The 72,089-nt window shown below is 41.5% G+C and overlaps 2 protein-coding genes across 5 annotated transcripts in view; both read left to right on the forward strand.

The window, feature by feature from the left end:
* The first annotated feature begins 24,303 nt into the window (after positions 1 to 24,303).
* ikzf2 (IKAROS family zinc finger 2) lies at positions 24,304 to 45,080 on the forward strand. 3 transcript variants are annotated; one of them, XM_070975786.1, is made up of 9 exons: positions 24,304 to 24,422; positions 25,750 to 25,832; positions 27,063 to 27,109; positions 32,983 to 33,084; positions 36,000 to 36,191; positions 38,666 to 38,833; positions 42,172 to 42,309; positions 42,827 to 42,958; positions 43,824 to 45,080. In XM_070975786.1, exons 3-9 carry the CDS (start codon positions 27,082 to 27,084, stop codon positions 44,624 to 44,626), a joined length of 1,563 nt encoding a protein of 520 aa, XP_070831887.1. In that variant the 5' UTR covers positions 24,304 to 24,422; positions 25,750 to 25,832; positions 27,063 to 27,081; the 3' UTR covers positions 44,627 to 45,080. The 3 variants fall into 3 exon arrangements, with proteins under 3 accessions (XP_070831887.1, XP_070831888.1, XP_070831890.1); XM_070975787.1 differs by lacking the exon at positions 24,304 to 24,422 and adding an exon at positions 25,311 to 25,550; XM_070975789.1 differs by lacking the exons at positions 24,304 to 24,422; positions 27,063 to 27,109 and having other exon boundaries at positions 25,311 to 25,832.
* A 17,525-nt stretch (positions 45,081 to 62,605) lies between these two features.
* LOC139340766 (receptor tyrosine-protein kinase erbB-4-like) overlaps positions 62,606 to 72,089 on the forward strand; it is a 297,802-nt gene continuing 288,318 nt past the window's right edge. For both annotated transcript variants that reach the window (XM_070976738.1, XM_070976739.1), the window contains exon 1: positions 62,606 to 62,993. In XM_070976738.1, the coding sequence (XP_070832839.1) occupies positions 62,915 to 62,993 (79 nt within the window). In that variant the 5' untranslated portion in view covers positions 62,606 to 62,914. The remainder of the gene's footprint in view (positions 62,994 to 72,089) is intronic.

The following is a 72,089-nucleotide window of genomic DNA, read 5'->3' on the forward strand; positions in this document are numbered from 1 at the left end:
CAAAGTAGGCTGGGAGGAAAATCCTACTGGGATAGGTACCATATACAGTAAGAGAAGCAATCTTAGCATTGTCTTTATATTGATATTATTCTCTTAACATATGGTGCAAAAATCTCATTCTCAGTGGCACATGCATGCAAACCTTTCATGCTTAAGGCCAAAGTGTTGATAAAAATGACACGACTCTACCACGCTACAGCAAATATTGACGCATTCAGTGACATATGCATGCCAAAGCACAATCCCTCGAGCTACCATCCAACGGTGGTAGTCATGTTTATTTGCATACATCTATGCCACGAAACCTGATATAGAAGAAACCCAGGATGGGAATGAGCGAGGAAGCTGCAAATACTAATCAGTTTTGCCAATGTCACACATTTATTTCTTCAACAAAGGCAAATTATGGAGGCTTATGTGCCTTAACCCTAGTTGCCATCTCAATCATGCATGAAAATTAATTGAAACATAGGGTTACATAAGGTGGTTAAAACCCTTAAAGATGTATACAGTTTTACACCACAGGGGTCCTTAAAATGAGTTTTTCCTTTTGACAAATCATTCATTTGAACCATTCAAATTGCACAGACGACCAGTACCTGTCCTTAAGACCCCTTGAAGAACCTTTTCTTTTTACTTAATGGATTCTAGACGTTCTGAAATGGCACATAGGTCTGAAAGAGAAAAAGTTGTTAAAAACCAGAATTACAATAAGTACTTATGTAGCTTATCATCTTAAGCCCTTCATAGCTCTGTGTTCAGGCTGGAAATATCTGAAGGTGATGGAAAATTTGCCAGCAGTCAGTCCTGAGGTGGTGGTAATAACAGGAATTTTCAAGAAATTCTGTCCAGTGAACGATAATAGTGGTACTGTGGGAGATGATCATGATTTTCTCCTCTACATGCTGATACAATCGTCCTTATTGGATCATTTTTGTCTTCAGGGGTCGGTGCCACCAGTGCTTTTCCAAATTGACCCTTCCACTCTGCCAGGCTCTGACATCTTCCCATCACTCTGTCCATCCTCCTCATCTACTCATTTGCCCCTTTTAACTGTCAGCCAGACATAAGAGTTGCCTCTCATCCCCCTCTCCTCGAGATTGACAGGCTGACACACACTCTCTAAGGTCAGCCAGGCTAATTGGTTTGTGCACATCTTGGAATGGACCATTAGGCCACACAACTGCTAAACTACAAACATTCTTCTCTCTCCCTCTCTCTCTCTCTCTCTCTCTCCCTCCCTCTCGCTGTGAGGGTGGCTGATGGAGGCAGTGATAGTGGTCCAGGGAGAAGTAATAACGTCCAGTACAATCTTTGGCTCACATGAGTCGCAATCAAAAATGACTGGCTGTTTAATCTTTTGGTCCCTTTTTTTCTTCTTTTTACCTGGTCTAACAGAGGTTATGGTGTCATGGATTGAGGGTTGGGTGTGACTGGCTGTGAATTAAAGTAAAGCTGGATTTATACTTGACGCAGGGGCCGAGCCCTGCTGTACAGCTATGGTGTCGCTTTCGATTTATAGCGCTGTGTAAGATTTCACCCGCTGATAGCAGCAACACACCAGGGACGTGTCCGAATCATGCTTCAATTATATTGCCTACAGTTCATGTTTACATTGCTGCGCTTTGTGATCCCGAGTGATGAGAGCAATGCATGTACTTAACTGGAGTCACATCCAGGTAACTTCTATGTTGCCTTACTGAATAACAAATACTATGTTTTCAAAAATACCTGCTGCTGAAAGAGTAATAGTAAACATATTCTTCTTGCACTGTTTCACAGTTTGCAGTTGCACTGTCTCACTGTCTCGATTGTTTTGCACTACAGTCTTGCAGTAATACAGTAATGCACAAATTTGTTCAGTTTATGTCCTTACATTTTTTATGTTGTGTATTTATGTTTTGCACTGTGTTGTGTCGACCTACTTAACTGCTGCACTGCAAACAGCATATCATCCCAAATGTGTACTTTAGCTATATAGATGGGTTGCCAATAAAAAGAGTCTGAAAGTGTGTTCTTTGACTCACTGATTGCAGCTAGCAGAAGGTCTGCTGTGCATCTTCATCTTTAATGTTGTCTTGCAGAAGACGCACAGGCAGCCCATGCTGTCAAATCACAGTTCTTGTGGCCTCCACGTTGTATCCCCATAGCTGTCTCTGCCTTGCATATAATTAGATTTTTGAGATGGTGCACATCATAGCAATGTGCAGATTAGCCTAAGTGGCTACATGTGCAGGCTGTGTACTTGCAGTCACGTCTGAGCACAAATGCATAAAGCCAGTTTAAGACCTATCCTTTTCATAGTTTGAGGCACCTTTCTCACAAGTTAAATGTATTTTGAACAAGAAAAATGAAGGTGAATGGTAAGATTGATACTTGCCAACTTCCTAGTTCAACTTTGAGTTTTCATATTTATATTAATTGTGTGTGCGCGCAGTTTTTCTTTGTACTGAGGGATTATTACCAAGATTTTGGTTATGCTCACTTTTGATTTTTCCTCCAAGATTAACTGTTGGTTTCTGAACAACTTGTCTGATCGTCTGACCTCTCTTGTTCTTCCCCCTGTTGGACGTTGTTGTAACGATCACCGTCACCATGTTCCTAGAACTCATCAATGGCTTTGGTGAGTATAGTGTCCTGAAAATCGACAGAAACAATGGCTTTAACTGCAAAAAGAGCAAATAAGTTGTAAGAAACCCAGAATTTTCCCTCGGGTATGTTTTAGGCTTAAAACGTTGTCAAGTGAGACACTTGCATACAAAACATAAAAACCACTGCTGAGGCATTCCCTCAGGCAAACGCGCCTAACTCAGTGATGGTTATTAACTTTGACAGGCTGCCACTGACCAATGGTGCCCTATCATCGACTGAGCTGTGCCTGGTGGCCAAAAAGAAACACCTCTCTCTTTGTGGTGTTGGCTGAAGACTGAACGGTACTTCAACTCAGTCTGTAGCCTTACACAGCAGATAAATGGAGCAGGACAGATACTTCTGCTGCCTTCGCATTCAACTTGTACAACAGCAACCCCGCTAATTGATTAAACTGACAAGTCAGCCATGTATCCTGAACGTAACAGCTACATAAATGTGTCAAATCCAGAGGCCTTTGTCAATGCTGTGGTATTAGCAACTTAATAAGTTAATATTTTTGCAGGGGTATTCCACTGATGTATGCAGGGGTACCCATGTATATCTATTTCACTCTCGGCTCCATATCAAAAACTAATAATACCACACTCCCACCTTGCTTCCCCCCTGGTCATCCACCTCAGCCTGTTAGGGAGCTGCAGCCTGTAATTGGGTGTGGAGCCTGAGAGGCCATGTAGTGGACGGCTCAGCGGAGACTGCAGGAGTCAATTACCAGAGCTGACAGTGCCTGGGAGAGAAAGGTACACCAGACACACTGTAGTGATCTGTCTGAGCAGGATAAAGGAGACAGAGGGTGTGTGCTAATGTGAGACCAACATGCTACATTTCTCACCTCACTGTAACAGTGACAGCTGCGGCATATGTCTTACTTATGTGCAGGAGGTTAGACGTAAGGCACAAAAAAGAAAAGGTTAGTAATATATGGTCACCAATGTCAGTGCATGATGTTGACTAATATGCTGATGTAAACTTGCTTATTTTTGCTTTACTTTTTTTGGTGTTTCACGGGCGACAACAGGTAAATATTTAATCTAATAAAAAGCCATATCTAAGTGCTGGTGCCTAGTCCCTTGGTTTCAAAATGGATTAGTGTGTCAATGATTTAACAGTCTCTACATTTTAATCAAAGACGATCCCAGGACCCCCTGGTTCATTTCGCTCCCATCACAACTGACAGAATTTGATTTAGGAGGTCTTCATTCTCCGTGTGCTCAGACAGGAATGTGAGAGTGAAGCTTGGCTTACACTGGTCACTCTGACATCTTCTTCTCCCTCTTGAATTTGCTTGCTTTCCAAGATTGTGTTGCAGTCTATCTGCAAGCATTCATGACGGTATCTTTATCTCATTTTCTCTTTTCACTCCTTTTAATTTTGATATTCAATCATGCTGCTGGAAGGCATACATACTGCATGTGCATCATATATCAATATACTGTGAAGACAATGTAGAAAATTCCTTCCTTCCTTATCAAAAGGAATCCTTATCAAACAGTGCAGAGCTTCAAATTTCAGCAGATTTTCAGAGGACATTCAACCATTTATCTGGATTAAAAACATGAAAGTGTTCCATGGGACCATAGCTCTATTGTTTCATCACTGACATCAAAAGCATTTAAATCATGCACTCTAATCATGCATTTATTCTGTGTGGGCTTTGTATTTGTTTGAGACAGGTCACTGTGTCCCATTCTGCTTTGTGTTTTATGCTCAAATGCTATAAAGCAGTGAAAGGCACTGTCTCATAGTGCCTAACTGGCTGACTGGTTGTCATCTGTTATACTAAGAGTGCAGCTTTTTGTCATCACTCCTTAACTCTAATGCAAACATAATGCACTGCAGCAGCACTTGGCATGCAGCACTGTGCACATGCATATAATAAAAACATCTTCTTTCAGGTAGATTAAATGTTAGGTAACTGTCGCTTAGCAACAGTTCTGTCAGGTGAGCCTTCATACTCTTCTCAAGACAATCCATCCAAATTTCTGAAGACAACTAGGTGAAAGAAACAGCTGTCTGTTTCACAGATCACTGACCTGATTGCAGTTACCAGCTGTATAAAGATCTGCTCTGAAACGTATTTATTGTTGAGCACAGTGCAATAAATGTTTCAGTGTTGTCTTTACTAGTCATGTGTGGGATTAACACACATTTTGAACAATAAGATTAAGATGTGTGGCAAGTTAGTCGATGTTGTAACAGGACTTAGCCCACAAAAAAAACAGACTTTATGGATGTTATTGCTCACAAATGAACGTGCAATTAACAATATCTGTGCCATTATTTGACTACCAGTATGTGAAGCCATCCTCACCAGAAAAATTAGCATACAGGTCTAGCAGGTTCTTACAACCCATATTTACGTTAATTGTTGGGTGGCGACCTCTAGTGGCTGTAGTAATTGTGACAGGCGTAAAGGGTCGATAGGTCAAACAAACCCAGGACTAAAAGTCATCACTGACCCATATTAACCAAGTAGTTTTGGTGCTGAAACCTAACCAAACTGCAGTTGTTTAACAGCCTTAACATTGTGAGGATGAAGGTCCAGTACCATGAAAGGCTTCGCACTGTTGTAGCTTCGTACTGTCATAGCTTAGTTTAATAAAAGCTGACAATGTTTGTTCTGATATGATAAACAAAGTGAATGCACTGCTACTGGGGTCCTGTATGAGTATTGCTTCCTAGCTAAGCTGCAGCGCCAGAGGAAATATGTCTTAGCATTCATAAGTTGGTGGATTTTGTTTGTGTGTAATGATGTATAGTGAGAAGAGGTGGGTAAGAAACAAACAACATTCAGGTCTTCACACACAGTGACTAAGTGATCAGACTCTGTTAACACCCTCCTTAGCTATAATGCGGGCTTCATGCCTATCCTACATTTCACTCTATACAGTCCTGATCCTGTGCATGTCATGATTGTAAGCAGAGCTATTTTCGTTCTCTGGCTAATTTTTAACGAAACAGGAGAAAAAACGGTGATAGAGATCAGATTAGCATGCTCCCGTCCAGGAATTATCTCACCAGGATTAAGATTAGTGGAATGTAATGAAAAGATTACCCGAGCACCTGGATTTTTGAAACCATTAATAAGATTATCCATGTACAAATCTGTATTTCTTTGCTAATCCGTCAGAGCCCAGCAGACAGGTGCGGCACAGCACAGAAAATATCCATGTTAAAGCTACACACAGCAAAATGTCTCATCATCATTTTGATATCCTTTGGTATAAAGGCCTCTAAACAGACTATGGAAAATATGAGTGTAGCATCACATGGCATTATTTCTATGTATAGCTCAAACTGATATGAGTGAAAACGAAGAGGCCTTAAAATAATATTTTCTTTAAAAAAATAAAAATAAGGTGACATGTTTGCAATTATTTCCATTTTCCTGCTTTTAATGTTTTTGGGTTTTTTTGCACATTACAACTACAGGTGAGGATAATAGAGATTTTGAAAAACAATACGGATTCACTTTTGTTTCTCTCTCTGAAACCTACCCCCACCTCTCTGCATACACACACTGCCTGCAGACCACAAAATCTCTTTACTGTCATTTGCTGTTTTCATAAGATTTTAAGATAAAGTTCTTGTGCTGCAAAGCTGTTGTGGGTATGCAAGGGGAGTGGAGAATACGTGAGAAGGTTTCACTTGTCATCACTATCTCCCAGTTGTGTAGCAGGGAAAATTGTTACTTACTGTATGGGAAGTGGTGGTCCACAGAGAGTGAACACCCCCACTTGACAAAATTTCCAGTTTGGTTTCTGTGGTTATTGAATGCGTAAGCGTTAGTGTGATTTCTCTAAACTCAGACGTGTACACGTTATCAACTTTTTCTTACCCTGAGCCAAACCCCTCTTACTTTTGACGCCTACACAGAACAGAGAGGTGACAGTGTGGAAGCAAGACCTTAGCATCTGCTAACACCTCAGACCCAAACCACCTTTCAGCTAGTTTTACAAAAGTAGCACTTTTCAACTTATTGTAATCATCAATTTCACTGTTATTAGCTCCAACTTCTTTGAGAAAGTCACACGTTATTTTTTCTTTAAAGTGTTTTATTTTTTTTGCAGTTTTAAATGAAACCTCAGATTATATTAGATGCATTACATTTTGATTCACCTTATCAACTGCCTAAATGACCATCATCTGCTGCCATAGTCAGATGGGAAACACTTCTCAGAATTAAAATGTCTCGTCAATGACTTCTGTTGCCAGTCTTTTAAACTCAGTCAACAGCTGCATTCAAATATGTTGCTGACCTTAAACATGCTGATAGAACTTTTTTTAGCAAGAACTGTGACTTTGGTGAACCCCTGACCTTTCATAGTACCATCATTTGGTCAAAAGTTTGATCAAACCCTGCTAAACTAATGATTTTTACGTTCCTCTTTTATTTATTTATTTATTTATTTATTTATTTATTTATTTATAGCAAATTAGCAATTGTTAGCTTGGTAAAATGTTGCACATGCTAAACATTTTACTTGACTAACATCAGCATGTAAACAGTGTCACTGTGAGCTGACGTTAGCATTTAGCTCAAAGCACCTGTGCAGCTGTGTTGTCAGCGGTTTGCTGGTTGGCATCTCAGTGGCTTTTTTTGATTGATGAAACTCCCTCTTCCTTTTGTCCTCATAGAACTGGTGTTCCAAATACCAACTCCTCACTGCAGCATGCATTTGAGAAAATTCAATTCAATTCAATTCAATTTTATTTGTATAGCGCCAAATCACAACAGAAGTTGTCTCAGGACACTTTCCATATAGAGCTGGTACAGACCAAGCTCTTTTATCTACAAAGAAACCAACAATTCCCCCATGAGCAAGCACTTGGCGACAGTGGCGAGGAAAAACTTCCTTTTAACAGGCAGAAACCTCGAGCAGAACCAGACTCTGGGTGGGCGGCCATCTGCCTCGACCGGTTGGGTGAGAGAGGAAGAGCAAGAGAGAGAGAGTGAGACAGACAGACAGACAGACAGACAGACAGACAGACAGACAGACAGACAGACAGACAGACAGACAGACAGACAGACAGAAAGAAAAGCAGTCAGAGAGAGAGAGACAGAGACAGAGACAGAGAGACAGACATGCAGTCACAGTAACAGTGACAGTGGATGTAATAACAGCAGTAGCAGTTGCAGTGGATGTCAGGCAGGGCCAAGGCAGGAGACGCAGCTGAAATCCACAATCCAGATTCAGCCACTGTCCATGGGAACCTGCAAGACGACAAAGCACAGAGACTCCGGGGAAGGAGCTAAGTTAGTAAGACGCCGTGGTAGGACATGAGAGCGTGCGGATGGAGAGGGACAGAAGGACGGAGGAGCTCGGTGTATCTTTGGATGTCCCCCAACAGTCTAATCCTATAGCAGCATAACTAGGGGCTGGTCCAGGACCAGCCTGAGCCAGCCCTAACTATAAGCTTTATCAAAAAGGAAAGTTTTAAGCTTACTCTTAAATGTAGAGACAGTGTCTGCCTCCCGGACAAAGACTGGAAGATGGTTCCACAGGAGAGGAGCTTGATAGCTAAATGCTCTGACTCCTGTTCTGCTTTTTGAGACTTTAGGAACCATAAGTAGACCTGCATTCTGGGAACGCAGTGTTCGAGTAGGGCAATAAGGTACTATGAGCTCTTTAAGATAAGAAGGTGCCTGGCCACTTATGGCTTTGTAAGTAAGGAGGAGAATTTTAAACTCTATTCTAAACTTTACAGGGAGCCAGTGCAAAGTGGCGAGTATTGGAGAAATATGATCTCGCTTCCTGGTTTTTGTCAGAACATGTGCTGCAGCGTTCTGGAGCAACTGGAGAATATTCAGCAGCAAATTTGGGCAGCCTGATAGTAAAGAATTGCAATAATCCAGCCTGGAAGTTACGAATGCATGGACTAGTTTTTCTGCATCATTTTGAGACAAAATATGCCTGATTTTTGCGATATTACGTAGGTGAAAAAAGGCAGTCCTTGAAATTTGTTTTACATGGGAGTGAAAGGACATGTCTTGGTCAAAGATAACTCCCAGATTCTTTACAGTGGTGCTGGAGGCCAGCACAATGCCATCCATAACTGCTATGTCATCAGAACGTGACCTTCTAAGATGTTTAGGGCCTACTACTATAACTTCAGTTTTGTCCGAGTTTAGCATCAGAAAATTGCAGGTCATCCAGGTCTTTATGTCATGAAGACATGCTTGTAGTCTAGTTAACTGACTGGTTTCTTCCGGTTTCATTGATAAATATAGCTGGGTATCATCTGCATAGCAATGAAAATTTATTGAGTGCTTCCTGATAATCTTACCTAAAGGAAGCATATATAAGGTGAATAGAATTGGTCCAAGCACAGAACCCTGCGGAACTCCATAGCTGACTTTAGTGAGCACAGAGGAGTCGTCATTAACGCGTACAAACTGAGAGCGATCTGACAAGTAGGATTTAAACCAGCTTAGCGCAGTTCCCTTAATGCCAATGAAATGTTCCAGTGTCTGCAATAGGATGCCATGGTCAATGGTGTCAAATGCAGCACTAAGATCCAGTAAGACTAGTACAGAGACAAATCCTTTATCAGATGCAATTAGAAGGTCATTTGTAACTTTAACCAGTGCTGTCTCTGTGCTATGATGCACTCTAAATCCTGACTGGAAATCCTTGAATAAACTATTATTGTTTAGAAAGTCGCACAGCTGATTGGCAACTGCTTTCTCAAGAGTTTTTGAGAGAAAGGGAAGGTTGGATATCGGTCTATAGTTGGCTAAAACCCCTGGATCAAGAGTAGGCTTTTTCAGTAGCGGTTTTATCACAGCTACTTTAAAGGACTGTGGTACGTAGCCTGTTGATAAAGAGAGATTGATCATGTCTAAAACTGAAGAGTCAATTAGAGGTAATACTTCTTTAAACAGCTTAGTCGGGATAGGATCTAAAATACAGGTAGATGATTTTGATGATGAAATTATTGAAATTAGTTGGTGAAGGTCAACAGGAGTAAAACAGTCTAAAACTGTGACAGACTGAGTAACAGTTTCTACGATTTCTGCGTTTGAAGACAAAACAGTACCTGTTAACGGCAGGAGTCGATGAATTCTGTCTCTAATAGTTAGAATTTTATCATTAAAGAAGCTCATGAAGTCATTACTGTTCAGAGCTAAAGGAATACATGGTTCACAAGAATTATGGCTCTCTGTCAGCCTGGCTACAGTGCTGAAGAGAAACCTGGGATTGTTCTTATTTTCCTCTATTAGTGCAGAGTAATAGGCTGCCCTGGCACTGCGGAGGGCTTTCCTGTATATTTTAAGACTGTCTTGCCAGGCGGACCGAAATTCTTCCAATTTGGTAGAACGCCATTTCCTTTCTATTTTCCGTGAAGTTTGCTTTAATTTGCGGGTTTGAGGAGTATACCATGGAGCTAACCTCCTATGTTTAATTTTCTTCTTTTTTAGGGGAGCAACAGAGTCAAGTGTCATACGCAACGATCCTGTAGCACTATCAACCAGGAAGTCAATCTGGGAGGGACTAACGTTAGCATAAGACTCCTCTGTTGTATTGAGACATGGCATTGAATTAAATACTGATGGGATCATATCCTTAAATTTAGCTACAGCACTATCAGACAGGAGTCTGGTATAAGAATTTTTGCCTACTGGCTGGTAGTCTGGTAATATGAATTCGAAAGTTATTAAATGATGGTCTGATAAAAGAGGATTCTGTGAGGAGACTATTAAGTCTTCAATTTCAATGCCATATGTCAGAACAAGGTCGAGGGTGTGGTTAAAACAGTGAGTCGGTTCATGTACATTCTGGCGGAAGCCAACTGAGTCTAATACTGAGATAAACGCAGTGCTAAGGCTGTCATTATCAACGTCGACATGTACATTAAAGTCACCTACAATAATTACTTTATCTGCTTCAAGAACTAAGCTTGATAGAAACTCCGAGAACTCAGCTATAAATTCGGAGTAAGGACCAGGAGAGCGGTATACTACAACAAATAAAAGTGGCTGCACTGTTTTCCATTTCTCATGAGAAAGAGTGAGAACAAGGCTTTCAAATGAGTTGTAGTCGAGTTTAGGTTTAGGGTTGATCAAAAGGCTTGAGTCAAAAATGGCTGCAACTCCACCTCCTCTGCCGCTGCCTCGAGGAATGTGAGTATTAATATGGCTCGGAGGAGTAGCTTCATTTAGGCTCACATACTCTTCAGGACACAGCCAGGTTTCAGTCAGACAAAATAAATCAATATTATGGTCTGATATTAACTCATTTACTAGAACAGCTTTAGAGGACAAGGATCTGATGTTAAGGAGTCCACATTTAATTCTCCTATCTTGTTGTACTATTGCAGAGGTTGTTCTAATTTTAATTAGATTCTTATGTTTAACTCCTCTTCTCTGTACTTTTGGTTTACTTAGTTTACGTGGTCGGGGGGCAGACACAGTCTCTATGGAGTGTTGGGTGGGTAACTGCTCTAATGGAGGCGCAGAGAAGCGTGTAGGACTGCAGCTCTGCCTCCTGGTCTCAACTCTGAGTTGTCAGGGGTTAGGTTCATAAATAAAATCGGTCAGATTTCTAGAGATGAGAGCTGCTCCCTCCAAAGTGGGATGGATGCCATCTCTCCTAATCAGACCAGGTCTTCCCCAGAAAGTCTGCCAATTATCAATGAAGCCCACACCGTTTGCTGGACACCACCTCGACAGCCAGCGATTGAACGATGACATGCGGCTAAACATATCATCACTGGTCAGATTTGGCAGGGGTCCAGAGAAAACTACGGAGTCCGACATCGTTTTAGCATATGTACACACCGATTCCACATTAATTTTAGTGACCTCCGATTGGCGTAACCGGGTGTCATTACCGCCGACGTGAATAACAATCTTACGGTATTTACGCTTATCCTTAGCCAGCAGTTCCAAATTTGATTCGACGTCGCCCGCTCTGGCCCCCGGCAGGCATTTGACTATGGTCGCTGGTGTCGCTAACTTCACATTTCTCAAAATGGAGCTGCCAATAATCAGAGTTGGTTTCTCAGCGGGTGTGTCGCCGAGTGGGGAGAACCTGTTAGAAACATGAAGCGGTTGGTAGTGACCCGTGGGCTTCAGCTTGGGACTATGCTTCCTTCGAATAGTCACCCAGCCTCCCTGGTTTCCCGGCTGCTCGGGAGCTGTCGAGGGACGGCTAGCCAGAGCTGCACTTGGTCGGTCCGCACCGACTACGGGGGCCTGGCTAACTATAGCTAATGGTTTTGTTTCCATGGTGCGGAGCCGAGCTTCCAATTCACTAAGCCTCGCCTCCAACTCACCAAATAAACTACATTTATTACACGTACCAGTATCACTAAAGGAGGCAGAGGAGTAGCTAAACATGTGACACACCAAGCAGGAGAGAGCTGGAGAGGGACAGAGAGAAGCCATCGCTAGCTGCTAGGCTAAGTTGGTATAGCTAGCAGAGCAGACAAGCGCGTAGACAAATAAAATTGACGGTCGCTAAATAAACAGACTTATGGGTGCTTGAGCAGAACTAATGTTACTCTAGAGTGCGGATAAAAGGCCGCTGTAACAAAACACAGAGCAAATTACACTCAGAGGAACAAGAGCGACAAACGCACACTACTCGTAAGGCAGCAACCAGAAACAGGAAGTGAGACGATACGCTTACCTCAGCACGTCAGCACGTCAGGTTAGGGCACTAGTTCCCAGGTTCCCAGCCCAAAATGCAGCCTTCAATACCTGTGCAAGTGTTTGGCTTGATCCAACCTTGCACAAGCTCTTGCAATGTCTGCGTCTCCATCATTGTGCTCTTCAAACACCAGCCTCTCATAATGATTTCGGGCTGGCTCTTTCCTGTCGACAGGGTTGCTGGTCACAGGGCTCAGCATAACCTTCTTGCATCTTCACTGTCGGTGCCTGCAGTAACTGCTCCATGCAGTTACACATTTGGCTCCAGGTGTTAAAATCCTGAGTCACCTCTGTACAGGAAGTACTGGACCAGCTCTCCATCTAAAGGGTCAGATTCTCAGTCCCCAACTTCCTTCAAGGTCCCATCCTTATTGTTGCAGAGTGTGAAGTAGAACTTTAACTCCAATTTATAATCCACAGTTAGTGCATTTTTAGTAATTTTCTACTAAGCTTTTGGCTCATCATGGTTTTGTACAGTTCACTAGTGACTTCCGCTTTTATTTGCGAACGCGACTTCCTCTTTTTTGGGTGCTGCTTAGTGGAAAAGTACTTGCTTGATTAGACACGATCATAAATTGTTTCACTCTCACTCTTATTCCTATGATTTCATCACATTATCTGATTACAATAACAGCAGCTTAAATCCAGTCACTGTTATAACTTTTAATATGACAAAAGCTCATGTGCATTACATTACCATAGTAGGACTGGGTGATAAAAGGGAAATACGAATAGGGATCTAAACCTCTTTTGACAGTCCAGCCTAACAGAGGCATAGCTGCAAGGTCTTAACCTTTGCAAAGACATTTAGAAAATATTACTCAGCTGGTTAATAACTTTGAAAACTGTGCAGGCCCTGTTTTGTTAACCATGGTTCATACAAACAATAACTCATTTGGATGTTTCCTTCAAGGGAACATGTTGAGTACCATCCAGCACTATTGGCAAATTACTTGTTTCAAGCTGCAGATCACAACCTGCTCAAAATGAGCCAAAGATATCCCCATATTCTTTATTGTATTCTAAAGGCCCAATGTATTCTTTTCACTCCTCAAATTAAAGTGATATTCATAAAAAAAAGTATTATCAAATATTATTGATGGAAACAAACCTAGTGTCTACAGTATGGTGTACAAGCGCTGTCAGTGATATTCTGTAATACTTTTACATAACAATAGTATTTTATCCCCTTGGTAAATTCCTCATTTAGAATTCATTGATCTAATTTAGCCCCACAAACCAGTGGAGCACTTTGAGGTCGTTTTACAAGCTGTGACCAATCAGATTCACAATGCTTGTGTAATGACATCGCTCATCACCAGCCCTCGAGCTACTACGGCTGACGTGTCTGTGAGATTTTTCTCAAACGTCTTAAAATGCATTCTTTTCCTTCGCTGTGACCGAAATCTGATAACATTGTATAATTACATTTATGTCAAACCCTTGATGGAACAAAGTGAAAATGTCTTTTCATGAAGCTGTTGGATTCTGGTGTGTTGTTCATGTGTCTACAATCAAATTAAGGTCTGTTGTGCAATGCAAATACAATCTTTGAATGAATATTTTGCTTTACAACACAAAATCTTGACTTTACATATACAAGCAGTTATTTGGTCACACGCTGAAGTCTCCTCCTATCAGTGTGATGGAGACTGCTGCTACTGTGTCTTAAACTACTGCAGAACTCTGATACAGTGGAAGGCAATGGTGGAGTGCCAAGCTGCTGGAGGGCCATTACAGCTCATGTTCTCTGAGGTGGAAAAGCAGTGATCAACAGAAATGAAACGGTCATACTGTCATCTGAGAGCGCAGACCAATCCGGGACAAAGTAATGAACACTGCTAGACTTGCCTGAAAAAAGAGGTGATGGGATACTCTGCCATGGCCGGACTCCAAGGCCCCCGCCAACGAACAAAAACACTACTTTGAAATTGGTCATGACAAGGAGTGGGCGGACACACATCTTCATGCTTTTAAAAATTGGAGAGCTTCTTGACCTTGGCCATGATGAACTGTCTGCCAGCTGCCTATGCATGGTAATTCAGTTTGTTTGCCATCTAAGCCTCTAGCTGGATCTGCTGAGCCCTCGTGGGGCACTGAAGTCATGATTATAAATCCTGGGTAAACAGTGAGCATCAGAACGCCATAACAAATCCAGAGAATTATTGGGGCGGTACTACGAGGCCATGTGTGATTGGAGACTGATGTAGTACAGGGGCAGGTGATATGTCATGGCTTCAGAACCCCTTTCTCTAATCTGTAAAGCATTTTTCCCCCAAGGTCAAGGATGACTGACTGATGTCAGCACGTGTGTGTGTGTGTGTGTGTGTGTGTGTGTGTGTGTGTGTGTGTGTGTGTGTGTGTGTGTGTGTGTGTGTGTGTGTGTGTGTGTGTGTGTGTGTATGAGGCTCCCTTGCATGAAACAGAGGCCCACACATAAAACACAAATTCACACATTTTGGTGCACACATGCACAACAACAAACGGCATAAATGAAAGGGGCAAGAGTTGTGTTGGTACGCTCTGCAGGCAGCTGTGCTCTCTGAATGTTTTCAGAGTCTGTGTGTTGCCTCGCTTACTGTTCAGTTGCAATTTCACAGCTCAGGGTGTACAGACACGGTGAGAATAAATTAAACAGTCTATTGACCTTACTTTGTCTGCATCCAACTTTAAAATGAATTGCACTCAATGAAAAATGAATCAAAGAGCAGCAAATAAATGTCGAAGAGGGACCAGGAGAGTTTTATTGTTGAAGTAGCAGGAGATAGACAGGTCCAGCACAAAATGAATAATAGACACACAAATAATTCAGAGGAACTGCCTGAACCTCGATGTTACTTCCCCTCTTACAAGTCTCAAGCTCTTAAACAAAGGGTTAAAACAGTTTTGCATAGATGTGAGATTGGATCTTTAATGTTACATATTTTGGCATGAAGATATAAAATGCAGAGCAAACCAGTGTCGCAAATAATTTCTCATTCACTCATGCTGAATAAACTAATACTGACATAGAAAATACCCCTTTTGAATTTAACCTGAGATCCCCCACCACAGTCTCAGTGGGGGGCTAGTTTGTGAGCTGAATGTGTTAACATTAGCAGAGGATTTCGTGTGATACAGCAACATCCACAGTATCATAAATAACTACCTTGCTTCTTTGTGAACAGACATGTAAAGATGTGTTAAGATAACTATACAAGCTTTTATATGGATTCTGCATTTATATTGAACGTGGGTTGCTTCCATTGGCATTGTGGACACAGGTGGAAATTAATGTGTTCATAGAGAGACTGAACAAAACCTGACCCCACATCGAATTCCAGTTGAATCAGATATGAACATAAATCACAATCAGCCTTTGCATACAATGCGTTGCTAAAGTAGCGATGTAGCTGAGGTGTTATTGTACTGCAGCGCTCTATTGAGCACTCTACTGTATATCGACCTCCTGTTTTCAGTTAATAGATTCCGTAAAAACCCTTGCTGGGCTTTGAGAGGTGTTAGTGTTATGTGGGGTTGAGTGGCTGTCGGTGACTGGGAACAGTTAGTCAGTCACCCATGTAGGTGTTGCTACTGGGACTAAGCCCTCACAGAGGGCCCAGTGATTGCCTGTGGGTAACGGCAACATCTCCTCAACCTGCACGTCCTGATCCTTCTGTCCAAGCATTTATCACTGTGGACTGTACCTGCATACAGCATACATTCACTGTTATCCTCAGGATTTAATGTCATGTTGTGAGAATTGCATCAGCTGTTGTTTCTGCTGTTGCATATATGTGTGCTGCATAGTTTGCCTTCGTTGCTTCTGCACTTTAAAAGCACACAGTAAACAGCACAGTGAGTGATTTGGAAGTTGGATTGTGACACTCTGAACAGAGATAGGTATCAAAAAAGCCGACGGTGGGGATAAAAACACCCCGTTGCCAGGATCCTGCTGTCTGCTCAAACTAAAGTGTAATTTTAAAGCTATGAAAAAAAAAATCTCACCAATGGAGAAGCTGTGTCTGTTTGTACAAAATGGTGGGAGCATAAAAGGAGAGTTGGTCAGTTGGTCTGTCAGTCCATCACTTTGGTCCTGTCTGCAAAATCTCAGGAGCTATGGGATGCATTGCTTTAGAATGTAGTACAGATATTCAAGTCTCCATTGTTAATGTAGGGGAATTAGGTTATTAAACCTTTGCCCTCGTTAATATAGAAAGGGGCACCAACCGTCATCAGATAAGAACGATTTTATTTCTTCTTCTTTTTTTTTTTAATGCTTAAATAATAATAATTAATGAAGTAATGGTAGATCAGTCTGGGAATATATCCCCCGGCACTCTGGGGCGTGTCTGTGACAAACAGGCCTTCGTGCACTTTAGAATGATTTACAGGTGAATGCTGTAATTTTATCCTGAAAGAACAAAACATTAACTAGCGGTCACACTTCAACATTGTTTACAATATGTATGTTGGCACAAATATACATACATCAGACACATTTCCTTGATTAACTGCAACATTCTTTAATACACTTATGTTTTACTAACCCCCCTTGTTTTATGTTTACCCCCTCAAATTCAATCCCAGCACTTATTTTATTAAACTGTATAAAGCCTGCTCCTTTTAAGTAATGACAGTCCCAGGTGGTACAGTGGGGACCCTGGAGAGATGGGGTATTTTGATAAATACACAAGTCCCCACTACCGGCCTGTGCCATTGTCCAATCCATCTTGGACTTTTAAACATACTTTTAGCCAGTCTTGGTTTAGGATCCCTTGATCTTAAACAAAAGGGTTTTAATATCCATTGGATCCCCACAGCCCCCGAGAGCCAGTGCCCCTCGCAGTGCTCCCCCAAGAGCTAACCTATATGATAACTAATAGTATAACTAACTAATAGAACAAAGAAACAAGGAGAGGCAGTTTATATTTGGTGAATTAAGCACTACTATTTATAACTGTCTCACGTCACGTATCTAAAACCTAACCGCTGCTAGTCTCTAGATGGCAGTATGGTCCCACGGCAGAAACCCGGACAGAAATGCTTATGAGAATGAAGATCATTGTTTTGTCATCTTACAAGCTAGAAACACGGGAAAATCATTGATACCATACAAATTATGAGTTTAGTGCTGTGGGGACATCCAAAGTTGAATCAAACATATCGTTTGCATTATCCTCATGTGGTAGAAAAGAAAGCACACAGACACACAGTTTGCTCCAGGAATGTCTGATTTACAACTTGCCAGTGTTATCCAATTCGAGACCTCTTGAGACCTGTTAATCGTCAATCCTGATGGTTTTAATGCCTTTATCTGGAGTGGTGCTGGAAGAAAGGATTCACATCTCTATGAAAACAATTTAACTGATAGGTAACCCTTTGTAATTGAAATGTCTTTCCTCCCCAGCTCTCCTGAAGGAATGTGGGGTGGGGTGGGGGCTGTGGGGGGGAGTACCCATACCTGCAGATGGTATACTGTAGGGGGCGCTTATAATAAAAGCTGCTATGCATCACATTCAAAGTTTCATTCAAGCATGAACTGACAAAAAGCCAGTCAAGGAGCAGTTGGTGCTGAATATTTTCAAAACAGCCACCTACTGCAATGCTGTGGCAGTAATGTTTGCTATCCATCAAGGAAAATCGTATGTGCATAATGTTAGCTTTAACATGGGCTGCTTACCTGTCAAAATATGCCAACTCTGCATCAGTGTTATACATTTTTAATGCGTTGAAAGCTCTCTCCTCCTTTGAAATGCTGCACCAACGCTCATGCAAAATGATATGCGCTGAGCACTGTGGGTAGTTCAGGAGGCCTGGGTGATTAGAGCAATCACAACAAAAACAGATCCGGACTGGCTTTGCCTGTTTAGAAATTCTCAGCAGTCACTGAGTAAACAGAGGATTGGCCAGCCATGATCAGCAACAATATCACTGGTTACAGCTTCAAATACTGGCGTAAAATATTGAGTGTGGGCAGCTTAAATAACTGCCCACGCTCCACCTACACACAAGCACTGCCCCCTCATCACGATTACCACCACCACACACCTACACACAGTATTCAAATGTGGGGTTTGACTGCATTCCTTTAATATTTTATAAGTGGTATTAATTGATTCTTTTTTAATGATCTGATTTGTCGCACATGCTCACTGCAAACACGCTGAGTGCTTCCCATCCAAAATGATAATTTATCAGTTTGAGACACAAAGCTTTGAGCTAACGTCACTTTTATGTCCCTTTAACTAGCGTTAGATTTTGGGACATTATCTTTTGGAGCATGCACCATTCAAATCATGCTCCACTGAAGGCCTCAGTAAAGACACTCTTAGCTTTCAGTGCTAATTGTACATTGTACAATCAGCTGAGGAGGGTTAATGTGCTTGCACTACTGTCAGAATGCTTTATATTACAGGTTCTTGATTGTCTGCTTGTGAGTTGTTAAAAAAAAGCTGTCAGGACAAGATCTCTATAAGTTCTGCACACTAAATGGGCTTTTGTGTCAAATATTTGGTAGACCACCAGTGCCCTCTGTCAGCCTCAACCAGGATATCACATGTTTAATGGTTTTCTTCTGTCGGCTGTGTTTGAGTTTGAGTTTATTTTAAATGAACTGCTGCATTGCTGAACTTTAATGCAGCATTAAGGTGAAACTTTTACTTTGTTTTTTTGGTTTTGCTTTGATAATTTGTTTATTTCTGACGGTGAAGTTGGTCAAGTTTTGGTTAAGTTTTTAATGTAATAAGTCCTTTAAGAAGCCATTATAATATGTACATATAGGTTACTGTATATTTTTGATTATAATAGTAAAATGACCAACATCTTACAAGTTGCCAACAAGTTAATGGAAGCATTTCACAACCGTATCTCATTGTTTTAATGTATGCTGCATGCAAAACTAAATATTCTCTAAATAAAAAGGCTCCATTTTCTCAGCATACAGTTTTTATGTTAACCGTCGATTGGATCACGCTTAACCGAACTCCTCTGATCTGTTCATATGTGTATTTTAATTAAGGAGTTTTTTAAATGCAGAATTTGAAAAATGGAAAAAGAAAGGGGTTGTGCAAAAATACTTTCGCACTTGCAGTGAGGATGTGAGGATGTGAAAAGCTACCACAGAGTCATGCAATAACAAAACCTGTGGTTGTATAGGCAGTGGGCTCAGTCTGAGGTGAAGGGGTCCTGAGGCAACGATTAGTGTTTGTTCACATGTGCGAAACTGAAATCTAATTGTGGTAAAGGAAGTAGCTTCAGTGTTGATAATATCTTTATCTACTTTATCTAGACCACGACAGATATTTTCCAGTCTGGGTCTGTCTGTCTTTCCAATACATAAAAACAAAGACAAGCAAACAACTTTATGAGCTAATATGAGCTACGGTACACACTGCTCACTCTCACACCCTCGTTTCATACAAAGGCAAGTTTATATTACCAGTAAAATTGTCATCTCTGATCTGTAACTTTTGAATAAAAAAGTAGATGTGGAGCCAACTCCACACTGCAGAACAGATGAGTTTTGGTTTCAGGTTGTGTTGTCGGAATGAAAGGCAAAGGCTGCATCTTTCATCCAAGTGACTATACTAAAGTATTTGTTCTTTCCTTGAGTTGTTGCACTATGTTTCATCAAAAAAATTTGAAAAAAAATCATACATTTTCTTGTCTAAAATAGTAGTCTTTTGTATCAAACGGGAGTGGATGACTTGAATTTATGGTATACTGCAACAACACTAAAGTAACTTGTAAGCAGTGCTGACAAAACAATTAAAAACATGCATCATCTGCAGGTGAAATATTTCCACTGTTTTTTTAATAGAGCTTTATCATGGTGGACATTTTTGGCAGCTTGAACCAGTAACACTAATGGTGGCTGCATGTCACTTCAGTGTTCCTGTCCCAGGCCTCGGGTGTTCATTCTAGCTCACTAAATGGAATAGAGCCATCCTTAATGTCGTTGGCTACTGTACAAACATGGCTTTCCTGCTATTGAAGTCAAATGTGTATTTCAGCACACTGATATACTAGAAACTCCCTTGAATGGAATCTCAGGGTGACGGGTGTTTTCTGCTTGATCACACAGAGGGACTGTGTGGATTAGTTCTGTCACCTGTGAATGCCATCCAATTCCTTTTTCCTGGAACGAAACGAGTAACATCATCGCTCTCGCTGCTATGTAAATGTTCAGATGAGTTCTGAGAGAATTGCAGCATGCTGATAACTATCAGAGCTCTGAGCTCTGATATTAGAGAAGCCAATTAAAGAGCTGGTGGGAAAAGCCTCCTGAAAAGTCACTGCACGGTGACAGATAGGTTTTAGAATTGAGATTTTCAAATTGGGTTCCACGTTAAAGGTTAAAAATTCATTTCCATTTAAAAAAAAATGCATTTTATTTTTCACTCGTGCTACAGTATGAGAAAATGTGCAGAGTGGATCAGCCATTTTCAGCGTCGATGTCGGTAGTGTGTGTGGGTGGGTGTGGGGGATGGAGTTTAATTACAGAAATTTTTGCACTCAATTTGCCTTAAATAACAAGAAAAAAAGCTCTGAACTCTTTCATTTTTTTAACAGTAACTTCATAAGTCTCACATTATGTGTGGTGTGGAGGAGGTACTTGTTGAATGTTCAAGATGGGAAAAAAAACTTCAGTGTCAGTATCTCTCTGCTGATGAGTATCACAGCTAAATATGTTTACTGTATGTGTTCATAATTGTGCAACCATGTGTTTTTTAAGGAGAAATGGTGATCCAACTTCATGCTGTACTCTTATGAAGGAGGTTTTGTCAACCTACAGACACCAGGGGGAGCCCATGTGCCACTCAATGGCAGCTGAACGCTGTCATTTGGTTGAGGTTACACAGGAGATAAAAGAGAAAGCCTCACATGAAAACATGCTAGAGGTGTCAGGGGCTTCTCACGGTAGCAGACCACAATCATTAAGGATTCTACAGACTACATCAGAACATTATTCACTGTAAAGACACCAAAAGATTTTCACATTAAAGCTTGAATCATAGCTGAGCTGCAAAATACAAGTGCATACTTGGCTTTACCAATAGTCAACTGATGTCATCCCTGTTTTTACCACAGGAGGGAGCTGCAGTAAAAGAGAGGTGCTCTGCAGGAGCCCTGTTACTACCTAGCATCACACAACACTGGAGAAATAATTAATTTTCTTAAGAAAACATGAAATTTGCCCTAATGAAAACATTTATTGTGGAGTCTTACTTTTCAGGTGAATACAAACCATGTGAAAATACAAGTTTAACGTAGTTAATAGTCTCTCCTCCCTCAAACAGGAGGTTGTTCCCGCTTCTAATAATGACATTGCACCTTTACACTGCTTCTAGTCATCCTTCTGCTTCTGCTTTTACTAGTATTATTATCCTCTTTCCTCTTTACTGCTTCAAGTGACTGCTGAAAGTACAACTAATATCACACCTGCTACAACAACAGTCTTTCCACTGCTGAAACTACTGCTGTGTAACCATTGGTGGACTCAGGTTATCTTAGATAAAAGAAGAAATGCCATGATCTAAAAATACTTTGTTAAATCCTTAATTCAAAATTTTTTTTATGTAAAAGTATACAAGTACTATCAAAACGTATCAAAAGTAGAAGTACTCATGCAGAATGGCAAATGGCTCCTTTCACAGTGACATATAGAATATTGTGTAGTTTGTCAATGTGGAGCCAATTTTAGACATTTTGGATACAACTGGGTGGATTAGTAGTATAATAGTGCATCATATATAAGCACATTGATGTATTTTTAGTTCAAAAGTAACTCTAAGTGCCAAATAAATGTAGTGGAGTAAAAGGAATGATATTTCTGGCTGAATTACAATGAAGTAGAAATCAAAATTGTACTTAATACTTGAGTAAAAGTACTTTGTTACATTCCTCCATACGTGACCTCCACCACTGCTGGTCAAAGACTGGCTCTGCTCGTGTAGAAGCTCAGGCGACAGCCACACAGTCTGTCTAATGAAGCTTAGCCTGAGTTCAATCAGGAAGACGATCTTATGTTACTCATTCTCATCCTGCCTCCTTTTTTTTTTTTTCTTTTTTTTTCTGATTTCTATCTGACGAGGCTGATTCAAACCTTGACTGGCTCGTTCCAGAAATAATAATCTCATAGTGAAAACTGAGCTCATGACGTATAGTTATTTCAGCTACATAGAAATGATGACATGTTTCAGAAATCCAGCACAGAAAATGACGCATTACTTTTATTTGGGATTTGTGGTTAAACACAGCTAATTTTTGTGTGCTTTGTGCTCTGGGATTGGTGTTGATAGTATTTAGTACATTTAGATTCCTGGTTTTTGAGGCTGTTAGACCCCAAAGAGTTTATTAGTCTACATAGGATAACAGATAACAGTAACATTTCTTAGTCTGTGAATGACTTTTTCCCAAACAAAATGAGTATGCATTTTTTAGTGTACAGTCCATAAAAGACATGAACAATTTCCTTCCTGTAATAACTGATTTATACTCATTTCCATATAAACTCAGTTTGTGAAGAGAGGAATGGTTATCACTACAATCCTTCCATACATACTGGGTTTTAATAAGGTCAGAAGAAACAAACAAAAGGGGAAAACATTGGAAGAGTTTTGCAATTACAGTTCTTATTGCTGTACATTACTGGAGTCTAAAGGACCCCAAACAAGGAGGAAGTGAATCCACAAAACACAAGGTTGAGAGGGCACAATTAAATTACACGTTTAACTACAGTCTGAGCTGTCTCAGATCTCAACTACTTCTTGAAAATATTTCAGGGAAAATTAAAATACACCAACCTGAGACTCAAATAAAAAAATAAACTGCTCTCCAGATGTTTAAATTTGCATCGGTGTCCTCAGTCGACTTTTTCTTCATCTATCAAAGAGTGCGGTTCATCTGAACTTCTCAGACGAGGCTTTTCTCTGCCCGAGTGGACTGAAGTCAGGACAGCAGTATCCGTCTGTTCTATTCATTCATTCCTGCAGGTGTGTGAACTCCTTTGGTGTGTATGCTTCACCTGTACTTTAAGATGTTTGAGGTTTCTGACTGCAGAGAGCCAGCCAAGCAGATCTGGAGCACCTGGGCCCAGTGCAGTAGAGCAACTTTGGATTTATTTTGATGCTTAAAAAAAGCCTTATGCTTCATTATTCACACAAATCTACATTCAGACCACTGATGCCACAACTGGCAACACACATTTGCTGTTTAGATTATTATTAATTGTTGCTTTTCAAGCTTACTTGTGAAATGAGGTACAGTACAAAGTACAGTACTGTTTTACATGGTGGCTGAAGAGGGAAATGCTGATTTTTATTTTATTTTCATTTTATTTGTGTGTGTGCTGCCATTACATAGATTGTCCACTAGGGACGACTGACAAGTTTATATTTCACTGTGCTGCTCACCATGTACACTATGTTGGTTAAAATTGGTGAATAAAAACTGCATGCATGCGTTCATGTTAAAAAGTTTCTTCTCATAAACTCTGAAATATTCACATTGGCCTCAGGAACACCGTATCGCTCGGGCTCTTATTCTAGTTTTCCAGTTTTTGACAATACAGTACTGTGATAATTTATAACGATCAATTAATCAAAAATTAGTTTTTGTCAGAAATTTGACAAATTACTGCTGTATATACGTAGGAAGCAAACATTACAAATCGCTGCAGATATGTTAAAAAAAGACTCAGCATGTCCTTGAGTACACTGTAATCCCTACAGAAACACTTGCAGCGCATGACAGTCATGCTTATGTCTCCACAGGGATATAACCTGGCTGCAGCCTCGGGGAATAAGAGGCCCCCTGTAACCTAATCGATTGCCAAGCAGAGAGGCTGACTGGGTCCACACTCTGTGATCGCGACGGTTTCTTTGTGTCAGACCAACTTCCCAGAATAGCAACTCGGGCGGGTTGTCTGCTGCTCGGGCTGGAGGAGATGGAGGAGGAAGTCAGTGGTGGATTGAACAACTGTTGCTTTTGCTGCTGCTGCGGAACCAAACTGCCTTTCAGTCCGCGCTGCGTGGCGCATGTCGGGCTAGAATGAAGCCTTTTCCAAGCCGAGACATTCAGCCGGGAACAGTAATGTGCAAGTTGATGGGATTATAGAAACTCCTCCGTGTTTAAGGTAAATAAAAAGACACAGCGAGAGAGACATAAGTGCATGAATCGGTTTCCTGTATTAACTAACCATTCTGTCGCTGCTGTAAGGTAGCCGTTCAATATTATTCGACTGTCAGTAGGCTATAGGCGCTTCAGAGCTGCTGGAGGCGCATGTCTGCGGCAAAGGCAGACAAGGAGCGTCTGTCTGATGAATGGAAAGCCAGACGGGCTCTGCTGTACACTGCGGTGATCGGATAACCTGTTGAATTGCAACTGTCAGTCAGCTCCAAGCCACGCCGGCAACGCAGCCAGCAAAAAAATAAATAAATAAAAAAAAAATCACTTAACACTAGAACCGCGGCGCGTTGCCACAATAACAGCAAAACTGGCTCCACGGTTTTGCAGCTGATGGTTATTTCCAGAGATGCGCTGTTGGCCGCCAGGTAAACGCGCCCTGTCCTCGCCGCTTAACCTGTCTGCGCATCTGCAAAATGGACTTTTCCCACATTTTTTTTTGCTGCTGACATGAATTTTTAATTCGGCTACCTGAGGTCACGTTGGAGACATACTAGGAAGTAGTGTCAAAAAGTGGCCTGTAGATTTTGGTTGGCTAATTATTTTAAGCCCTTCTAATGAGACATTTTTTTTTTTGTTATTATTTTATTGTTGGTTGCAGTGTGTTTTGGGGGGAGGGTGGCCTTGCAGCAGTTTAGCCACTGTTTAATTCGCCTCTACATCACATTACAGTCCCATCCTCCGCAGTAGTGGTTAAAGCGCGTTAGACTCAGTCGTCTCCACAGTGGATTTTCAACATTGCCTACACACGGATTTCCACTCTCTTGGTTACTGAAAATAGCTTGGGTGCTCCCTGCCGCTATGGCTAATTCCTTAGGAACCGGTGGATCCAGTTTGATCCATCCCTCTCTTTCTTTCCTTTACCAACTTGTTGAGTCTTCCCCCCCTCCTCTCGGTGTTCGTACTGTAAGAGGGCACGGTGTACGGCTCAGATAATAGTTGTGCGACTTCTGATGAAATGTGGCAAGTTTGAATCCAGTGCGTGTGGAGCTCGGTGGGACGGTGCCCGCGTTGTTTTTAAAGTGGATAAGTCGACGGGACGCGCGCAGAAGAGGCTTTGGCGCAGCGACAGTCACCTGTGGGACCCTGTAGATGCGCTCCTAAACTTTTCTCTGCTTTTCTCAGCTCGCTCAGATTGATTTTCAGACGTTTTTCGCCTTCCTCTTACTGGACTGTTGCTGAGACATGCTGAAAAAAGTTTTTCCTATCAGACATTTGTGAGAGGTCTCTGGACCCAATAGGTAGGCCTAATTTTGATCTTTTTTTGTTTTTTAAAGGGAGGTGGAGACAACTTACCACCCCCTCCCTCCGTCCTTGACTGAAATTACCAACTGATTTTGCACAGGGGAGACGCTTCAAGGTAATTATATGAATCCACCTTTTTTAACATATCTATTTTACTTATTGCATTATTGTTTTGCAGTCACGTTTCACTTTAAATTTGATCTACCAGTCTAAAATAAGTGGCTCTCAAATTTTCTCTAACTGTAAAGTGACCAAAGTTTCCTCAATGTAGCTACACAGGGAGTCAAAATTAAGAAGTCACCATTCCAGCTGGCTCTGAGTCAGTTTACCATCATCTTTGTTGGACAGCAAGCTGCTGTTGGTAAATAGTTCAATGCAAAGAAGCTAATGATGTGGGCCATTCTTGAGTCTGATACACGACCAAGAAGAAAGTCTCTGCAATCACACTTTGGAGTGTGTTTTTCTTTTAATCAAACACTTCAGCTTTCTGCTCTTTGAGGAAGCCAGTGTTTAAATAAATATCATACAGTTCTCTCTAATTCACTGCTATTCCAAAGTACAGTAATCATGACACACTTACTTTGCATGTGTTAACTTTAACAAATCTTCAGCACAGCAATACCAACGTGTCAAGGGACCCAACCTTGAGTCTGCAATTTGTAATAATTAGAATCATCTTACAAAGAGCTTAAAAGTCATTTACAACTTCCTTAAAGGAGCCTGTAGACACCATGTGTTATCAGCATACCCTGAAAAGTTTAGAGCACATAAGCAGTTTAAAAACAAGGTGAATTAAAGTGTATCTCTGCACAGTTGAACACCTCTGTAGTGTAATGCTAGTTATGTACAAACAGTTAAATTGTAACCTGAATTTAGTGATGATGATGATGATGATGCACATTCATTGGAGTACAAATGCAGAAAATTGAGAGACCATTGCAGCTATAATTTAACTATTAGTTAGACAAGAACGTTATATAGAGAGCGTGAAACTAAAACAAGGCTTTCACACGTCTAGAATAGCATGCAGGGTAGCTCCCTAAATATACGTGACAACTTCTCACAGAGCAGAGCCTCTTTTGTAATGCACCTCTGTACACTGGAAACCATGCAACTAAGAGAGCTTAACAGCTTTAAACTTGGGTGTTTATGTGATTTTCAACAAATTGATAGTTTACAGGTCCACTGTGTTTTTCTGAATACTGATCAAGGGTAATTATGGAGGTGCATTTCACTGTTGCACGCTACGTGTTGTGGCACAGCGCTCAGGCTGCACAGCTTTAAAAAAGACTTTGTGTTACAGTGATGTAAAAGTCGCAGTAATATGACTTTTTATTCCCTGCAGCACTCCCAAAGCACTTGAAATGGAGGCTCCTGATGGCTACTGTGCTAGTAAGTCCTCATATCACTTGCACACTATATTCAGTGCACAGTGACACTCAGTGACCCACACTTTACACCTCAGGGACACAGTTTATGCAGTATGTTGGAGTGTCTGTCTGTTTAGTTGTACCAATGATGGTGATAAGGACGATAATAATACGTCTGTGTTACTTCATCAGCACTTCTGTGCTATTAACAAGTTTGACTTAATTGTCTCTTCCAACTTTCTGATTCATTGCTGATACAAAAAAAACAACATTTTTGCAATCACAAAACTATAAACATTTCAAGGGATTTTCCCCTAGTGCAGCCTTTTTCCTGTTCACCCCTTAAAGGTAGAGAGAACGATGCATTAGCAACATCCTGTTGAATGCATCAGATATATGTGGTGCTCCATTGCCCTTTGCTGGTTTCCTTTGGGCAGGTCTGTTGACTATCTTCCCTGCCCGCCTTGTGTTTTGCTTTGATATTCAGATCTAAAAACAGGTAGCATGTTGCTCGTGACATCAGTGGGGATTTTAGTCCTCCATTGGGGGTTTGTGCTTATAGGAACACTTGGCAGGCGAGGTATGGGTGGTGGCGGAAGAAGAAATGGAGGCTCTTCCTCTCCTTGTCCGTCTGTAGGGCGCTTCTGAAATGATAGTTCTGGAACATAGTTCTGTCGTCTGTTCCGTTTGCACGAATCTGCGGAAAAAACACACATCATTGTGGAATGCAACTGTTTGCATCCTCGTTACTGTTATGTATTGTACTTTACGCTCAATACGTTGGCAGGGTACTGCTGATGAGGGGAGAAAATTTAGGTCAGATATCATACCCATTGCCACAGTCATCATCATAGTCTAGAACATACCAACACCACCTATAGATCCTACCATCCATGCAAACATATTCTTCTACTCACCGTCATAAAGCACATGAAGACACTCTCTGAAACGCACATGGTGTCCTTCAGTAGTAAACTCTTACGCTTACATTGTACTCAGCATATGTACAAAAGCAAAATAGTATATGTGGTGTGAGTCGAAAAGAAAATATATATTGGAGAATGTAAAGGTTTGTTCAAACTGAACTTGAATGAGATTTTAGAGGTGGCAGGAGTGCATTTAAAGTCAGTGCAAAGATGCGAGTAGAGGGGGTCAAATCCCCGCTTGGGAGCACAAATTGAGGCAAATACGTGTCTGAAACAGCTGAGTTCAACAGGCTTGTAATGAGGTAACAGAAAAGTGATGACCGGCAAAACCAAATGTCATTTCAGGTCAACGCAACTAGGTTCTTTCCTATTCATAATATCATTTGGTTACAAAGTCATAGCTCTGTAACTGAAGCTTACATCTGTTCATATAGGTGATGGCCTTTTGTCTCAGAGAAGATTATTTTTCAATTCTCAAACAAATTTTTCAGGTTCACTTAAACTGGCTAGTTTTTTACTCCAAAGTGTAATTAAGATGTTGATTGTCACAATGTAATAGCTAAGCAATAACGACACCATCGGTGTTTAGATTATTTTTTCTAGCAGTGGGAAAATGAAGGCTGACTACCTGCTGATCGGCATGTTTCTGTCTGCTTTCGTCTCCATTTCAGATTAAATGAATGAATGAACACTTTTTCTCCTCATGTTTTGTTCTACTCCTCCCTCCACCCCGACAACAAACCACTGCTGTAGTTAATTGTTTGTGCAAAGTAACGCTGTCTTATGCTATGTTACTATGAATATGTGCAATACTATGTTATTGCTTGATATAAAATTAGGACAATTTCACTTAACCTTTAAAGTAAACATGCTTCGTTCTTCTCTCTTATTTTCAAAGTGAAGTCGATCAGGAAACAGAAAGTGATCCCGTTGTCTTTGTGTCAGCTGCATCGACAGTAATTCCTCTTGAGAAACTAGTGGGCTTTGAAAAATTGCCTGTTTCCACTTTAAATATAGATAAATAATAATAATAAAAATGATAAATCAACTAATAATACAATAAAAAATATATATATATTAGAAATTCTAATGCTTGTGTGTATTAATCGAATTCACTTGCACACCCACCCACACACACATAAACATACAGCCTGGCAATGTAGATAATTGCATTGTGATTGACAAGATTTGTAGTTTCAGTTGTTCATTGGCTTACAGCTTTGCATGAAGGGAAGGTAAAATTTCTGAAAACCAGAGCGACCTTGCATGCACTGACAAAACATGGCGCCTCTAAAGGCACTGTGGCTGGATTCGAATGCTCCTCAAAGTCCAAGGATAGCAGTGGCATTGAGCAGGTACACGCTTTGGTTTCAGAGGCTTTTCAATAATCAGGAATCAAGACTTTCAGTTTCCTTCCTGTTTAATCAACCAGCCCTCTTTTTTATATAAATGTTCTTCTCACACTATTATTTTTAACCACATTCGCTGTCATTGTCACAGTCGATCTCTCTCACTCACACACAGTTACTCTTTTTCACACGCAGCACACTACTTCTCTTTATCACATGCCCCATCATAATTTATCACATATGCAATCATTCTCTCACAGAAATTATCCCAGTCTCTCTCAGGCACTTTATTCTCTTTCACATTTCTGACATGATCATTGCTCATACATCATAGTCGCAACTCACACGCGCTTGCTCTTTTACTGTAAGTGTCATTTCCCACTTAAAGAAATTAGATATTTTGCATTTCGTATTCTACCGATGGGAAACTTGGCTGCTTTCTACATTTAAAAAAAGCAAAAAATAAGGTGAAATTGTGCAGTTTCTGGCTTGTAAATGACACACTGTACATAGCTGCCTCATGTAGTTGGTCCTCCCGGGGTTCTCACATTTTAACATCAGATTTGCCTCATGGGTTTGCCAAAGCAGGCTGCAGTATACTTCACACTCTGGAATCCTGACAGTCTCCATTTCGGAGCTTTGAAGTTGATAACCAATATTTGACATGCTTAAAAGGTTAACTGAGATATTCCAGCTTCTCTGTATCATCTTCCAGTTGTTGGTCACTCGTGCTCAGCTACCACCTTGCTAGCAGCTAATTACATGTCTGACAGCTGCCTGATGCAGTCGGACTGTTTTGTGAAAGGAACACTGTGTTAGTTTGATGTCTAGTTTCTTGCTGTAGTTGAATGGAAATAAATAGCATGAGCAGATGCAAACATCTCCCGTGTTATGTACAAAACCAGGGGTAACTGACAGAAAGGGACAGGCAAATTAAAAATAATGAGCTGCATGAGCTGTCATGCACAATAATCTATGGGGAAACATTGTCTCGTTTTAAAAACAGCAAAACTATGCCTTTAAATTGCCTCATTTACAGCACTCACTTTCTAAGCTGGCTCATTTAAGAAATTCCATTTGCTCATGTTATTAATTATTAGTTATCTGCAGAGGTGGACTGTACCAGGTTTCTCTGGGTCACCCCCACATACACCAGTACAGATTACCACAAATGGAACAGTGCACTCTTTGGCTTTGTAGCTGACTGCAGGTGCGCCTGTAACACTTCTGTATACATATAACTGTGTTCAGTCATTACTTGTACTTGTAAAAGTAGTTTTTAAAAGTTTTTGAATGCTCTTATTTGTCTATTAATATTTGTTGTTAGCCGGGTCAGTGGTGTGTGTGTCATTGTGATATGAGTCTGTGTCTTAAGGAAGGGTTTGACAGGAAAAACCAGATCCCATAGTGTGCATCCAGTAAGCCAGAAAGGAGGGCCTCGTCACTCCAGAAAGGAATCTGATTTAGTTCCTCACACAGCTAGATTTAGGTGCCGTCTTTTAAGATGCAGCCATTTTGTGCATCTTATTCATTTTTGTCCTCACAAACGGGTAGATGGACCTTGACCTTGGTTTGATTCGGAGTTACTGTTATTGCAGACTGCTCCTGAACCTAGATACCGTTTAAAACTGCTCATGCTCCTTTTTGAATAAGTTGTAAGGCCAGAAATTGGATTGACGATCGTTGGATTGCTGAGAGGATGACTGTACCTCAGATGCTCTACATTAATATGGCATCACTGATGAAGTCAGCATTTACTACACCCACCACTTTCAGATGTACACATTTGTTCCTTTCCATTTGTCAGCACGTTAAATAATCCCAATTTGGTGTATTACTCAATATACCTTTCCCCTGGCAAGTCTCGACTGTTTGACATCCTCATCTTACTGTTCATACAGGATTGACTCATAAAATGCGGGGCGCCAACGCTAAAGCTTCAATTTAATCTGTGAAGGCTCAGCTATTTTTTATTTTTTCTCATTTTTTGCCAAACAGTTAAAGTTTGAGGTCCCCTTTCCAACAGGTGTGTGTGGAACTGCATCTTCTTCACGAGCTCTGCAGTTGTATTTGACCGTCCTAAGCAACAGACGGACATAATAGAGGTTTGACTTCTCCCTTTGATTGCCAGTTATTGCCTGAAGACAAGAACATGTGCCTTTGATGACGAAAGCCTTTATTTGATGTAATTTGTCATTCATTAAAAAAACATTCTGACAGCATTGTTCTTAAATCAGCACGCATAGATTTTGAATAAACTGCTGATGAAGCAATTAATTTTTTAACAATAACACTCTGTTAAAACCTTCAATGGAGGGTTCTTATTTTAGCATTTGAACCCAGAAAACCCAAAACTATTAGTTTATGCTTGAGAAGACCTAGCCATAGTGCTGCTAGGCAGCTGTCAGCGTCTGCCACAGTAATGGAAAATCCTTCATGACAAATCTGGGCCACTCCTGTCTCCAGGACAGCATTGCCAAGGGATAGCCAGCGTCAGTCACCTGAGATTTCCTCCAACCCCAACCTGTGCAACCCGAGCCCAGGCCCAGGGATTGTGTCATGGACAACGTCTCCCAGTATGCCCCACTCAGTGTGGCCGCCACTACAATGGAACAATACCACAGAAGAGGTTGTCAAACTAAGAGGCGCTGTCACAGCAAGAGGAGATCTAACACAGTTTTCTTTTTCATGTATGAGGGATCACTGCAGACACATTTAGCACCGACAAATTGTAACAAGGCCTTCCTTGTAGCGGTTTCAGATGTAGCACGTAGCACGTTTCTTTGATTTTAACTGAAACTTGTTCAGCTGTGGCTTTTGCTACAATTTTAAATGCATGAGGCAGTCTGGTCTCATTATAACGGATGCTTTCCCATTTTGTTGTCGTTATCAGTTGTCAGTATGCTTGAGGAAAATCTTTAACTGTGCTGGTGGTGAATGACGGCTCCCCGTGGTTCCTAAGGGATCTGACACCTGGGTCAGCAGGGGTGTTTGCCTGTTGCCACTGTATTGTTCTGGTGACCCTGACAGGGCCGGGGTGTAAGGGGATAAGGGATTGGTTTGCTCTCCCTCTGAGTGGACACAGGGCTATCCATAGCCTGGGCTCTGTACAGACAGCTGAGAGGATGCAATCTGAGCCGCATTTGCTGGACATTAGGATCCCATAAATGCATAAAGACAGTTGGGTTAGTTGCCATCTGCGTTCTGTACGGCGGCCTCTATAGTGACCATTCAGGTTAGGCTTAGACATAGGTCTGAGAAGGGTGGAAATAATCATTTTTAATCTGACAAGGAAAGACCTTACACAAGACTGCTGTCTATTGTGTCTTTATCAGTATGAAAGTGAAAAGACCAGATATATTTCTTATGTAGGTGTGGAGTATAGCATCACAGTCTGTAAGAGTCTCATCCGCTAAAAAGATCATGTCAAAATGCTTTTTTCAGACACCCTTACTTCTTGCTCGACCACCTTTAATTTTTCTCTCATCATCTTCTTCTATATAATGTCAAAAAATCCCAAACTGGACATTTTTCGCAGAACAGCACCATATTGTATCAGCTGTACATCTACATTATTGTACAGCACAATGAAGAGTGCCATGTTTCCGTTTATCTCCCAGGTAACGGCCAATACTCTCCCTGTGAGGAGAACTCGAGAATGTTGGCGGAGATGTCAACACCTAATGGACAGACAGTTCCTCAGGGTCCTAATTCCCCCAGTGGTGAGTGCTCAATCAAGACATACGCTATTCTACAGTCTGCCAAGAGCAGCTACAGTATACACACACACACACACACACACACACACACACACACACACACACACACACACACAGTTTCTCCTTTAATAGATATACTGTTCTAACTAGATCTGTTCTCTCTGATCATTGTATTTTGCTTTATCTTAATGAAACTGAACAAGTTCACAACAAAAGCCTTCTGGGGAAGAAAGGGTTGCAGTATTTCCCCTGAACTGAACTTAACATGGCAAGTGTGTGCAGATCAGTGTGTGTGAATGAGTGACTGAGGGGCAACCTGCAAAGCACTTTGCATAAAATCACTTTAAAACACTGCATTCAAAAAGATAAACTTTGAATTAAGTCCTGCTTTAAAGAATATGCCAAAAAGAAAAAGGAAGAAATACCATACTGCAACTTGTTCCATATTGCGCTTGGCACTTACCCAGAAGTGTTGCATGGTGGTGCCTTTAAGTCTATTGACCTGATGCCTCAGATTAGCTTAGGCGCTGTCACCGTGAAGCAGCAAAGAAAAGAGGAAACTAACTGAGACAAGTGAAAAAAAAAGGGAAGCTTGTTTCCCACAAGTTTAGAGATACAGGGAGGCGGGCTGGGCGATGGTTTTCACAGGGAGATGCTCTTCACCGATAAGAGCTGTTGTCACTCTGGAAGTTGCTTCACATGATTCGCTATTTGAGGTCTTGTTACAAAAGAAGGGCTGCATCACATCATCTGTTGAAAATAAGCATGAAGCGCTGTCAAATTTCAGCCCAACACTTCAGCTTGCAAGCTTAAAATCAAACTGTACAGCAGTTGTCTTGGTTTCGTGCACTCTATGGGGTAATGAAAGGGGGGTAGAATTACACCCTTTGGGCTAGGTGACAGTTTGCGTTGTAAGAGTGACAGAATGTCTTCATAATGATGAGATGCTTTCAGTAAACCTGTAATCTGTTGCAAACTTTCTGCCTGATTTTCTATGGATTATGGGAAACTCGGATAAATCGCAGACACTACTGCATTGTATCCAGAGGAGGAGTGGAAATATACCGAAACTGCATCTCGGTGATCATCATTGCTCGTGTATCAAAAACGTATCCTCATTGGACCACTTTGTGCATTCCATTCTGCCACACTGGAGAGACAGATGTAAAGATGCAAGGAGCTGAATAGCAAGGACATTCAGGTCTGCTCCGTGTTGCCAGGATACAGCTGTTGGAGTCAAGACTCGATTGCAACGTGGGTATTGGGGGTTTCTTCTGTGCAAAGTGTGGCATTGGAAATATACAGTGTCAGTTTAAAGAATGCAGTTGCTTAGTGTAGTTTTCTCTTGTGGTACAAGTCTTGCCTGGATTTCTGAATGTATTTTACAAGGCTCTGAGAGTTAAGTAGATGCAGTTCCAAAGCCTGAGGGGACAGTTGATGGATGCAGTCAGATGGGAGGCTTTAGTAAAACAACCACATGCTCACACTGTGACTGCTTCTCCAGTAAATCCCACAACAGGCTCATCAGGATGAGTAAGTTTTGTTCGGATAGTGTCCAGACGTTTTTCCACACTATATCTAAAGCCCCCTGTATCCATTTTAAACCTGTAACAAGAACAATGGGAGCGTCTTTTTTAGACGCTCCCATTGACATGCTCGTCTCCTAGTGTGGAAATTGTTTGTCACAGCTGTAGTGGTAACAAAGTCAAGTCTGCTACAGAGGATCAAGTCATGTTTTACTGTCTGACTGAGAGTCACTACTTTGTTTCAGAGGGCTGTATAAAAAAAGCACAATTCAAACAACAAAAGCTGTGTGTGAAGCATGCAAATGATTTTGATCTTGTTGCATATGACAAAGAATAAACAAGCCAAGATCAAGATGCTGTAAATGTGACATACCGCATTCTGCCTGGTCACTGCTGGCCTTTCATAAAAGGCTAAATCAGCATTAGCACATAACTAGCATTTGTGTACAGATGGACAATGAAGAGACAAATTCCAAGACAAAGTTTCCTCTCCCTCATAAGACAAAATTCAGCTGCTTTGGGGCGCTATTAGAATCCTGTGTTAGAAAAAAGATGTAAGTTTTCTTCATCCTAACTGTCATCTCATGTGTTTTGTACAGTATAAAAGAATTACACAGTAGTGCTTCGGTTTTGCTACCTAACAGGCTGGAGAATTTGGGTGAATATTTTGAATATTTGGCTGAACCGTGTGCTGTTTGTCCAATCCAAGTGATTATTGGGATGTCAGGTGAATGAAACTACCTGTGTCTCTTTCACATGTATTACTATCAACTGCGTCATTATTTTGTGTTACCAATTGCTGGTGACTGATAACTAGAGACTGCAGGTGGTGAATAATTTCCCGCCACAGTCACCCACACACTTACACCCCCGCACATGCAAAATTATACAATCTTTTGCCCTTGTCTTCCAACCAATCTCCCATTGCTTGTCAGGTGTAAGCTACAGGGCCTCTGACACTCCCTTTCTCCCCAGGGACAGCCAGGAACCAGACCAGCCTGTTTCTCTTTCTCTTGCTCTCCCTCCCATGTCAGTCGTCAGTCCACGCGCCCATGTAGTGATTTATTATTTCCAGCATCTCTCTCACTTAATTCAACTGATGTCCTTTGCATATCAACCCAGAATACCTCGGCCCAATCCTTCCTGATACCGACAGCGTCCATCTCAAATCTTTATGTTTGAACTCATTTTTACAGATGCAACACATTTTTGTGTACTATGTTCAATCTTGACCAAGTCATGCATCCCAGGGCCAGCCTAGGCCACATAGTTGCATTAGAGAGTGTTTTTATGGTAGAAGTACATTTAGGCCGCTCCCATAAAACCAGCATTGCCTGAATGTCACACTGTAAAGATGTGCATCTCAGGATTGATGTTGTTTTTGTTTTACAGAACTGGCAATTAAACAAGAGGAAGAAACCGCGGAGGAGGCTGACAACAGAAGCCCAGCACTTGAAGAAATAGGCCAAACAGGGGAGGAAGAAGTAGCAGCAGAGGAATCCATGACTGGCAGCCCAAACAATGTGCAGGATGGATTATCAGGACCAAATGTGACAGCTGATGCAGGAAATCGACAACCAAACGGTACCAATTAGTATATTTTTAAATGCCTTAGCATATAATGCTTTAAAGAAGCTCTTCAGTGTATTGACACATTTTTTTCATGGGCATCTTTGCTTATCCACACAGGATTTTTCGTTTCTGTAATGATTGAAATCAGCGCTGTGTGTACGTTTCCCATTCTTTAGACTGAGTCAGAAATGATTTGGTTTCCCCAGCAGTGGGTGTGGGTGCTGTGTGTGTTTTGTTGAAAGACAATAGCTTAGACCTGGAATTATTATCAGGGAAAAAAATATCCTTGGAATCCCCCACAACCTGTTCCAACTGACGCCGCGACTGCTGTGGCTGTCGCAGCATTAGGATCATATTTCTCTTTTCCAACTGGTGACAGATCAAAAGATTTTCCATTAGAACAGAAGACAGTAGTTGTGAGTCGATGTAAAATCAGAGGTGTCCCGAACGGCGTCCTTCCACATTTTAACAAGTCTACTATTCACACCGTGCAAGAGAGAAAGACACACATATATTCCCCTTCATTACTCTGGAAAATATTGCATTTACTATGAAAAATACACACAAGTAAATGCAGCACAGACACTTTTTTTCTGTGAAAATTGCACACAACTAATGCAAACATGGGGAGAAGATGCAATTAGTTCTCTATTTCAAGTTCAGTTCACCAAGAGTCAATTCAGTTAGAAGAATATCAGTTCAATTTAATTTGAAACAGTCCAACTGAGGTGAAATTAGATTTTTTTCTCAGTTTAGTTCAACACAGGGCAGTTCACTTTAATCCAGTTCTTTTATGAATGCTGCCATACACAGCTGTGTAGACTGTACCTGAGCAAAAATGTATCTACAACCTTGATTCCCAAGAAGTAAAACGTAGAGAAAACAGAATGCAAGAACTTGCTCATCCTTTTTGACAAGTGCAAAGACAAGATATTCAGTGTTCAAACTGATAAACTTGTGTTTTGTAAATATACTCTCATTCTGATTTTGATGCGTGTGTCACGTTTCAAACAAGTTGGGACAGGAGCAACTTAAGACTGGGGAAGTTGTGGAATGCTTCAAAAACACCTGTTCGGAACATTCCACAGGTAAACAGGTTCATTGGTAACAGGTGATAGTGTCATGATTGGGTCTGAAATCGACACCCTCAACAGGCTCAGTCGTTCGCAAGTGAGGATGGAGCGAGGTTCACCACTTTATGAAAACCTGCACGGGCAAATAGTTCATTTTGCATAACTGTGAGGAATTTAGAGGCTCCACCATCTACAATCCATAATATCACTAAAAGATTCAGAAAGTCCAGAGAAATCTCTGCACATTTGGGCCCCTTGACCTTTGACCCCTCAGGTGGTGCTGCATTAAAAAACCGACATGATTGTATAAAGGATATTACTGCATGGGCTCAGGGACACTTCAGTCAAAAACTGTCAGTAAACACAGTTGATGTTGCTGTATTTATAATTTAAGTTAAGACTCTACTATGCAAAGTCAAAGCCATATATCAACAACATCCAGAAACACAGCCGACATCTCTGCCCTGAGCTCATCTGAGACGGACTGATGCAACGAGGAACAGTGTGCTGTGCTCTGACGAGTCCACTTTTCAAACTGTTTGGAAATCATGAACAACATGTCCTCAGGGCTAAAGAGGAAAAGCACCATCCAGATTGTTACCAGCATAAAGCTCAAAAGTCAGCATCTGTGATGGTGTGGTGGTGTGTTAGTGCCCTTGGCATGGACAACTTGCACATCTGGGAGGGCACCATTAATACTGAAAGGTACAGACAGGTTTCAGAGCAACATATGCTGCCATCCACACAACGTCTTTTTCAGGGACGACCCTGCTTGTTCCTTCAAGACAATGCCAACCCTCATTCTGCACGTGTTACAATAGTGTGGCTTCATAGTAAAAGTGTGCAGCCTGCCTGCAGTCCAAGCAAGAATGTGACAGAATTTCCTTTTAAAACTTAAAAAAAAATTGAATGAGTGAAGAAGTGTATATTTACAAAGTTTATTAATCAATTTGAACATTGAGTATCTTGACCTTGTACTAGATTCAATTTAATATAGGTCAAAAAGGATTTGAAAATCATTGCATTCTTTTCTGTTTTTTTTGGGGAGGGGGGTTGGGGTTGCATTTCCACACTGTTATCGAGAACGAAACGGGTTATTGTTATGACAGACTGAATTAAGCTTTTGTTTTGTTTCTTGTTTTCCATTAGTATTCGCAGAAGTAGTTCAAGTAGTCATATGCCATGTTAGGACGATTTCATAGATGTGAGATTCAGTTTGTAAAATATAAAGCAGGTGTCAGTGCTTAGTTGTTCCTGCACACATGGAGACAAAGTAAGGTTTCAGTTATGAGACAGAAAAAGTAAATAAGTTCAGTTAGAGACAAAAAAAAATGTCTGCAGAGTTCTTCATGTTTTCTAAAAACATCTTCCACAATGAGTGTGGTATTGACTTCCTGTGCCTGCCTCTATCAGGTGACAGGCCGTTCCAGTGCAACCAGTGCGGTGTCTCGTTCACCCAGAAGGGAAACCTGCTGCGACACATTAAGCTGCACACAGGCGAGAAACCCTTCAAATGTCCCTTCTGCAACTACGCCTGCCGGCGGCGCGATGCCCTCACCGGTCATTTGCGCACTCATGCTGGTAAGACTCCTCCTCACCCTCTTCTCTTCCCTTTTTACTCATCCACCTCTGTTACCCAGAAGAGACTTCATTTCTTTCATCAGAAGTGCTTCACAGAACCCCAGCATTAAAAGCATTAAAGATATTTCTGCAGAAGTCTGTCTCGACTTGAACTGAACTTCTTCTCTCTCTCTCACTGCTTATGTGTGTGTACATAATCACCCCAGTCAGCTTATAATATAAGGCAGGAACCTTGAAAAATATTTTGTTCCTTTGGAAATCAGTGATCTTGGAACAAAAATGTAGTCTGAAAGCCAAACCATGGTTGTGTACACATACATCAGGAAGAGGGTAAGAAGCCCTCAAGTTCAACATGAGGCCAGTCTTTGTGATAACACTGTCATTTTTCCATTTTATCTATCCACAGGGTTTGTAAGTACCCCTTAAGTGTTTTCCTTAGATATTTTTCTTCTAAAGCTTTGTGTGACTAATGGAGGAGCTAGCAGAACAGTACAGTAGCCACAGTAGCCATACCTGCCGGTTGGTGACTTTCTGTCTCATATTGTTGTTGGATAGACATCGTGGTGTGTTTCGTTTTTTTTATGTGACTGTTGTAGACAGCGCTGTGAGTGCTTTGTGGTTAAGTACCAAGGACATGCTGTTCCTTACTTGCTTGACTCGCTAAGGAGGAAACTATCTGTCTGTTGAGAAACACATGGGGAGTGCTGGCTGCGTCTCTCAACTGTAACCCACTTTTCTATCACAGAGGATCTCTCTCCTCTTTTGCTCCTTTGAAATCAAGGTCAGACAACGCTGTCATTTCAGCCTGCCATGCCCCTATGGGGGTTACTCATGCACACGTCTCTTTTTAAACAGAGGTGATGTGCTTTTAGCTGTGCGTCCATGTGTTTGTGTTCTGTCTGCATGTCAGTTGTTACTCAGATGCCTCTTTCATGCATTTCTTACTTTCTTATCTGTTTCTCCACAGCTGTCCTCCACCATCAGCCATGACCATTTTCCTACTTTCACTTCCTTTATTTCTCAGCTGAACTTGTGTTTCCCCTTTAAAATCATGATTAAAACCTTACACCTGCCTTCCTCTGGTCATTCAGGGGGAAATGTGAGGAATTTGATGCTGCCAAGTTGTGCTGTCATGGTGTTCTTTTAAACACAGAGACTCACTCCTCAGTTGCTGCATACCTGGCAGTTCTGGCCCGGTGCCTTGCCCGGAAGAACAGGTGTCACCAAAAGAGGGAAATGCAGCATTGAAAGAGAGGTCAGGCGAGGAAAAGAGTGAGAAACTGTCAAGAATGGTAGTGCAAAAAGGTGTTGAATGGTTGCTGTCCCGAATGCCAGGGAAAATGTCGCAATTATCCATTGATTGGTGGAAGGATAATGCAGGAAAGGTAATGCTTGAGAGGCCAAGGTTTTCACATTTTGTAACACACAGGATTTAAATTTGAGCAAGTTCCCGTTTATTAGCCAAATGCACTCAGTCAAGTGAGTCCAAGTGCACAGTGTGGATCATTTACATGAAGTAAGAATAGCGGCTGAAAGGTGGATTCTTCAGGCCCATCCAGCATCTGCACAAGCTTGTGTGTGGGTGGATATACGAAAAAGTAAAAAGTCTGTGTTGTGTGTGTGCGTGAGAAAGTGTGTGAGCCGCTAAGAACGAGGGAGCGATGCTTGATTGCTGCCTACTCCACTGTTTTACTTTCACGGCTGGAAAGCAGCAAAGAAAATGATTTCCATGATGACGTTTCATATAGAACTTACGCTCTTTCACTACCTAAATAATACTGAAACCTTTTCTTATTAGCCACCACCTTTTGTATCTCATCGTACTCAGAAAAATTCTGATCATGAACCCTAGTTTCGAGTTCTGCCAATACAGTGTCATTCATAGACCACAAGAGTACTGAATGACAGATACGACAGAAAATCATCATTCCACATGATTCACTGAAAAGGTGCCTACTGATGCAAGATTGGCCATGTCATTCTGTAGCAAGTGAGTTTTATTTCACTCACACAAATCTCAGAGGTCATCCAGGGAGGAAAATATAACATTTCCACATAAAAAAATATGCAGTTCTGAGTAACTCCTCTTCTTATTCAACATATTAAGTCCTTTAAGAATAAAAGAAGAAACTCAACATCCCCTTCTGTGGGAGAAGAGCACGTCTGTTCACGTGTGAACTATCACCTACCTCTAAATGTGTGTGTGTGTGTGTGTGTGTGTGTGTGTGTGTGTGTGTGTGTGTGTGTGTGTGTGTGTGTGTGTGTGTGTGTGTGTGTGTGTGTGTGTGTTACAACCTCCAGGCCTCAGACTGAAACGTGTTTGGTTTCTCTGTTCTCACAGTGACAAGAGTGCAGGATCAGGCGCTCATTTTCTTCTAGTAATCGCTGTCTCCATCGTGCCAATGAACGTCTTACTACATCGCATTGCTAATGATGCTGTCTGGGTCACATCTGTGTGCTTGTGTGGCCTCCAGTTCACTCACTCAGTCCCTTTATGAGTCATAACATTAGTTTTGAGAATACTCTCAGGACGTGGACCTACTCCCTCAGCAGTGTTTGTCTGCATAGGATTCTCACTCTAATGCGGTGCATTGCGATTACGTTTTAACACATTTTTAATTTGACTTTTGCCTCGATATGGAAAAAGGCTCTTGTAGTTCCATTGTACAAAGGTGGTGACACCAGCTATGGCCCATATCTACTGTTTTCTGCCCTTCTTACCGGTCAACTCATAACTATGCGAGTTCTTGGTGGATAATAATGTCTTCCATTAGTCATACTTGGATGTCGGATGGGTGGAGGGCTCGATGGGCTTGACAGAGATAGATGTAAAGGATATGTCTTCATTTTTCCACTCTTCTTGGTAGGAAGGAATCGAATAAAATAGAAATGGCATAATGAATCATACTACACCTCCATAGCAGTTTGACATTGGAGTTAGTTTCACCGCCACCATGGGATGCATGATCAACTCCGCTATTCAGTCAGCGTGCCTCAGCAGTGGGAGTTGGCTGTACGTTTCAGACACCAAAGTGTTCTGAAATGCAGACTTCATGGTGCAACTATCTGTGTCGCCCACAGCTTGTCTGGCAACAGTTGTGTGGAATCCTCACACTAGTAGTGGAACATCCATGATCTCAGAGGCTGGTTTGATTGTACTACTGACTGCTCGCTGTATTCACTACTACGCACCGCCTGAATACTGCAGCAGGTTGCATTTTCTTATTGGGCACTACCCACTCTTTCCCTCTCTCTCTCTCTCTCTCTCTCTCTCTCTCTCTCTGGGTATAGCAGTGAATGAAATTAATATTTTCTCCCTCGAATGTCTTCGCTTGTAGTTGGCAAACCACACAAGTGCAACTACTGTGGCCGGAGCTACAAACAGCGCACTTCTTTAGAAGAACACAAAGAGCGCTGCCACAGTTACCTGCAGGGTATCGGCTTGGATCCAACCACCAACTCTGGCCCTTACACAGGTAAATAGCTTTACTAAAACTGAAACCAGGAAAATGAAGGTGTTCTGATTGTAGTATAATGAAATCCAGTAGAAAAGTTGGATCTCACAGGACAAAATCAGTATTAGCATGCACACTGTGAAGTTTGCTTATGACTTATTAAATCATTGGAAATAATAATACTATTAATACTCCAGCATGGAAGAGGTGTCTTTAAATGAGGAGTGAAATTTAAAAAAGGCTGATATGAAACATACACTACTGCATCAATACTATACCGCCGTTTTTCTGGCTGTTTATTTATCATTTACTTAATGTGTTTTTTATTATTTTTATTTACCTGTTTAACTTTTGTGATAACTACTGAAATTCATGCCATGATTAATATAAATGGCCCTAAAACCAAAATTCTAATGTCATTTTCACATCCCAAGAAAGTGATCTGTTCAATTTACGGTCCAGCATTTAGGAGTCACCTCTGTTCAACACCCAAATAGCCATGCCCTTTCTAACCCCCTCCCCTCCTCAAACATTCAAGGTGAGGTCGCCACAGAGCCGAGGCCCATGGCGGAGGCCAACACCATGGCCACGTTTGATCGGCCACCTGTTATCGAAAGGCTGCACAACAACGTGGGAAAGAGGAAGAGCACCACGCCCCAGAAATTCGTTGGTGGGTATTTCAAACGTAGCCAGGCAGTCGACGGCTTTTTTTATTTTAGTCAGTGTCCATGAGGAACAGCATGATGTGCGGTATTATTTAATCTGATGTCATTTCGTTTCACTGGATTAAACTATTGCTTTGTAGAGTCTTTGAATGCATCAGTCACATCACATTGTCATCATGTAATACACCTTGATACTGATATCACTTTTATGCTGATAGAATGGAAATATGTTGTTAACTAACCTCATTCTTGGTTTCTGCTCTTTCCTAGTTTGAGTTTTTTTTTCCTTCCTTTTCAGCATTGCATCATGCAATATTATAAAATATCACACAATGGCCCTGTCCTACTTATGAGCCCAGATTTTTTCTCTGAATTTGGTTTTATTTGCCTCAGTATTAGAAAAAGTGATTGAGCAAGCAAGAGCAAGCGGTTGACTGAGAAGCAAGGAAATGTTTTTCACTCTGTGGTTAGGTACACCTGTAACTTTGCCATTGCTCTTATCGAGAGAAAACAGCTCACCGCATCCCTGTTCTGGAGGGGTTAAACAGTGCACTTGTAGATGGATGGGGCTTTCCACCCCATTAGACTCGTACACACAGAACATCAAGTACAAAATATGAAAAACAAGCCCTGAAATATCTGCAAGATATAAGGTTCACTGGCTAGAAAGGAAATTTTGTGAAGTCAGACTATGCTCGCGTTTGTGCGTATTGTTTTTCTCGCTTGTTGGTCGCAAAAATCAAGAGCGAAGCCCTCCACTTCAGCTCTTGCATCTCTCTATTTTTTTTTTAGTTTGACATTTTGAAATTGACACCGTCCTCTTAAATCATTTAATTCCACGCAGTCATAGTGTTGCTCTGTATCATGCAGGTGAAAAGATGTTGCGCTACAGCTACCCTGAAGCAGGCTATGAGATGGGCCATAAGTATGAGAAGCAGGCAGAACTGTTGCCAGCCCACATGATGGACCAGGCTATCAATAATGCCATCACATACCTGGGATCGGACACCCTCCGGCCCATGCTCCACCATCCAGGTCCCCCTCTCTCTATGGCCGAGGTGGTGCCCATGGTCAACCCCCTCTTCCACCATGTCCTGCCACTGAGCCAACGAACAGAACGTCCAAGAAACTGTGACACGCTGCCGCCTCAGCCGCATGACTTCCCCAGCCATCCCTCCACAAACGGCCCCACTGCTTTAAACAGGCATGGCAAGCCACCCCAAAAAGGGCACGAGGAATCTCCCAACAACAGTGGACTCGACTCTGCTGACTCAGCTCGCAGCAGCCCTCAAGAGAGGCAGGGCAACCACGGAAGCAACCCCCCTTCCGGCCTCAGGTCTCGGGCCAGTCCAGCGGTGATCTATTCAGGTGAGCGGGTGATAGAAACATCACCCAGAAGTGGGGCAGGAATGGTTCCCAGGATAATGCAAGTGGCCATGGAGAGGCCAGTGAGCCACGAAGGGGTGCGTGTGTTTGGACGCGAGGGCCAGGAGATGCGGGCCTTCCAGTGCGAGCACTGTCGGGTGCTCTTCCTGGACCATGTCATGTACACCATCCACATGGGTTGTCACGGGTACAGAGATCCACTGGAGTGCAACATTTGTGGTCACCGCAGCAAAGACCGGTATGAGTTCTCCTCTCACATAGTCCGCGGTGAACACACCTTCCATTAAGAGGAGGGGTAGGAATGAAGGGAAAGGAGCAATAGCCTGATATCCGTCCTTATCCCCAAATCTCTGAGATTGCACAGTCGAATGGCACTGTAGACATGTGTAGCACAATCATAGCATAAACTTCTTTTTAAGCTACTTATTGTGAATCTGAACAGTTGAACAATCATATGAAGGTACGGGCCAAAGACACATTTTTCTACAAATTACATTAAGATTAATGTAGAGGAAGGACGGTATTTTTTTTTCGCTCTCTCAAAATGTTCATGAATTGTATAACAAAGCAGCTGTCAGACGACTTTGACTAGTTTTTCATTTTAGTTTTATTTGGAAATGTCTCCTTTTGTGCTTGTTATGTCATCATGCTTTTTTTCACAGAAAAATGCTTTCACTCCTAAGAAGTAATGAAATACGAGAACATGTTCCTGCCTTGTGAGCTCAATGCAACAGAGGAAAAAAAAAACAGACAGAATGTCACATTTAACACTGATAACATTCGTGAAGTTTTCAGGTAGTCTCAGTTCAATTAAGGAAATACTAACATTCATGAATTCTTTCATGGACATACTGGATCCTTGCAGTTTTCCTTTCATTCTTTATGACATTGCTGTGGCTGATAATCCTCATTTTCCCTATGAACCATGGTGTTATAGAGGTCATCTCAGTTTGTGTTCTAGCTGCAAGCAACTTGGTGTCCATTTGATCTTGGTTTCCAGTGGTGTGGTTGTGTTTGACTCTATCTGCAGCTGTAGATATTTGAACAGTCGTGCCATCATATTCAGTATTTTGTCCTGCTTTAGTGTTGATGTGTATAACTGCATAGTTTTTAATCAATTAGCAAACATAGATTAATACCAAGATTGTAGTAATTATAAATACGCTAAAGCTAATGCTAATGCTCTAAAAAGGCTACACAGCGGGCTGATAGCAGGAAGCTGCCTCTTGACAGCCACTTTGTAGGATTCAGCTGGTGTGCTAGCATCTCATCTAATTATGAAGTAAAATGAAAATGATATACCCTTAAAATTCTCACAAACATTTAGAAATCATTTTATTTCTATCTCATGAAATTGCATTTGCTGCTCGTATTGGAACGTATTTCTCTCCATGCTAATCAACCTCTATTCAGTTTGCATTGGCAAGGTGGAACTATTGATCATCAAGCGAACCCTCAGTGAAAGTTCAGTTCATGGCCATCTTTTCTATCACGTTTTTCTTTTCCAAGCTGCAATGCTAACGCTTTCTCCACACTAATAACTGGCCATTTGTGTCTTTCCAGGGCCTTAGAAATTATTAGATCCTGGTGGCTCATGGGGTTGTGTTGCTTGCAGTTTGAGCACACCGATTCCTAAACTTTGAGTATCATTGTTTAAAACTGGCAGACTTCCACATTGGCACCATAAAAAATGCAGAACTGTTTTTGTTTTGATGACTTCAAAATCTAGAAGTCATTCAACCACCTGACAGCAGTAAAGATGCTTAATTGCGATGGATACCAAAGGGATATAGGAGGCTTAACATTCGCTATGGGCTGCTCCTCTCTGATGTACCTCACTTCATGCTTTAGGCCCATCTTTTTGACCTAATCCACTTTGCAATTAAGGCTGGATGGCTGTGTGTGTTTGTGTGAGTGTGTTTAGTATATGTGTTGTGCTTTTATATCAGTGCTTTTGGTATGGGGTCATCTGGGGTCAGCATTGTGGGTTCAGATATATATGTTTGGTTTCAATGCCATCTTTCCTCCTGTTTGAATGTCGTGAGAAATACACACAAACATGACAAACTCTGCACAAAAAGATCTTTGTGAGGAGCTTTGTTCTGGGGATCTTAAAATGTTGAGTACCTCAGCTTTCAACTGCTTACAGTTTACTGCATTATGGTAATAGAGGGGATTCTTGATGTGTGTGGCGGGCATTTGTCATGTTTTTTCCTACTGTAGTATTACCGACTTCTCACCAGCATCATCTCAAGCACACACACTAATAATGTCTTTCACGCTCCCTCTCTGTCTGAGTGTCACTCTTTGCATTCCCATAATGTCTCCACATTCATATATGGCCTTGCACAGAGGTGATGGGGAGCGAGATGGCTTGAGCAAGAGGAAAAGTGAGAAAGAGGAGGAGTGTGGTTACCACATAGTACTACTCTGAAACTGTAGCATTCCAAGTCACCTCTGTAAACCTCCTCTAACTTTAAAAGCTCATGTATGCAAAATGAAAATGGAAAGTAGGACATAAGCCACTTTCCAAATCTCTTGTCCATCTTCTAAAATATGTTGAAGGATAGCAGATTTCAATCAATAAGGCTAGTTGCAGCTCTTTTCATATTTACTGTCTCTCCCTGTGAAAGGACTCAGATAAGACTGTGCTTTGTACAGTTGGCCTCGCACTTTATGTCCATGCCCTGACTATAGGCAGCATTGTTGTTGTTGTTGTTGTTGCTTTTGCTGTTGTTGTTGTTGTTTTCCCCAGGTTGTTATATTGAAGTGTAGACAAAGTGAAAACCAATCATTGACAGAACACAGGTTAGCCAGTCTTGGAGAGACTCAATGTAGGTTTTGCTATGCTGTCTGATGAAGATTTTTATTCTAATCGTACTTACAAGAAGTTTGGCATTACTAGTTTCACACCGGTCAACATCCTAAACAGTTGATTATTCTTTAAGGTTAAACTCAGTGATTTTCTCCTCTATGTTCAATGTCTACTTGTTACCAAAAGGCAGCTTTTTCTCTGTTTACATGTTGCTTCTCTTATGTGCAACTGGTGCCCAGCTAGCATAAAAAACTTACTGTCTGTAAAGTATTGGCACTGGAATTTGTTTACACCTTGCAGCTGTGATATTGACTCTATACATTCCTCTATTATATTATTCCTGTATATATTCATTATCTGAAGCCTTATCTGTTGAGACAGGGGTCCTCCGAAAATAACATATCCTTTTAATGATCCCTAGATCAAATGTAAGTAAATGCTACCCTGATTGTTCTTTTTAATCCCCTACAGAAAGAATGCAAATAGACAGACCAGAACTAAATTAAGATGACAAGATATTAAAATCAAATGTTATTGTCTCAGTTTTAATTTGTTCTCCAGGTTATATTTGGTCAGACTTAAGGGCATGTTTTTCTTTCTTGTTCTCATAGTAATGTAATAAAGACAGCCTTACTTCTACGCAAATTCTTTAAACAAAACAGCCATATGAACAAAAAATAGTGAGGAAAAAAGGTCTTCTGTCAGCCCTCCTTGCGAACGAGGAGTTTACTTGAAAATCAAAATCATTGCTATTGTTTCAGATTGCGGGGGTGTTTTTGTAAATTTTGAAAACGCGTGTGCTAAATGTCTATTTTTCTGCTGAAATGTTAATGCAACTAGTTTTGTGAACTTTTGTGTGCGTGTTTTGTTTTTTTTTTAGTTTAAAATGTTTACAAAAATGTAAAAGACTGGGGTTCAGGTGAATTGTTTTTTTTTAAGGAATAATATATGAAAGGTGTATATTTTGGCACTCAATATTGAAACTATTCATATATGTGTGCTGATCATCTCTGACATTGATAACAACTTTCTGATGTGAGGGCTCTCAGGTATTTGCATAGCTTGTGTATTTTTATGTCCTAAAATATGTGATTTATTTATCAAAAAAGATGCACAGTAATTGATTTTCTTTGGTAATTTCTTATGACTTAAATCGGTCCAACACTGAATGTGGTAAAGGAAGTTGGAGTATTGCTCAGCCCTGTTTTTGACATCAGTGACATTACATGAAGACACACTGCTGTGAAGAATACAGTGTATATTTTTAAGGCATGGGTTTCTCTCTATTAAAGAAATGATTTTACTGCCTTGGCTGTTTTGTGAATTTTGAAACAGGAAGTCTGATATATTGTTATATAGTTTTCTTCAAAACATGCAATCTGTATCTTACATGCAATTAAAATATTTTATTGTGAGAAAAAAAAAATACAGTGCTTGAGTCTTGTGAAAAACATGCAAGGTCACGAAACTGAAAAAGGTTGAAAGCATGTCTGGAGAGATGACTTATGTGCGGTTTAACTCCTCTGCCACTGTTCAGATTTGAATTCTTCTTGTTATAACTGTGACTCTGACCATGAGCACAAAGGGGAAATCCAGCCGCAGTAGAATTTAAATGATTGGATTCCAGCGGTTTTGCACAGTAACATCAAAATCCACAAACACAGACAAGGATCAAGTAGTCAACTGATGAGATAATCAGGTGACACTTGATGACTTAGTGTGACTTAGTGTTGACTCACATAATATCCATTTGAAATTGAATCACACTGTGTTTCATTTGAATGAAAGGCTTTTATCAGAAAATATGATCTCATTATCCAGGCCATGCTCATAGCATCTCGCACTCAATGTTACAGTGAATTTACTCGACTTTTCTCACCACAGTCTGTCTTCCTGCTGTTCAGCTTAATGACAGACTCCCCAGCTGCTCTGTACAATATTATAAAAAATATCATACAGTGTGCGAAATCTATTTTAGGGCAAATTTTCCATTTAAACCTTAATAGGCCAATTTCCTGGACATGAATTATGGAAAGAAAAAGATAATTAGATTGAGACAATTAGTACTGATTGGGAAGCCCTGATTAGGAAGCACTGGGGTTACACCGACACTGGAGCAGTTTGCTGAATTTCTTAGGTGTTGTTTTATTTGAAGGTCAGATAACATCAGTCATGTGGTCCACTGCTGACATGAAGCAGGGCAAAATTAAACAGTCTAAAGCCACTGATGACATTTCAGTTTCAGAACACATTTATTCACTATTATAATTAAATATTTTTGGGGCCTAATGTATGGGAGAGATCAATATATGGGCTGGTTATTTTTTCCTTTGATAAAACTTTAAAGATAACTTTCAGCAGATGTTGACACATGTTATTTAATGCCTAAAAATGAAAATAATTAATAAAATGGCAGAAATTGGCAGCTTCAGGTCTAGTGTAGTGGCAAGTGAGGCTTTGCTATTTGCAAAATCTTCTAGCTCCATGTAAAAAATAATTTCTAGAAATTTAGTGTGCAGGCGGCACACTGTACAACCCGAGTGCTTTGCCTTAGTTTGCAATGTAATGACTGGTGTTTGTTCCTCTCCTTCTTTGTATCCCCTTCTTTGTCTTTGTCTATGAACAGGTGGGCGCTGGAGCCTGTTGAAGCCTCTAAATGTCAGAGCAGCCTTCTTCACCCGCTTTCTTCTTTAATCTGTGTATTGCACACACACACGCACACACGCATTCACACAGCAAACACGCATGAAATCAAAGCTACGTGAAGGCGGTAGCAAAACTGAGAAATGTAAAGCCGGAACAGACCCCAAACTGTATCTTTTCATCTTGAGGTGTCTGTTTACCTGCCTGTCAGTTGATTGTTTGTTCACATCTCCATCACACGTCTCTGTTTGACTCATGCTTTAAACACCGGTGCCATACACCTGCCCTAACTCTGTGCTTCACTTCTGGTGGAAAACCTTTCGTCAGACATTACAGGTATTATGGAAACAAGTGATAATTTGAGACCTAAATTTAAAAAAAAAGGGATTGTTGCATTAATTTTGATGCATTATTAACAATCTTTGATTGGATATTTGTCTTGAGTTAAGGAAAATACAAGTTTTTAAATAGATTAATCCAATTTAAATAATAAAAACCAAAAAATATTGTTAATGATCCATGTTTTCTGGCTATGGAAACAAGACAACCATTCGGGTAATGTATTTTCCTCTTGCTTCATTAAATAACCCTTAATGCCAGCTGCAGCTTGTGGTTCAGGTGAGGATAGGATGTGCTGCAGACAGTCATGTTCACCATGTTGAAGAATGGTGGACAGTCTGCTAAAGGCTGTCTATCAAAATATCATGGTTTGAAATAAAGCGCTTAACGCCACACTATAGCAAAGCTGTTTGAAATATGTTAATGGTTGGTAGCCAAGTTATAGGTGATGGGTGAAGGGTGAGCTATTGCTTTTCTTGATAATTTCAACAGGCTTTGAGTCTGGGGTCTGAGATGTTGGATAAAGAACCATGTTTTTGAACCCTCAGAGAAGATAATGGCATGTGAACCTGCTGCAGCAGAGTGATACTTGGTATTATAGTCTCAAAATTCCAGTAATATTTTTTCTTGCATGCTGGATGCACCGATTATTGGAACACAAAGTCATGCATGTGTATATTTTGTCCAAACAGCACAGAACCTCTGCTGTATCTCTGGTACTTCTGCATTATGTGCTGCAAATGAGAATCATCGTTTTTTTATTAGAAAGACACCTAAGTGTTGCAAAGATTTACCCTCTTCAGACAAAGAATTCAGCCTGAGTGCTGCTATTATTACTATTTTTTCCCCCTCTTCTGGACAGAAGGTGGCTTTGGTTATAAGACTTTACTCTGTTGGGTTCCACTGTCCATGCCTCTTCTTCTGCAGCCCCGGTAAGACTAAAACAGACTAAAAGCTGTCTGGAGGTGTTAAAAGCACTGGATACTACTGCGATTTACACCTATGTGCACAGACACACTTGGTTTAAAACCAAAACACACCTCATAGTGGTACTGGACTCTAACCAACATTCAGCCAGCACAGAGTGAACCCGGCTGAGGCAAACATACTGTGAACAAAGTCTAATCTTCGGCTGGCTTGAATCAGTCTAATTTCTATATCAGTGGAAAAAGCATTTAGTCCCTTACTGACACCCCCCAGATCTCAAGAATGATGTCTGGTAGAAGTTAAAAAATAACAGCATGGATCGTCACTGTAACTCTGGATGTCAGTCTCGACATTGCTTTTGTCTCCGTGGTGTAGCCTGTCCTCTGGGTTTCAGGTTACAGCGCAGGGAGCAGTTCCAGATCTTTTTCAGCCAAGTGTGAATCCACAGCGAGGTTGTGCAATCGCCCGGTGACAAGTCCTATTCCTGTTTTTCCTGCCAGGTAGTGGTGGATGTTTGGACTGGCCCTTAACATTTCACACGCACCAGCAAAGACATGCATGCACACACATAGACACACAACATCAACCCACGCACACCTAGATCGTTTCTGTTACACACCCATATTTTAGAAGTTAGTAAGGCTAGTTGGAGCACTGTGCGTGGTATCGCTTAGAGTAGCTGTGTGTTTGCATTGCTTGTTTGATGTGATGTGAGAACCAAACATGAATGCAGTTCAGCTACTGATTGGTGTGATGTGGATGCTGTCAATCTGGGGGGAATACTGGGCTGCCGTGGGTGGCTTCTACTACTATGTCAACCCACTTGACTGATGTTATGTGTTCAGCGGCAGGGCTGTTACAGTGTCAGCAGTGGAATGAAAGGTCCGTAAAATCTTTTCCGTTGATGCACGTTAACAGTGGAACTCCCACGAAGTTGCTGAGCAAATTAAATCTACTGTATGTTTGCAGCTGGCTGGAAATGAAGATTAGATTTTTGAGGCCAGGCTTGTGACACCCTGTGCACAGACACCATAACGCTGGTGAGGAAGACTGTCATTGCAAAGGCCTCTGGGTATTCTTGGGCTGGTTTTGTGGTCAGAGCGCTTAAAAGAGGTCGCAATATTCATGTGGGGAGGAAGTAGGACTGTGGGGGAACTTCCACTTTCCTTCCGATGCACCCATGTCTAGTGGTGGTGGTGGTGCGGGGTGAAAAGGCGGGGGGTGGGGTGGGTGGCTGTGAGGTGAGGAGCACACACAAAGAGACAGACAAGTGTAGAGAGGCATTTAAGACAAAAACAATAATGTGCAGCTGCATCAGACCCTAGAAAAGACAGTCAGAGAGTCAGAAGGAGAGAGAGAGCAGAGGCTGCAAGGGCAGGTTGAGAAAGTCACCAAGTAAGGACATCAGCACACACATCAGATGCTTGTTGGTAAGTGAGACCGAGAGAGGGGAAAAGGGAAAGAGAGAAACAATGATATAGAAACTGAGGGAGAGACACAGAGAGTGAGAGAGAAGGATGAATGCATCTAACACAGGAAGATCGAGAACGTGACAGAAAGAGAGAAAGTGGGGTTTTGTAGAGCAGTGCACACCTGCTGATCAGCCCGAGCTGTGAAAATACACTGGAAAGCCAGACACAGTTTGAAGGCTGTCATGAAGCAGACGGCTACAGGTTCACTGCGGGAACTTGACATTGGGATGTGGGGATACATGCACTGGTGGTTTGACATAAATGGATACACAGCTGCAATGAGCCGAACTGAAAACAGGAAACAAATGTGAACACAAAACCTTTTTTTTTTTTTTCCCTTCTCACACAGACAAATAAAGAGAAGGAAGTTTCATCAATTCAGTACCTCAATCAGCCTCATCTGAATGTCAGCTGGGAACTGAGAAGCATGTATATTGGCTGACATTTCCCAAAATAGATTTGCTCGGACTGTAATTTATTTATTTTTTTTCGTCATTTCCAGTGTGAAGCTGCTAATTCCTGCAGAGTGTCAGTTTTTCGGGGGTGGGACCTAAAAGGGGTCGACAGAGGGAGTCATGTTCAAAATGATCACAAGTGATTTAAAGGGCAACCACACGTACTGTAAACCAAGGTGCAAAAGTAAATGTCAGCCCTTTATGTTATTCCATTTGCATCACATTCACTGCTGAATGTGGGCCAGGCCGGCAAAGTGTGTTGGCCCCTCCCTGCATTTGTATTTTTCTGCACTTTATCATCAGTCGCCATCACATCAAACTACTTTCACTCACAACTCTGCATTACTTTTACTGATGACAGCGTTTTGACAGAACGATAGCACTCAAACTGAAATCCGCTTTGAACTGTTGCACCTTTGCGTCTGGCTTTGCAGCCAACCCGTGTTTTACTGTCTGTAAGGTATCAACACGGCAGGTCACACGCTTGTGTCTGTGATGCTGAGTGTGACTCTGAAAGGTTTGGCATTACTGTACTTCTCAGAAGAGCCTGGGACAACGCTGTTACTCAAACTGAAGTGTTGTCACTGCTGGTAATCCTGCAATCATGATGTGCTGTGTAGATGATTTCTCAAATGAAAGTGTGTGTGTGGACGTGTGGTGTTCCTTCTGTTTTGTAAAGCTGCTAACTTCTCAAAAGTGTGAATTAACACCATGTCAAGGTAAAAGTGGAGGAGAGTTCTAGAAGTTTGCGCAAATAATGGTATTACTCAAATAACCCAGCAGTAATTTGAGTAGTTCTTGCTGCTGATTAATCGCTATTTAGTTAGTGGAGAGACTGCTTTCTGGACTCTCTCTCTCTCTGACAATCAGTATTTCACACAGTCTGCGTATCTTGCAACTCAGGGAAAAGGGAGAAAGAAAGTCAAGAATGAAACAGTCGGTGGTGAAGTACTTTTGGCACGTGTCTCGCCTTTTGTTTTTCAAATGTCAGCACATTTTCTTGTGGTTGCAGGCTCTTGGGTCAAGAGAACAGAGGAGAATACTCAAGATGGAACCACTGACACACTTCTAACCAGCGCTGAGGCCTGCGACTGGCTGGGACAGAGCAAATGGTGCGATGTGTAAAGAAAAGTATTCTGCTTCAAGATTTTCAGAATAAGGAATTTGCTAGAATAGACGGGATAAACTGTGACCGTAACACTCGATGATGATCGGCTCATTTTAAAGGATGAGTGTTTTGAATCCAGCTCTGTTATCAGCGTCTTCCTGTTTACCAAAACCTCTCTGATTTCCTCGTTTATTGTCTTACTGCAGCATTATTAATGTCATATTCTGTATTCTTTTGTAGGTGAAATGAGGAACATTGAGGGCCAGATATGAGATTATTTGCTACATCATTTTCTTTGTTACTGAGTTACTCAAATCCACCCTTTGAGGTTAACCAAGGTCACTGCTTCACGAACGCATGGCTCTTGTCCTTATTTTCTGATACTGGAATAAATACTTTCTTACAACTGATAAGAGAAACTGAACTGCAACAGACATAATTTATAATATATGTAGATATATACTGCTCTCTGTTCTCAAGTTAAGATGTCTCTTTGATTGCAGGAATGGTCATTTAACAGACATCATGCCAAGTTACCAAAGTGACTTCATTCATAAGTTTTGAGCATTTCTTCAGTTCTGACGCTCAAAGCAGCGTGTCAGTAAAAATAACTGGGAAATCCACCAGAAACCAGTTTATGATGATGATGTCATATATTGCTATGTTGCTGGTCAGACTGGTTTAAAAATCAGGCCAATGCTTATTTCTCACCTCACTTGTTCTCAATGGCAGAATATTGTGGCTTGTTTGAGTTCAAACTCCAAATTATCTCTTCTAAAATGCAGGCGGGGGCTTTCAAATAGGTTCCACTTGGAGAGTCACCACCCAAGACAGCAGAAAATAGCCCAAATGTGAATGGAGTTCACATCCAGGTTGACCAGTTTCGGTATCTCTGCTCTTTGTGCTTAGGAGTCAAGCATGGGCCGTTACATTTCATGCTGAATGACTTCACGAGATCATGAGATACAGTAAAGCCTGTTTATTTATGGGATTATTTCACATGAGCGGCCATGTATTCATCCACTGTGCAGCGAGTTCGAGTGATATACTTTACATTATCTCCCAGCTGCTTTACTTGGAAACAACAAAAAGAGACAATTTTTTCAAGCAGTGAGTCATAATTCTGGTGTCAATTTTATATGACGCAAAAGTGCCAAATGTTTTAAAACTTTGCCCGAGAGCCCTTGATTCTCTCTCTCTCTCATTTTCTACTAAAAATCACTTTCAAGATATGTAAAGAGATTTGTGGTCTATGAATTGTGCTAACTTGAGTTTTTTTTTGAAAAGTTAGATGGAAACTTTGACGTTATAAACTGTCTGTGTGAATAATCGTTGTTTTTTTTGTTTTTTTTTAATAGATCTCTCTTCTCAGTAGAAAGAGTTGTCTGCTATAAAGCTTTGTGAGAGATCAGGATTTCTTATCTGGGCGTTACCTCACCTACACTCCATTTGTCTCTCTCTGTCTGTCCACACACTGATAGAAGACACACACACACACACACACACACACACACACACACACACACACACACACACACACACACACACACACACACACACACACACACACACGTCATAACAACCTTTTTTCTCCCACCATTTTTTTTTTTCCTTTTTGCAGTAACTCTGCCATCAGAGATCCACCTGTATTCAACTTCACACCCTGTCTCTTACTGCCATCCAGTGGTGACCAGTTGCAATCAAATATGAGGAGCCGAGCACTATGCCATGTTTCTTGTTTTTGAATACAAACTAGATTATATTTATAATAGGGTTTTTACTCTTTAGATTTTCAACTGGGATTTATTATAATAATAATTTTTTGCTCTGGTTCTTGTAACTGGGGAGCTTTTACAGATATTCTCACGGATTTATGGCCACCAACTTGTCTGAATTGGCCTATTCTATTCTATTCTATTCTATTCTATTCTATTCTGTCTGTCTGTCTGTCTGTCTGTCTGTCTGTCTGTCTGTCTGTCTGTCTCTGAAGTGACATAACAGCCACCTCCCCAGCAGTGATGATGACACTACCACCATCATCCTGTAGATGGCAGCAGCATAAAGGCAACCTGATACTTCCTCTCCTCCCCATCAAACAGTGCAGCAGCTGAGTCCGTTTCAGGCAGCCATTAATAACTGGAGAACAGTCCTCTCTCTGCCTCATCCTCAGGTCTCACTTGACATGGCTGACCTCATTTGAACTTTTGACCAGCCTGTAATTTGCAATGTAAGCTATCCAATTTACAACACCTTCACAACGGCGCATGCTAACGATTATTCATCACTGCAGTGCAGGCTTCAGAGAGAAAGTGTGTGTGTGCAATGATATGGTAACACTCTAGAAAGACTACTAAAGGAAAATGATTGTCAAAACAAGAATACATGAAGGATGTGCACATAACACCTTACAGTTGAGCCATAGCCTGCACACTTGACTTTTATTCTTGTGATAATACCAAACTTCAAATACCAAACCTCAAAAAGCAAAAGCAATACATAAAAAAGAAAGAAAAAAAACACAGTCCAAACAGTCACACATTGCTGCGTCAAGACCACCGACTGCATCTGAGCTACAGAGGCATTAGAGCTGCAGGCATTGATATGAGTGATAATAATGTTTCAAGTCTGGTGTCACTTCAGTGAATCAGCAAACATATGAACTCTTGCCCTGCAGTTCCTTTCTCAAAAAAATAAAATAAAATTTAAAAAAAAGAAAAAAAGATGATTCATCACCATCACCCTAAAACTGGTCTGGTGGTTTTGGGGTTTTGAGCAATTCCATCACAACCCACAGCAGAATTAGCCCGCTCCACTCAGTGGACAGTGAGCATTCGTCAGCAAACTCCGCTGCGAGATGCGACTCAATGGCAGTCAACGTTTCCCCTAATGGGAAACAATTACACACTCAGTGGCTTCTTCAGTGACTTCTGATGAGACTCATTCGCTGAGGAAATGGCCACGTAATCATGTGTGTGTAATGCGCTAACGCTGCTTATTGCTCACTGAGTCAGGCTCATGCAGAGCTAGTCAGAGTTTCAGTTGACTCTTTAGCCACCACATGATTTTTTGCTGAGAGGAAAAATGTGAAAGGGACATAGCTGTAAGTGTACAACACGCTCGCTCAGAGAAACACCTCTGTCATTGTGGGCTTGTCACTTTAAATGCGTCCACACAAACAAGTCTCCCACAATGCCAAACATTTCCTGTTGCTTCCTCTTTCTCAGGAGAGTGGCTATGTGAATAGATTACCCTGAGAAACAGACACTTTTTATGATTCATCCCCAGCTGGACGACTGCGCTGATATAAACATACCCAAATTTCTCCTCCCCGGTTGACGTTTTTGGTTTTAGTGATAGATTCAGACATTTTCACAAAAGCTCTTTCAGTTGTCTTAAAACTAGTATACTGAATAGGCTTCAGAACGCTGGAGCTCTTGCAGACTGCTGCAAAATGTCTAATTTTCTTCTGAAAAGCTGATTGTAGAGAAATTGTGCATTTGACAATGGTGACAGTGGAGTGATCGTCGTGAGCCGAGCAAATGTCTGTCGATGGTTATCTTAACAACCATCAAAAACCGGCATCAACGTGTGTGATGGATTGTTATTGCATGAGGATTTCATGCCTGAACCTATGCAACAAGCCTAATGCCGTGTAATCCTGAGGGCAATTAATGACTTCATTGTGGCTGCTGATGACAACGTTATCTGTCACCAGCAGCTACAATTATTTTGAAGATAATTAAATATACTGTTTATAAAAACGCTACGCATCTTTGTGCAACCATCTCCACTGATCTGCATTTTGAATTTGTCTATGATAACCTAATCTTCAGGTGTGAATCACAAAGCTTCCGGCTTCCTGATCCACCCATGAGATTTCAGGCTGGTTTGTTGTACAAATACTCTCATTTAGGCTCAGTTACGCAACATTTCCTGGTTTGCATGATGATTACCGATCTTGCGTACATCATGTAAGTTATGCATACAAAGCTGATGCAAATTGGAAGCAATAGTGTCACTTACTTTTTCTGGCTTGAATTCAAACCAAAGGCAAGTTACAAAGTGGTGGTCTGGAGTATTTGTTGGTAAGTGATTCAGAAAATGGTAAATTCTTGTAGTTCAATCAACCGCCCATTATATTTCTCATTGATTAGTGCTGCTCATGAAGGACAAGCACATAGCACAAAGACATAGGATTAGCCAGGTTAGGTAAAACCATCCTTTGAATTAAAACAGAAAAAAAAATGGAAACAAAATCTAATTTGTCAAACATATTTGTATTTTGCGCATGCAGACATACTGATATTGATTTAAAGCTCCCTCGCTGTGTAAAAAGACTGAAATACTCTGAGGTGTTTGTGATTGTCTTTAGCTCTTTGGTTGGCTTTCTGAGACTACTTCAGCATTATCTATTCAACAAGCCATTTTGTTTTGACAATAACAAATGCCTCTAAGTTTCTGCAGCCCTGGCATCTCAAAAATTGATTTTTTTTTTTTTTTTCTTTTCTGATAGAAATATTCATCTTCTTCCTCCCTTATAGTTTTGGAAAGATAGGGGCACTCTGAGATGTCTGCTTTCAGAGGATATTTTCTTTAGATGCATATGACTTAAGAGGGAGAAAGATGTAGAAAGAGGGAATTTAGCATTAAGTGCTGGCTGTCATGCCTTTTATCTATTGGAAATCACACTTTTCATACTCTTAACATGCTACTTGGTGGACACTGTATAGGACCACTGCATGTGCAGAAGCAGGCAGAGGTCTGTGACAGCTTTTAACGACATATGAATTCATATATTTCATTTTCTCCAGAGCCATGTAGCATATCTCCAAGGACCAGAATCTCTTTTATTCAATTATTTATTTAGTTATTTTGAGCTTTTCTGCAATTAACAGATATTTTCTGCATTTCTGCTGTCAGGCTGTGTGAAATGTCTACTGATGTTTGAGTGGCTACTGTGGCATTCAAACATGGTTTGATTATTTCCCAGAAATAATGTCATTCAATATGAAGTTGAATAAAGAAAAAGAAAAAGAAAGAAATTATTAATGACAAGCCTAAGTTGCCTATGACTAACTGCCAAAATTATCAGAACATCAGAACTTCCTTCATCTCTGCAACATGTGCCTGGGACAGTTTATCATATTGAAGGTTTATCTAAGTGTGGGGGAGAAATGCTGTGCTGCAGGGAGAGATTGCCTTTACTTGCACGGCACCAACAGAGCAAAACAATGTGCCGCATGATAAAAAATTGCTTCATAACTCTCACATTGTGTGTCTGGCATCATTATGAGGCACAATAGCCTCTGGAGGGCCCCGACTTTTATTGGCGTGCCTCTTGCAGCAGCAAAGTCTCATCCATTAAACAAATCAGGGGGTTATGTATTAGATTAGCTGTACAGCAGGCACCGGGGAACGCCTAGAAGAACACATGAAACCTCGTCTCATTCCCGCTCATAATCCCCTGGAATAAATTACCTAATTGACAGCATTAGGATGATACTGTCAGAAGGAGCCTCTTAAAGCATAATGTATAATGAAAATACACAACGTTGCTAAATTGCATTTTTGGTATTAAAAATGATAAACGGCAGCCATTTGGGGCATATTTAGAGCGAAGCTTCTCCTCTTGTGCTGCCAGATCTCATTTTTCCATATTTCTTAATAAATTTGTGGTGTCAGTGATATTAAAAGCTCATTTCTGCTGAGGAATATTTAATAAAGGGTCTGTGTGATAGGAAGCCAATGTCACAAAGAGAGTCAGGAAACTAGTTGGTGGCAGCTTGGATAGCCCACCCCCCACTGTGTCACTCCGCTGGTCCTATGACCTATGAGGTGAGAAATGGACTGCCCCCCACTGGTGAAGGGTCAATACTGCAGCGGAGGTTCAAGAAGTGCCCCTCACAGTTCAGTGCACTATTCATTCTGCAACCAAGCTGAAAACAACAGAGCCTTTTGACTTTCTCCAAAGTGAAAACTGTCTGCATCCCATTTTCTTAAAGTGCTGGGTACACTTGCATGACTCAAGGAAGTTCAGCTCACTGTTCCAGGATCAGAAAAAGCACCAGCCAGGCAGTGGGTGTGTGTGGGCGAGCGTTATGCCTCCCCATTAGAAGCAAACAAAAGCTTTGAATTATTTCTGGGGAGGAGTGACCTGCTTATGGCTAAAAGAAGGATGTTTATGGACTGGAGTAGATTATTGCTCAGGTATATACTTTGATATAATGGAAAATTAAAAGGAAGGGAAACTGCCTCCTCCACTCATATTAAAGCTAACAACCACTTTCAGAAGACCATAAATATCATACTTTTGTCTCTTAAAAGACCCCACCATCATAGAACATGCTTACAGTGGAGAGTACCTGTTATGGTTCTTACATATTACATCTAATATCAAAAGAGTTGACGACATTTCAGTTTAAACAGCTTAATTATGCTAATGTAACAGTAAAATACAATTTAACCTCATTAAATACAATTGAACTGTAAATCTGCTAAAGTAAGTGAATCATATAAATAGACACAATAAGAAAAGTTTTTAATTACACTTTATTTCGTTGCCTTACTGATAAACAAAGCCAAACCAAATATTAAAAAAATATTTTATGTACTTTCAGACTCTTGTTGCACTGTGTGTGTGTGTGTGTGTGTGTGTGTGTGTGTGTGTGTGTGTGTGTGTGTGTGTGTGTGTGCCCATGTACTACTCATGTTGCAGGGACATAAATCCGTTTACACGGTCACATTGTGGGGACTTGCCGTACTTGTGGGGACAAAATGCAGGTCCCCGCAATGCAAATCATTAACTTTCATGGTGAGGACTTGGGTTAAGATTAAGGTAAAGTTAAGTTTAGATTAAGGTTAGGATTAAGGTTTGGGCTGGCAAGTAGTGATTATGGTTAGTGTTAGGGTAACTCCAGGAAATGAATGTAAGTCTGTGTAATGTCCCCCAAAGTGATGGAAACACAATGCGTGTGTGTGTGTGTGTGTGTGTGTGTGTGTGTGTGTGTGTGTGTGTGTGTGTGTGTGTGTGTGTGTGTGTGTGTGTGTGTGTGTGTGTGTGTGTGCGTGCGTGTGTGCGTGTGTGTGCGTGTGTGTGCGCGCGCACACGCCTGTATGTGTGGAGAGAACTTAGGGTGGGGGGACAGTCAGAGTGCATGATTTCTATCCAGATGTGGGGACATATTGTCACTCCAGGAGGTCCTCACCCTTCTCCTAAAGTGCAAAAGCACAGGCAGCAGCTGCTTCAGAAAGTAATAACCTTTTGTCACATTGTTTCCTCTGCTCACATTATCTTAGTTATTTTTCTGCCACTGCAAAGTCACTGCTTTCAGACTATTACAAATAGCTCACTGAGCACAATAATATCACTATCTAAACGTTCTATTTGACTTTTATTTGTGTCATTTGCAGCGAGTCACCCCTGGGGAAATGATTACCCTGGATATGGAGAGATATTGCCTTCAACAGTAATGTGCACTGATAGCTGACGAAAAATGGAAATCTTTGCTTAAGATGCAACATGAAAAAAGAGTCTTGGGTTATAATTTTGCTGTCAAAATGCCTTCCCTTCGTTAGCTGGTCCTGTCGTATCACAGTCTTATAAAATGAAACTACAGATAGGAGGAATAAATATTTTAGAGTCACAGGATCAAGAGCAAAATCCATCCATCCATTATCTATACCGCCTATCCCTTTCGGGGTTGCGGGGGGCTGGAGCCTATCCCAGCTACAATGGGCGAGAGGCGGGGTACACCCTGAACCGGCCGCCAGCCGATTGCAGGGCCACATGAAAGGACAAACAAACATTCACACTCACATTCACACCTATGGACAATTTAGAGTCATCAATTAACCTAATGAGCATGTTTTTGGTCTGTGGGAGGAAGCCGGAGTGCCCGGAGAGAACCCACGCATGCACAGGAAGAACATGCAAACTTCACACAGAAAGGCCCCGCCTGACCCGGGGATCGAACCGGCAACCTTCTTGCTGTGAGGCACGCGCACTACCTGCTGCGCCACCGTGCAGCCATCAAGAGCAAAATAATCATTTAATTCACTGTGAACCTGATAATAATATGAAATCTATTTAAGTGCAAAACATCACTCACATTGCACTCCCAAAGCACAGTGCTGGCAGGTCAGTTCAGTACTAAATCAACAGCACTTCCAGTTTAAGACAATATATTATCAGATCTGGATAAGACCTTCAAAAGCGCATGGGACAGCCACCTATAAGTGATATTCAGCCCTATTTCACTCATTACAACCATAAATCCTTCTCCCAGCATTTTATCTTTGCTGTGTGCAGTGTGACAGGTGCAACGGAGCCGACGCACAAATTCATGGGGTTTTGGCATCTTGTGTCAACCAATGGCTGCGCGCACGGAGTTGTGGCTGGAGGGGTTTAGAGAGATCGTCGGGTACCTGTGCCAATCACAGCGTCTGTGGGAGGAGTTCAGGGACCCGGAGGTGTGTCCGAAGAATACGAGTCTACAGCTGCATACTGTATCCAAGTCGGGGAGTAATGGCATGAGTACTGCTTTATACTGTTTAGACAAGCTTTGCAGTGCGCGCGTTGGAAACTAATATTCGACTGTTTCTGCTTTCACGCCAGTCAACAATTAGACCTGCAGACGCCGAGGGGCGAGGCGGAGGACTGTCGGTCAAACTGTAAACTTAGTCAAAAGCGACTAAAGTCCCCAAACTCACAGGCTGAAGAGGCTTCACACGCAAACGACTCATCCTTTCAGGCTGCTTCAAGGAAGGATACGCTGCTGGACATGTGAATTTAAAGGAGATACTTGCCACGCAGAACAATGAAACCAACAACTGCCCTGTGTTGCTTCGGCTTCCTCCTGACTTGCCTCTTGTTCGGGTCGGGCTCTTCACAATCAGGTGAGTGGAAGCAATCCGCCTGCTACCCGGTGCGCAGTTTTGTGTATCAGCGGAGCTGGTCGGCGCGCACTGAGCGCAGCGGCACAACTGTCCATCTAGCATACTTTTCCATCGCTGTTGTTGTTTTTACGCATGAAGCAAGGGTGTATGAGTTCCCTGCTGTCGTTTTCACTATCATGCCAGCACCCTGGTGTTGAGGAAACGTCTAAATCAAAGCCTCGGCGTTCACCTGAGACGGGGGCGACGTGCAGAGCGCTGTGATAGTGAAACACAGGTGTTTGTGTGAGCAGATGGCAGGTTATAGCAGGACATATCATTGACTGAAGCCGAGCTAGTGACTTGCTCTGTCTTCTTCGTGCACAGAGCGGCACTGTTGAATTTGGAAGGAGAGGAGAGCGTTTAATGTCCATCACACGTGCCCTTTAGACACAGTGTGGACAAACACAGAGGAGTGACAGCCTCGCTTTACAACAGACCACTGTGCTGTCTTCCCCCCTGTGGACACACAGGCTGTCTGATGCACGACTCTGTTTGAGAAGTTCCTTCTTCACTCTGTTCTGTCTTCCCCTCCAGACAAGTTCATTGCTGAATTACAATCATAGTGGGGATAATAAACTGTGACCTCATGGATCTTTTTTTTTTTTTCTTCATTTATTTGAAATGTCGGTTTGTAGGACAGCTGGTTGTGTCCAGTAGTTCTACGCTTCGCAAGCGTCGTCATTCCAAGGGCACCAATTCGATCAAAGCACTTTAAACTGTAAGTCCTGCAGGGACTCGTTTGGAAACAGTCTCTCGTTGTTGTGTTTCAGGACTGATGTGTGTAACTCTCCCACCTGTACAAAAGGCGATAACAGTGGTGAAAATTCATCCATATGCATTCTGTAATCGGGATAAAAGCAAAGCGGATTACCGTGAAATTACATTATTCCTCATCTTTTAGTGAGTCCCCTCAGGGACTCCGTGGACCCGTTTGACAGCAAGCGTTGCAGCGCACAGCACTTTCTGACTCGCAGCGGCAGTACCGTTTGTACAGCGCAGCGGCGCTCTTTACGCACAGGGAAGTATAGGTGAGCGCGTGTATGTGCGCGCGTGTGTTAGAGAGAGAGAGAGAGAGAGAGAGAGAGAGAGAGAGAGAGAGAGGCTGTAAATAACAAATATTCTCCGAATAGACGAAAGCAAAAACCGCCACCTCCCTCATCATCATCACCATCCTGCATCATCACCTTCAAGCAGAAGGAGAAGGACAGCTGAAATGAGACCAGAGAAGACAAGGACACACTTCACAGACGGTTTCTGACAGTGTCCATTTCCTTCCTCTGCTTTTGGTTTAGCCCCGTGTGTGAGACTCTTTCGGCCACCTGTGTAGAGTAATGCGAGTGGGGAAACTGGAATGAAAACGTTGGCCTAAAGAACACATACACATAAAAAGGTGTAATATTGAGTCTTTAGAGCTTTGAAGTACTTCAATTTATTGTTAAAAATCTGTAAAGGGGATGAAATAACACAACTTTTATCAATTCGTCAAGCTATTTTTCGGTGGTCTTTTTGTTTCTATGAGCGCGGAGCTCTGTCTTATTATTGCTCTTACTGCTTAAAAATCTTAAAAAAGGGAAACATATTTCCAGACAGTCCAAGCACCATTAGCACACCATTAGTTTAACCCGTCAAATTTGAGGCCATAAGTAGTGATTGCGCACAGTTTTACGCACAGGCCCACCACCTTAACTCGTGTCCAGTAGAGCCTTAAAGGGAATTAAAGGTTGGATGCGGTTTAGACGGGCAGAGAGACGGATGCATGTCCCTCTCTTAAACTCCGCACAGTCACACAACTCATTCTAAACTCTGATGTATGTATTGTTCGCTGTGCTTTTACCAGTTAAAGGAATGTTGGACACCCACCCCCGACCCCCCACCTGAGTGCGAAGGAAATGGCAAGTTGCATAAAAGCAAACGAAATAAAACACATTTATTCTTTCTGAACAAACTGATCATAAACCATTGGTTCCCTGCAGGACGACACATACCGCACGCACCTGCGCTTCAGAAACCTGCGCGATGCATTTCTGGGAAACGGGAGAATCCAGCACGAAGGTGATAGTTTGCCTTTCACATAGACTGGCTGATACCATTCCCAGATCCTGTAAAATGCATTTGGAAGTTAAATGAGCGCAGAAGAGAGTCTGGTGAGCCACACATACATTATACAAATATAGGCGTAAACGCGGAGGAAGTTCTGTCTGTGAGAGGGAAAGGCAGAGAAAAGCGAAGTGATGAAATATGCGTGTGCTATCGTGTGTGTGCGTGCGTGTGTGGCTACGCGCAACTGAGCGCGGAAACGAGCTGTCTGAGTGTGCTGGATTCGCTTTCTGTGTGCAAGCTGTAGCCTGGGGTTTGTATGAAGCACGATGCTCAACATAAAAGCAGGGAAATGCGCACGCATGCACGCTCACACGCGCACTGGTAGAATTGCTTTTTTTATATTTGACGGATTTCCCTTAATGAGTCATTAAAAAACAATAATCCTTATTAAAGTGGACTAAATGTTTGTAAAATTCTATACCACGTGGAAATCAGAGTCTTTCTTCCAGACTATCATGCGTTTTTGTTTACTGCTGAGGAGCTCACAAATTCTGTAACCATGTAATCCTTAAATCAAACACAAATCACCCAAACTGGTGTTTATATGTTTTCATGTTACAGCAGGGTATATCTGAAAGATGCAGGGAAGAGTGTGTCACAGAGTTCATTTGACTGCAGCTCTACACTGGAGCCAGAGGACTGAGGTGGGAAATATATACAGCTGCTGGTTCTCAACTATATGGCCACTTTCCAAAACTCTGTGTTTATGAATATTCATGTATTTTGTGCATAGGAGCACCGTCACATCATCCGTTCCTAATGCAACTTTCTGTGTGTCTGAGGACGTGTTGACGTTGTGGGGACTTGCCTTCCTTATGAGGACAAGATGCAGGTCCCCATAATGTGGATTATAAAAATTTTAGGGTGAAAACCTAGTTTAAGGTTAGGGTTAGGCAAGTGGTGGTTATGGTTGTGGTTAGGTTGAGTCTCCAGGAATTGAATGTAAGTCTATGTAATGTCCCAAAAGATGATGGAAACATGACTGTCACTGTCTCTTCTTCTTCTTCTTCTTCTCTCTCTCTCTCTCTCTCTCTCTCTCTCTGTGTGTGTGTGTGTGTGTGTGTGTGTGTGTGTGTGTGTGGAGTGAGCATGTGGGTAAACTGCATCCTAAAATGACACGGTTCTGCAGCTCCCAGCAGTTTCTTCTTTCCTAATGGAATGCAAAGCGAGAGTTTGATTTTAAAGAATTCTGCTCTTCTCAAAATGAAGTGGAAGGTGAGCCACAGTGCCCTCTACTGCACCCTTGGTTTTATAGTGGCACCGAGTGTTTACTGGACAGAAATTGACAGTGCTGCTCTGTGAGTTCACAGTATATAAAAATGTTTACAAGGGATCGAGTGAGGCACAGAGAGAGACTCATCTAGAAAAAAAGGAGACATGAGGATTTATCTTTTCTTCCTTTTCTCCTTTTTGAACTCTCACCATGCTGCAGACCGACACTTCTTGTGCACTATTCTTCATTGTTTTTTTTGTTCCAGTCTGAAGCATAGGGAAAGAATGGTGTTACATTTAGCGGCCCACACAGCTCTGCTTCATCACAAAGCTCTCTCACAGTCATATCTTTGCCTGCTGTCGCCCGATAAAGGAGCTTTGACCCTCCACCACCACCAGGCTTTTTATTAGAAGAATGGCAGTCTTTGATTAGGTGGTGATCCACTTCCATTTGTTGGAAAAAGGAATGTGAACCTCTGTGCTTTCATCTCCTCTGTCTCTGTCTGGGTGAGAGATGAGGAGCAACTTAAAGCCATCGATCCGCTACATGGAAAAATCTGTTAAACTATGATAATTCCACACCAAATCCTCCTGTCTTGCTCTTGCAAATAGTCAAGATGTGTTTCCAAAGGTGATCAATGCCTGATGGTTAGTGTGATAAATTATTAGATGCAGATGATCACGTTATTGCTTTTCTCTTTCTGGTGAGTTTTTGATGATTTTTCAAGACACACCAATGCTGTCCCCGTCGTCCATACCTTGCCATAGCTAACTGACAGAAAAAAAAATAGCCAAAAGACTTGCTGCAGAAAAGAAAGTCCAACCATTTTTTTATTGTGTTTTTCTCTCCTGGGGATTTCACCCTGCAGCCAGATAAAGAATAAAAAAACCTTCTGTTTGTGTAATCTAGACTGTGGTTTCATTGTGAGAGTTGTGGAAAGCACTAAATTTCCTATAAATCTCCCTACTTCTCAGCAAACAAACTGCTTTTGAACTGCTGCATCAATAATACATGTGCAGCACCCACAATGCGGCCTAAGAATCCCTAATGAAAAATCACTCCAATATTCCAACAGCCACTGGAAGTGTGTGTGCAGTGGCCTGCTCCACAGTGAGTGTATGACCTTATTGTCCCTAATGGTGTTGTTTTTGCTGTTTTTAATCTGCTGTGATGTTACTGTAATATTCTTTAATCACTACCGCAGGGACATTTATATTTGTATCATGTTCTTCCAAAATGTATTACATTACTACCAATTTCTTAGATGACAAGAGAGAAGTATTATTATTTCCTTCTGAAGACACAACTGCATATGTTGTTTTCTAGTTTTGACTTGTTGATAGGCTCATAACCAGTCAGACTGTCTGCAGCCAGCAGAAATGATTGGATCATATCCTACGTGACCTTTACGAGCGCCGCACCCTCATTTATCACCTGCAGTTATAAATGCACCACACATGTGCATATGTTTTGCCATGCATCATTGTCAACTCAGCTATTAAATGTCCTTTTTGTGAAGGATGTCATAATTGGATTGGAGCATTACCCATGTCTGTACATACTTAATTTTGCCAGCTGTTTATCACATGTGTATTTAAAATGCAGGTTTTATGTTAGGAGCGTGGTTTACGAGCGATTAGCTCTCCGCAGATTTGATAAGGTCTGTTGAAAATGCAATGCTTTTTTCCATCTTTCACTGCCTCTATATTTCTCTGCTTTTATGGTTTTTCTTCATGATTTCTATAAATTGAGTGAGCTTTGAGTTTTTTGTGTGTCTGTGAGAGAATGAAAGGGAAGGTGGCAAGAGGGAGACACACAAATAGAAATACTGATAGCCTCTGTGCAACACAGGCCCAGAGAACTGAATACACAGCACCCAAAGTCCTTCATTGACAAGGTAGCGCAACAAACACTGAGCAACAGCACGAGCGAGGTCCTTCTTGATATCTTTGACAATATACCGCAGCTAGTTTAGACAGATTGGGGACTAAGTTTGAGCAGCGGGGAAATCAATCGGCTGTGTTTTAATTAGGTTGGCAAATGTGCGTTTGGGGCCACCAAGAAGTGCTTGCAGCATGAAAAACAATGAAATTCTCATGGCTTCTGCTACCATTCAGCCTTTCTGAAGGTGGTGAAATGGGATCGACACAAACAAAACTCTGAGAAAAGAGGCCAAATGATGCTGTGTCATGCACAGTGCAGACAGCTGTCAGTCAAAGTAATCCCTATGTGGACTTGTTCTCTCTGCATCACCAGCGCTGCATGATTCAAGTCTGCTATCAGGATAAATAAGTTGTTTGTACAAAAAGGAGCAACTGTTTTTATGTGGATGGTGAAACAGCAGACTCTATTGACTAAACCAGCAAGCAAGTGAAGCATTAACCAAAGCCTCCTGATCGTAGTTTCACCTATTTTTACTTAAGAAAACATTAAAATAAAGCTCAGCTGAACAGCATACCATTGCATGGAAGTCACACAACGATTTCATACATCATGCTTTAATCCCCAAACATTTTCAGCTTGCCTTCATCAGGAAGGTCACACCTCCACCGGTCTTCATCAAGCAAACAATTACATTTTTACATTTGATATAAACCAAATTTTCATTGCATATTTGCATAACATTGTCTGAAGTGCGGCACGTAAAGTTGTCTGTCGGCGCGGCCTGGTGCCAGTGCGCCTCACACGTCGGCACACACACGCCGAGACTCACTCCCACGCACTTACGCACATACCCACGCGCTCATACTGCTGTCACCCTGGGCCTTCGCTCTGAAGTATAAGGCAAATCTACGAGATCCAGGCCCCTGAAAGCCTCACTCCTGTGTTCACTAAACAATGTAGATGTCGGGAGTCTGAGCGCACCATGTATGTCTGTCACTCAGTGAGACTTTTGATCCCCTTTGTTATTGCTGCTACCCTTCTCACAATAAGCCCGTCTGTCCTCAGCATCCTCCTGGAGGGCTGCAGAAGGCTGTCAGGCACCGACCCTTTTGACAGCCACATTTTGAGGGTTTCAAAATGTGGTGACAAAAGGTCTGGGAAACATGCGCATATACTGTGTGCGTGTTTGTGTGTGTGGTGACAGTGTCTGTCAGTGTTTGTTTGTATGGCTGCATGGTTGGCGGGATAGAGGGTGACTGACAGACTAACCGAGCTCCAGAGACTCTCTCTCTCTCTCTCTCTCTCTCTCTCTCTCTCTCTGCTCCACTGTCTGCCTGTTCCTCTTCCTCCGCCCACCCTCTGCCTTCATCTCTAGCTTTGTAAGCCTCCGACATAATGTGGGAGCATTAAAATGACAATGGAAATTATGGCTAATCTTTGTTAAGACACTCATTACCACCACGTTTTAGAAGGAGAGTCCGATGATAACAGTTGGTCTGCTGTGTTTTTTTCCTCTCTCTGAAGCGACAGCCTGACACATTGGAGTGATGTGTTTTATTCTCACTTTTTTTGTGTTTTTTTTTCTATCCCGCTCAAAGTTAATAATGGTGGCGAACATATGAAAGGATGATAACAGGCTGACAACTTGGGCATGAAAGGCTAGCTCCACCTTCAAATGAGCTTTTCATGCAGTTCTGCATGTGGGTGTGTGTTAAAGGGCTGATTTCTCTCGACTGTCTCCCTCTCTGTCTCTTTCCTCTTTTAGTAATCCCCTTATAAAATATTCATAGCTAATCTGCATTTACAATGTAATTACAGACGGGCTTTGAGTGATATCGGATATGGCCGGCGGAACACATGCTTCACGCAAAATCTTGATTTGGTGATTTGTGCGCTTGAATAAATGCGAAACAGGCTTGGGATGTGTTCTGTGGGTGAAGGTATAAAACAATTGTTTATTACATTAAAGCAAACTTTTTTTTGAAACCGTTCAGCCAGTCAGTTAGTACAATTCTCGCAAGAATGGCCAAATTTGTTCATGCTAAGAACCGACAATGTGACATCTTATTATTTATTTATGCAAGGGGCCTTGCATCTGAATGGAGGCGCTGTGCTCACTGTTTGTGTTGCTGCATGTGCACAGAGTTGCTGTTAGCTGCAGCAGATTGAAAGATGTCACAAAACTATCCCCTTTGTCTTTCTGTTTCGCCCCCGCTGCTCACACCCTGTACCCCATCTTTTGGGCACTGCTGGCCTGCTGGCCGCTTAGTGGTAATGGAGCGGTGTGCCCTGTATGCTATTCTTGCAGGTCGATTTTTCACTTGTGTTAGAGGAGAGGGAGGGTGGCGTCCTTTTAAATGAAGCACTTGGCGTTTGTGACCTGTAATAAATGAGTTTGCAGTCAGTCATGGCAGCTGTAAGGAGACATCTGGGAGCAAGAGAGGAGAGAGAGAGAGAGGGAGATATTCAGACTTGACTGGGAAACAGTTTATCTATGCAAGGATGAAAAATGGCTGCACCAAACATGCTATCACTTATTTAAAAAAATAATAATCCAATTGTGAAATAGGACATTAGCTGTTTACAATAGAAACGTCTCAGAGAATACAGAAATTGAAAGCTAGCACAGTGGAGAATCTTACTGTAATACCATCAGGATTAGCATGAAATCGCTATGATCTTACCACTGAATACCACATAATGAGTCTCTTTCTGAATATATGGCAAAATGATATTTCTTCTTCAGGGATGTAGATGAAGGGAATCAGAAGCTGCGCTGAAGAAATAACCAGAGTCACAGACAAAAAAGTGAAAAGTAAAAATAATGTTCACTTTGGATTTCCTCCTAATCACCATGGATACATCTTTTCTCTGCCTTTATTCCCACAATCCCAAACAAACATGTCGAACAGTACATTTATTCCAACAATTATTATCATCTTTCTGTGTACTTGTATTATTGGAGTATTTAAGAAACCAATGGTCTTATTTGTGGTTTAAAATTTCTTTACTGACATGCTACCCTGTGTAACACGACCACTGGGATTACTGTGTTAATACTAAAAGATCAGTCGATTTCACAAAACTGCTTCGGGAGTTTTTATCGGAATATCAATTTTGTTCCAAAAAAAAAAAGAAAACCAGGAATCTCAGTGCTTGGTTGACTAATCATTGAGTTGTTAGTATTGATCAGCAGCTTTTTCAAGGCCCACATTATGCCATTTACTGCATTTCCCTTTAACACCAGTCAAAAATACACTCATCTACAGCTTCACAATAAATCCTTTTGTATTGTTGTTTATTCAGGCTTTCAGGCATTTGAACAATATACACCAGCAGTCATGACAGGCATGACGATATATTTTTATTAAACAAGTAATGTTGCACATTTCAATGAACTATATTTCACTTTTATCTAAGACTTTTAGACATTTTCCTGCAATGTAAAAGGAAATGTTCGGCTCTTTCCGGCCTGTATTAGTGTGGCTGTCGCCGGTGTGAAGCAGCAGTCACCTTGCAGCAGAGCAGAAATAGCGCAGCTCTCTTTCCCTGGATGTGAAGGTACATAAAGCACAGGATGAGAGAAGCAGGAAAGGCAATTGACCTTGGCTGCTTTTGGGGGCTGGCTATATAGCCGTCCGGATGGATGCTGTGGTTCTGCAGCTTGGCAGCGAGGGAGGGAAGAGAGGGGCAATGCTGAGTGTGTCAGTTAGTTGTTCACAGTGTAGAATAGAAAATTTACTTTATTTTTTTAAATTCATGCAAAAAATGCTTGGGAATCTTGGGAAATCTACTCCAGGTACACACACTTTGTACTCCACTGCATTTGTCTGACAGTTAGTTGTTTCACACACTTCCTG

The sequence above is a fragment of the Chaetodon trifascialis genome, chromosome 12 (assembly GCF_039877785.1).
Source record: "Chaetodon trifascialis isolate fChaTrf1 chromosome 12, fChaTrf1.hap1, whole genome shotgun sequence".
NCBI classification, from domain to species: domain Eukaryota; kingdom Metazoa; phylum Chordata; class Actinopteri; order Chaetodontiformes; family Chaetodontidae; genus Chaetodon; species Chaetodon trifascialis.

Coding starts and splice junctions, on each gene's coding strand:
- ikzf2 (XM_070975786.1), top strand. CDS start 27,082: ATGGAGGCTCCTGATGGCTACTGTGCTA. Junction 33,085..35,999: donor GGGTCCTAATTCCCCCAGTG/GTGAGTGCTCAA, acceptor TTTGTTTTACAG/AACTGGCAATTAAACAAGAG. Junction 42,310..42,826: donor CAACTCTGGCCCTTACACAG/GTAAATAGCTTT, acceptor CAAACATTCAAG/GTGAGGTCGCCACAGAGCCG.